The 71,774-nt window shown below is 37.9% G+C and overlaps 6 protein-coding genes across 6 annotated transcripts; 2 read left to right on the top strand and 4 right to left on the bottom strand.

The window, feature by feature from the left end:
- The first annotated feature begins 21,787 nt into the window (after positions 1–21,787).
- Positions 21,788–23,710, top strand: LOC143635701 (putative inactive poly [ADP-ribose] polymerase SRO5). Its single transcript, XM_077103458.1, has 5 exons — positions 21,788–22,388; positions 22,527–22,759; positions 22,860–23,005; positions 23,083–23,178; positions 23,329–23,710. The coding sequence occupies exons 1-5, from the start codon at positions 21,832–21,834 to the stop codon at positions 23,350–23,352; spliced, it is 1,056 nt and encodes a 351-aa protein (XP_076959573.1). The 5' UTR covers positions 21,788–21,831; the 3' UTR covers positions 23,353–23,710.
- A 6,508-nt stretch (positions 23,711–30,218) lies between these two features.
- Positions 30,219–34,590, bottom strand: LOC143635705 (peroxisomal membrane protein PEX14-like). Its single transcript, XM_077103463.1, has 12 exons — positions 34,505–34,590; positions 33,491–33,726; positions 33,358–33,406; positions 33,069–33,262; positions 32,238–32,430; positions 32,068–32,157; positions 31,945–31,991; positions 31,808–31,850; positions 31,635–31,708; positions 31,491–31,535; positions 31,343–31,411; positions 30,219–30,939 (listed from the first exon to the last, which is right to left on the bottom strand). Exons 1-12 carry the CDS (start codon positions 34,551–34,553, stop codon positions 30,409–30,411), a joined length of 1,620 nt encoding a protein of 539 aa, XP_076959578.1. The 5' UTR covers positions 34,554–34,590; the 3' UTR covers positions 30,219–30,408.
- Positions 34,591–37,937: 3,347 nt separating this feature from the next.
- On the top strand, positions 37,938–39,582 carry LOC143635702 (protein TRIGALACTOSYLDIACYLGLYCEROL 2, chloroplastic-like). The gene is made up of 4 exons (XM_077103459.1): positions 37,938–38,809; positions 39,076–39,191; positions 39,272–39,362; positions 39,433–39,582. Exons 1-4 carry the CDS (start codon positions 38,012–38,014, stop codon positions 39,523–39,525), a joined length of 1,098 nt encoding a protein of 365 aa, XP_076959574.1. The 5' UTR covers positions 37,938–38,011; the 3' UTR covers positions 39,526–39,582.
- Positions 39,583–39,758: 176 nt separating this feature from the next.
- Positions 39,759–41,153, bottom strand: LOC143635704 (peptidyl-prolyl cis-trans isomerase FKBP13, chloroplastic-like). The gene is made up of 5 exons (XM_077103462.1): positions 40,804–41,153; positions 40,615–40,707; positions 40,297–40,357; positions 39,906–39,974; positions 39,759–39,823 (listed from the first exon to the last, which is right to left on the bottom strand). The coding sequence occupies exons 1-5, from the start codon at positions 41,128–41,130 to the stop codon at positions 39,759–39,761; spliced, it is 615 nt and encodes a 204-aa protein (XP_076959577.1). The 5' UTR covers positions 41,131–41,153.
- A 1,296-nt stretch (positions 41,154–42,449) lies between these two features.
- Positions 42,450–45,178, bottom strand: LOC143635703 (uncharacterized). Its single transcript, XM_077103460.1, has 9 exons — positions 45,030–45,178; positions 44,884–44,958; positions 44,632–44,718; positions 44,370–44,426; positions 44,182–44,274; positions 44,017–44,089; positions 43,859–43,934; positions 42,722–42,812; positions 42,450–42,634 (listed from the first exon to the last, which is right to left on the bottom strand). The coding sequence occupies exons 1-9, from the start codon at positions 45,066–45,068 to the stop codon at positions 42,515–42,517; spliced, it is 711 nt and encodes a 236-aa protein (XP_076959575.1). The 5' UTR covers positions 45,069–45,178; the 3' UTR covers positions 42,450–42,514.
- A 10,659-nt stretch (positions 45,179–55,837) lies between these two features.
- Positions 55,838–60,265, bottom strand: LOC143635706 (peroxisomal membrane protein PEX14-like). The gene is made up of 12 exons (XM_077103464.1): positions 60,177–60,265; positions 59,163–59,398; positions 59,030–59,078; positions 58,741–58,934; positions 57,910–58,102; positions 57,740–57,829; positions 57,616–57,662; positions 57,479–57,521; positions 57,306–57,379; positions 57,162–57,206; positions 57,013–57,081; positions 55,838–56,609 (listed from the first exon to the last, which is right to left on the bottom strand). Exons 1-12 carry the CDS (start codon positions 60,223–60,225, stop codon positions 56,079–56,081), a joined length of 1,620 nt encoding a protein of 539 aa, XP_076959579.1. The 5' UTR covers positions 60,226–60,265; the 3' UTR covers positions 55,838–56,078.
- Between the last annotated feature and the right edge of the window lie 11,509 nt (positions 60,266–71,774).

The raw sequence follows: 71,774 nt of genomic DNA on the forward strand, positions 1-71,774 counted from the left end.
AAAGTGTACACCTTTTAGCATCAAATTATCCTCTTATTTTAGTAAAACTCCATGCAAATTCGTTATATTTAGTACTTAATTGAGTTATTTATGAATTTTCAGGGCCGGGCGCCTGCCCGACAAAGAAACGATGAAAAGATGGCGCTTTTCGGACAAAAATCAAGAATCTGCCAAAAGTGCATGACTATGCTAAGGAAGTGTATGACCATGCTGACCATCATGCGCTTTTAGTGCACCACCATGCATCTTTATTAGAACCGTGCACATCTACTATCATGCCAAAAGTAAAACTGCACCATCATGCTCTTTTTGTGCACCACCGTGCACTCCCGAGGGCACGAGCCCGTGCACTATCCGATGCCGAGAACAAGACACATCAACTTTGAAAGTGCACCAGCTAGTGCCGGATATGCACGACCATGCACTTTTTGTGCATGACCGTGCACTTTTTTGGAACCTGCAACTCTGAGCCGCCGAAAGTGAAAGTTTGACTTACCCAAAATAGTGCACGACCATGCCCTTTTTGTGCATGACCGTTCACTTTGTCCAGAAGCTTATAAACACTTATTTTCACTTCATTTTGGTGTGTGGAGTCTTGGGGATTCTCTCTCAACCAAGTGCAGCATTTTTAGGGGATTCTTGGAGGCTTCCACCAACACAAGATTCATAATTCCATCATTCAATCCTTTCTTGATCTTAGTTTGCATTCCTTTGTTCTTGAATATGTTTTGTAAGCTTATTTCTAGTTTTATTGTTGTTGTATTAAGCCTTATGGGCTAATTACTTTTTCTATCTAGACAATGTTGAAACTCTTGTTAATGTGATATATTATCTATGCATGATTTTGGTAAAGTGGTTTTCTTTCAAGAATATGGTTGAATTAATAAGTTGATATTGATGGTGTTCATGCTTGTTATGTTACATAACCTTGTTAGTTTTCCTATGTTTAGGCATTCATGTTGGAAAACTATGTTCTAGATGTTTGTTTGTAAACTTTGAATGTTCATGAAATCTTTGTTTACATTGCTAAGTTAGGAATGACCAGTAAAAATTAACTTGGTTATATAATTATTGATGAGTATGAAACCCTACACTTAATATTGAAAAATTGATGAGTGTTGTTATGATTCTTGACTTGATGATGACTTGCTAGTTAAAGTTTCATAAGTTTATATTAATTTCATGAATTTGGCTACTTTAGTGTAATCTTAGGCGGTTAGAATGTTGTTCATGCTATCTTTCCTTTGATTGTGAGACTTTGTTGTTTTAACAAACAATTTAGTCTATGTTTATCTCTTGATTGAAAATCTATCATGATGATTATTTGCTAGTATTAGGTTGCTTTATTGAAATCTAGTATTTATGTTTAGATTCATGACGTTTTGCCATATCATTGCTGTTTTGTCATGTTAGTTAGAGTGGATTCTTGTCTAGGTAGTTTGTTGGATTGATTGTTTTTCTTGTATTTTTACTTGATTTGTTTTCATTGTTTGCTAGTTTAATTAGTTAAATATCCAAATTAATATTTATTTGTTCGGTTGGTCATTTACAAAGATTTAGTACTAGAAAGTTGCCGTGTCCATGGATTGATACTCGGTTCTTACCGGCACTTTATTACAAACGATAGATACACTTGCCTTTTGTGTGTGGTTTAGTTGTAGGTGAAAACCTATTTTAAAACCCGATTTGTGTGGAACTTTTACTTAAATATATATATATATATATATTCACACACGTCACTTGGCAACCCGCAGACATGACTAGTGTTCCGCGGAGTATTGCGGAACACAAGTTAAGAGTAAACCCTATGTTTACACCAATTGTCTAGAAAAAGCGAAAGATGGGCCCAGAACAGACAAAATCCATGAATGATCAGGTGCAAGATTTGCTCCATGCCGGAATTATTCGTCCAATTCAATATCAGACCTGGGTCGCCAATCCGGTTATCGTTCCTAAAAGCAACGGAACATGGCGAATGTGTATAGATTTCAAGGATCTAAAAAAGGCGTGTCCCAAGGACTGTTATCCATTACCTGAAATAGATCTCAAGGTTGATGTTGTAGCCCCATTCAAATACAAATGCTTTTTGTATGCTTACAAAGGCTATCACCAAATCCGCATGGCTGCGGGTGATGAGGATAAAACAGCTTTTCGTACTGATCAAGGCACCTTTTGATACAAAATGATGCCTTTCGGACTGAAGAATGCGGGAGCCACATATCAACGATTGATGGATATAGCATTTAAGGGTCAGATTGGTCGAAACTTAGAAGTATACATGGACGACCTTGTGATCAAAAGTATTGAAGAAGACCAAATGTTGAGGGACATAGAAGAGACATTCGAAACTTTGAGGGGTATCAACATGAAGCTGAATCCAGCCAAATGTTCTTTCGGAATGGAAGAAGGGAAATTTCTTGGAGTAATTGTTACTGGTGCGGGCTTCAAAGCTAATTCGGATAAAGTCCAAGGTGTAGCCCGCATGCCTTCTCCTTCCTCCCTTAAAGAGGTTCAGACGCTTAATGGTCGATTGGTTGCCCTGAATCGCTTCTTGGCGAATCATGCAGCTAAATCCTATCCTTTCGTCTCAACATTAAGAAACTGCCTTAAGAAAGCACAATTTAAATGGAATGCGGAAGCGGAACAGGCTCTCTTGGAAGTTAAAAAATGTTTGATGGAACTCCCCACTTGACAGCACCTTATGCGGCGGAACCTTTAACGTTATACTTGTCGGAATCAGACATTTCTATTGGGATTGTACTCCTGACGGATAGAAAAAAACATTCAGACGCCGATTTATTACGCCAGCAGAACATTATCAGACCCAAAGACTAGATATTCAATGCTGGAAAAACTTGTCATAGCATTGGTCTATGCCGCCCGACGCCTTCGCATGTACTTTCAGGGGCACCCCATCTACGTGTTAACCGGATACAAACTCAAGAACGTTCTCAGTAAGCTGGAATTGTCTGAGGGATTAGCAAAGTGGGCCATCGAGCTAGGTGAACATGCGATAGAATATAAACCTAGGCCAGCAATGAAGGGGCAGGTGTTGGCGGACTTCGTCATTGAAGTTCCGCAACACAAAGAGAAAGAATGTTTAATTGAGCAGCAACCCCAAGCACATCTTGAGCAAGGACAGATTTGGTCATTGTTCATGGACGGGGCTTCAAGCAGTGAGGGATCTGGTGCAGGCCTCAGGCTAGTCAATCCCGAAGGCCACGAATTTATATACGCCATAAAGTTAGACTTTAAGAGTACTAACAATGAGGCAGAGTATGAAGCTTTTTTGGCGGGTTTACGGATAGCCGAAAAGCTTGGGGTGAGACACTTGGAAGCTCGCGTGGATTCCATGTTAATTGCGGGATAGATCAATGGCACTTACGAAGCAAAGAATGACATAATGGCTTCATACGTGTCACAGGCGAAAGATTTGATGCTTCAGTTTTCTTCATGCAAAGTAATTCACATAAAGATAAGCGAGAACAAATCAGTGGATGCCCTTAGTAAACTGGCTTCAACGAATTTCGAACACTTTGCCAAGGACATCCGCATTGAAATATTGGATCGCCCGTCTGTCCCGCAACATCAAGTTTTGGTAATTCAAACCGGAGTGGAATCTTGGATGACACCTATCATAGCATACCTGTCATCAGGAGCCGTACCTGAAAGAAAAACCGCGGCCCGGAAGATGAAACATAAAGCCTTGAACTATCAAATACATGACGGTGTTCTATACCGACGTTCCTTCCTCGGTCCATTACTTCGATGTGTGGATGCTGAGGACGCGAACTATTTATTCAGAGAAGTTCATGAAGGCATCTGTGGTCTTCACGCAGGCCCTCGCATGGTCGTAGCGAAGCTGATGAATGCCGGATATTACTGGTCGGGAATGCATCTGGACGCTGTGCATGAAATCAGGAAGTGTGATTCATGCCAACGTCATGCTCCCAACACACTACGACCAAAGAACGAACTCGTTCCAGTCACTTCAGCCTGGCAGTTCCAGAAATGGCTATCGATATAATGGTACCTTTCCCTGAAGCCCCGGGAAGCATCAAGTTTTTAATAGTAGCCATCGACTACTTCACGAAGTGGGTGGAAGCAAAACCAGTTGCATCTATAACAGCGGCAAGCGTTAATAAATTCATATGAGAGTTCATAATCTGCCGGTTTGGCCTTCCACTGGAACTAGTAAGTGATAACGGTACTCAATTCACAGACAATGGGCTACAGGAATGGTTGAAAGAACTGCAGATCTCTCAAATTTTCACATCAGTAGCCCACCCGCAAACGAATGGTCAGGCTGAAAGAACCAACCGGACAATCAAGGAAGGAATTAAAGCAAGGTTAGGAACTAAACGGACGGGTTGGGTTGACAAGTTACCCCATGTACTTTGGGCATTCCACACCCAAAAGAATTCTAGTAATTCAAAGACCCCCTTTAGTTTAACCTACTGCACAGAAACCATGATTCCAGCTGAGATTGGGATTCCATCGGCAAGAGTTTTGTCGTTCGATGACAATGATCATGAAATCTGGATGAATCTTAACCTCCTCGAAGAGAGGAAAGAACTGGCATCGATCCGTGAGCACAATTATAAACGCCAATTGCAAAATTATTATAACTCGCGGGTCCAAAATTCGAGTTTGATGTGGGAGACTTTGTCTTCCGCAACAATGAGGCCTCCAGGCAAGTTGTCCCCGACTTGGGAAGGACCCTATAGAGTTAAACAAGTGTTATCTAAAGGTGCCTACAAGTTAGAAAAGTTGCCGAGACTGAGATCCCTAGAACTTGGAATGTGGCCCAATTAAAGAAGTGTTACATATAATACGTTTTTTTTTCTTTTAGGCCTGCGTGCCTAAATAGATTGAAGTTATGTAATTTCATTTTTTTGTAATTCGCCTGATCTATGAAAATTTTATTTTATGTATTGTTATGTAATCACTTATTGACAAACAAGAAGATCCTACAAAACACTTATATTATGTGGAATAAGACAAAGTGTACTGGATGAAACAAGACTTCTTTATATGCACAAATGGGATTACAACAAAACGACATATTACAAAAAAAAACATATACAGAGGAAGCTATGCCTACGGTGCCACGCTCTCATGTCCCGCGTCTTCACCTTTCGCATCATTCTCATCTTCCTCAGCAAGCCCAAGGAGATCCTTTAATTGATCTATGCTATCCTCCTTGTCAGCAAGCTCAGATACCTGCTCCGCAAGAGAAAACTTCAAATTATCAAAGATTTTTGTTTTCTGTATAAGTAAGGCAGCAGTATCTTTGCCATGTAAAATGTGTTCTTCCGGAAGTTTAGATTCTGAAGAAAATTTATAGCCTTCCTGAAAGCCCATTTGACGGCCAGCTTGCTTCGACGCATTTAGAAGTACAGCGACACAATTCCCGAGTTCATCACTCGCCCGGATTTGGGTGATAACCTGGCAAACAAATTTTATGCAAGTGCTTCACAAGTGATCATGAGAATATAAAAACACAATTACCTCGGGAATTCCTTCCGCCAACAACCACTTCTTGTCCGCCTTAGCACAGACAAGTTCCATTTTATGACCAGCACACTCCAAAGCCTGATCTCGGCTTTTGGTGGCAAGGTCAGTCAAACGTTTATCCTTCGATGCCTACTCAGCTTGAAGAGTTTTTATTAACTCCGCCAGTTCGTCCAACTGCTGTTGGAGGACGTTCTTGGCTTCCTCAGCAGCGAGACGGTTAGCCCTTTCAGCTTCTAAAGCTTGACGGCTCTCTTTAGCCTCATCCATGGCCCCAAGGGTTTCTTTCTTGGCTTCAGCCAAATTAATCTCCAAGTCATCCCACTCATCATTCATCGCTAGCCAGTCTCGGCATATTTCTTGGTTAGTGGAAATAGTATTCGCCAAATGATAAGAATTTGAGCTTAATAACTCTTGGCGAATACGGCGACGTTGTCGCTCCCTTTCCGCATGAGGAAGGCTTTCCCGCAGATATTCGAAACATACATCCACGTCGTTTAGCGTCGAATTTCGACGTAAGGACCAACGCGGATGATGTGGGGAAGTATCTTCCTCATTAGGAGGATGAGAGGTTTGACGCCCATAAGCGAAGGCACTAACACCTCCTTGATCTCTGAAGCGATGAACATTGAAGAAAGGTGACATATTAAGGTAATCAGTGTCAACAACTTCCTTATTCTTCAAAGGAGAGTCATCCGCTACATGGATCGGATCTTTGGCGGTGTTAGGTGGTGGAGATGGTGGAGGCAGTGGTGCTATTGAACTCTTCAAACCTGAAATACCTTCAGAAAAGTCTTTTAGGCCCACTGTAGAATAATAACCATACATCAGACATGTGGTTGATTAATAATAAACAAATTTGAAAAGTGTTAAACTCAACCAAGGAAATGTCTTCGGAATCAAGTTGGTGAAGGCGAGATTCCAAATCAATAGGTTTTGCCTTTTTCGACTTCTTGTATGGGGCAGCCTTCGTGGGTCGAACTTTACGCTTACCAGCGGCCTTCGAAGCACCCACACCAGCAGCTCGAGGCTCCTCCTCAACATTAGCATCACCAACCGTTTGGAAATCACCTTCATCACCCGTCGACGGGTTGGTGGTGGCCTTCGAATCTTTCTTACGGGTTAGACCTACAGTTGAACGTGACGGATTAGTGGCACCAACTGTTAACCCTCCTTCGCAGAGTGATGACTCCTCGCTGGACGAAAGAAGTACTATCACTCCGCTGGAAGTAGCAACAGTAATGGGTCGGGGTTGTAAAATGCCCTCACTTTTCAAGACGAACTCCTCACCTTTAGCATAAATGGCCACAGAAACCACAGGTTCCGGGCTAAGTTTGGTGGAGAAGAGGAAGTTATTGCGTGTATGCTCCAAAATGGGCATGTCCTTTTGATCAATCGGGCTACGTACCATCAGCCCCTCCTCATGGTCCAAAAGTGTACTAAAGACAGAACCCTCATCTATACGAGAAAAAAATAAAAGTTAAGAATGAAAGAGATATCGAGAATGAAGATAATAGTATACTTACGTTTATCTGGGTTCTCATAATAAGGCTCTAACTCAGGGAATGGCCATAACCGACTCGTCTTAGCACTTACCATCGCCCCCTCGTGTATGGGAAGCATGGGTGTCGGTGCCTTGGTCAAGATAATAAACCAAGGATGGCCCTTCAAGCAAGTTCGCTTGCAAGCAAGTTCGCCAGCCAAGTTCGCCCCTAACAACTTCGCCTGGCATATGTTCGCTTAAGGTTAACTTCGCCAAACCTAAATTCGCTTGATGTTAAGTTCACTACAAGCAAGTTCGCCTACCTTATCAACTTCGCTGAACCATATATTCGCTGGACTCTAAGTTCGTTGTGGGGCGCTGCCCCCGGACCCCCGTTCGTTGTGGGTTATATAAAGATAGAAATACAACATGAGTAGTATTAGTAGTAGTAGTAGTAGTAGTAGTAGTAGTAGTAGTAGTAGTAGTAGTAGTAGTAGTAGTAGTAGTAGTAGTAGTAGTTAATTGATACATGTAAATATTATACAGTTAGTCGTGCACAGCTCAAGAAGGGAATAACGATTAACGGAGAGCGTAACAGGATTCAGGTGAGTTTCTAGCCCCATTTATGTGTTATGTTTTCGGGGCTGTGTGCATACTCAATATGTTTATTAATACGCTTATCCTAAGAGTTAAGTGTATGCCTTATGTGAATAATGTGAAATGTATGAATGAATACTTGATGGTACATGAACGATCTTCGGATATTGCACGTACTGTCAGGTTGTAACGCTATGTATAAGGTAAGTATAATATGTATGCTTATGTGTATGAACGTGATAAAGTTAATAAAAGAAGGAAAGGATGATTGTATGGTTGTATGGTTACGAAAAGGGTACCGAGCCCTAATAATACTCGAGGTATGATGTATGGTTGTATGGTAACGAAGAGGGAATCGAACCCTACTAATATTCGAGAACTAGGGAACCAAACCCTACTAATATTCGAAGAAAGAGGGTACCGAGCCCTAATAATACTCGAGGAAGGAGGGTACCGAGCCCTAATAATACTCGAGGACGGAGGGTACCGAGCCCTAATAATACTCAAGGAATATAGGGCGTAATGCTCTTTATAACGTAAGATATGAAAGCAAGTTAGTACAAGAGAAAGTATGAAAGTATGAATGAAAGAATATAAGTTTGTGTGTATTGTATAATGTATGATTAACTAGAACTCACTCAGCGTAGCTGACTTTTAGTATGCACGCAGGTGAGTAGGATGAGGCAGCTCGATTGAGGAGACACGTGGCATTGAATAAGAGGCTGGAATCAGAAGGCTCAAGACGTGATATGTTTTAATTACTTTGTTTTTTGAAAGACAAGTTGTTTGTTTAAGACAAGTTTTGGATTGTTACGAAATATTTTATGAAAGTTTTTAATGTTCCGCGAATGTTTTAATTAACTCTGGACTGCGTTTATGAGTAAATCCAAGACGAAAGTAGGGCTACCGGTAACGGGGCCTTACATATCATCTTTTGAATCTTGTTCATATATTTTTCGGGAATTTCTTCCTCTCGCTCGATCTCGGGGCCTTCCCCTTATCTCTTATTTCTTTTTCTTTGCAAGCATTTTCATTATTATTGCTTTGTTCAGACATTTTCTTTTATCTTTTTCAATTATTCTAAAAATTTTAGCAACATTTCTTTTATTAAACAAGCGTTTATTTATTACACATCAATATATATATCCAAGGATATATATATTTTACAATACACATACATATATATATCGTTTCCACGATATATATTGTTGAACCTATCATTACATAAGAACGTTTCAGACGTTCTTTTATTCATATATCATACAATACTAGTTTACAGATAAAGTCTTCATCACACACCACCGTCTTCAGTCCTTCAAGAACTTTTTCACAACCTTCGTTAGTTTGTTGCATTTACGAATGAGTGATTTTCCAACTTTCTTCTTTTCCTTCTCTTTCTCATCTACCTTCTTCCTCCAGTCGTCGGTCTCATGCAATGCACGATCCAGATGTTTTCGTATGACTGCAGGACTATGTTGGGATATCCGTACTGCGGAGGCGGGTAGCGATAACCCAGTGTTACCATCTCGTAATGGTTCCGTGGCTCAGGATACGGAACATAAGTCTGGTCAGATGCAAGGTAGAGGTAGGTCTTGGCAGCTTGGTTCTGCTCACGAATTTCATCAGCTTGTTCTTGAATTGAAGGAATTCTCCCTTGAAATGGCGGGAAGCTTGATGAAGCTTGGTTCCTTAGTTTCACCAAGTACTGGACATACGGGTCCACAGAACCATAGCTTGCATTATTAGATGCTCTTCTTCCATCTCTTCCTCGGACTCCTCTACTGGGTCCTCCTCACTATCTTCTTCGGGGTCTTCTTCATTATTAGAGTCCTCCTCTTCCATGGGTTCCTCTTCTTCCTCCATAGGTTCCTCCTCTTCTTCTGGTTTGTCTTCCTCCATAGGTTGTGGAGTTTCAATGTTCATGGAGGGCATCTTGAAACTTTCGAAAGGCATCATGATCCTCATCTTGGGCTTTCGGGATGGCCCTTATCCATTGTTGGGTTTTGAACTGACTTCATTAAAGGTAGAACTTCCGTTAAACCATCGGCATGGATCGGAATGACACTGCATCCAGTCGGAGGATGGGCTTCGTGGTTCTTCCTTGATAGGTAAGTTTGACAGAAAGGCATATGATGGATGTGGATTTGGCGGTACATAACCAGTTGGGAAATATTGTGGTACCTCCGTGGGTTGATAAGTTGGGATCTCCGTTGGGTGGTATGTTGGTATTTCTGACGGTTGATACATTGGTAGAGTCGGTGGATGATAGCTTGGATGCCTCGGTGCCTCAACACTTGGCTTCGGTGGACTATCAGGGATGTTGATTGGGTAGTGCCTACTTCCGGGATAGTATAGGGGTTTGGACAAGTCTCGTTCCACGTCCTGATCAAAGAACTCTTCGTAGTATCCATCACTCATGTTGTCTTCGGGGTAGGGTTCGGCTATACCAGCTTCCTTGGCCTTGCGAACAAAATTCTCCATAAGAGCTATGAAGGACATCTAACAATTTGGGTGGTTTAGAATGTAGAGAGGGATAGAAAGGTTACCAACCTATCTTATCCTTAAAACAATAATCAAATAGTTTCCTATACTTGGATCGAAGCTTGGGTATTGTTTTATGATACCCAATTCGCTAAGATCGATGGCTCTGATACCAACCTGTCACACCCCCATCTAAGGCCTAGGAGTATGATCAATAGTTGGTACCACAAGTGTAAATAAATCAGAGTTACGTTAATTTAGCGGAAGTCTTATATAACTTGTGGGTTTAATTTGTAAATATTTACATTAAACAAAAGTTGGGATTTTAAAAGATTCCCAAACTTAAGTACAAAATATTACTTGTTTTTACATTACAAAAACCACCATCATTTTATATTAAGGTTTGAACAAAAGATCCGAGCCATCGGATTTAAACATAGCACTTTGATGCTTCCAAGCACTAATCTTGTTCACCTGCAAAATGTAATAAAATACGTCAGCAACGAATGCTGGTGAACACGCTGACGCAAAAATATTTCTTTTACTTTATTACCCCTCGAGACTATGCCTGCCTCGGCCCAATGTGGCTTAGGAATAATAAAGTCAAATAACACGTTATAAATATAAGCCTCTACGCTAGGTCACCTCAGCAAACACCGCAGCGTTCGACTTAGTTAAGTATCCGTAAATATACACATAAGGTCGTACTCCCTGCAGGAGAGAATCCTACGACCAAGGGTGGTGCGATCATGCCCATACATCGCATAGTACCACCTATGTAAGGATCCAGACATACGTATTCCACAGCCTGAGGGCTAGGTTTATACCCTTATTCATAACGGTTTTAGGAACACATAGTTCCTTGTAAATAATTTCAAATAACAAGTTTGACTCATTTTAAATAAGTAAGAGTATGGGGGCGTATTCACCTTGTCGCTTTAGGATCGGCTTCACTCACCGTCCAAGGGTCTTTCCCTTTCTTTATCTCGCACCTATAGTACGAGTATAAATATTTGTTAGTCGGATACATGATCCGGCTTAAGACCTTTAGTCTTATATCTCAATCCTCGATTGAACCTTTAGTTCAGTTCTTATTTACTTGAAAACCTTTAGTTTAAAAGTAAATTATAAACCTTTAGTTTATATTAAAAACCCGACGTTTCTTCTTCTCCAAGAAACGTATTCTTTTTCTTTTATTATTTAAGAATACTCTTATTCATTACATAATAATTTCATAACAAAGAATATATACATATATACTTACACACATATATATGTTATCTCAATATTCAATAATCTTTTATTCATTTCTTTGTTATGTTTTCTTTTCTTTTCTTTTATCGAGGTATCGAGTATATCCTCGACTTAAGGCTTAAGCCTTTAATATAATATTGAATTATATTGAATTCATCATTACGCCTAACCTTAGTGGCGTATAGAAACTCTATGGACTCGAGCAGCTCTCCAACGCTGCTTTAATCTTCTCGACACGCAAATCGAGAAACGCCAAGTCTTCAACACACGATGGCACACTTATCGAAACTCATCGCCATATCGACAAACACCTTCTTGGTATGTGGGTGGGGATTGGCACGTACTTCGAGGAAACACCGGTACACAATTTCCGGGACACGCTTAGCGAGATTCTATGGCACGCTTATCGAGGTAAAGCTAGAGAGAGAGTAGAGAGAGGTTGGAGCAGGTTTTGTATGGAAATTATGAACACCCCATGGCTACTTTATAGGCGATTTTTGGAACACCATCGCGCTACGCGATAGGTCCCTGGACAGGCCTATCGCGTACCGCGATATAGACATGATGACGCAGAGGTATAGGCCTGCCACGTGTCGACAAGTGGCAGACGCCGCTCCACGTGGCAACACGTTGCGACGTGTGGCGGCAGTTTTGCCGCGTGGCGGTAGTGTTGCCACGTGGCGGCAGACACTGCCACCGTGTGCCACGTGGCACACGTGTCACAGTTTGTTAGACTCCCCATCGCGATACGCGATTGGAGTCTCTTCTGACTCATCGCGTAGCGCGATGGGTCAGGAAAATTAGAATTTTCATTTTAGACCCTCAACTTTGGAATTTGGCAATTTTAGTCCATAGACTTTGGAAAGTTGATAAACTCGAAATTTTCACGTTGTTACACCAACAGTCGCAGAAGGTCATCTTGTAGAACACGACAAACATGCCAACAGAGGGTTCGAAATTATGGGCTTGACAACAGAATTCGAAATGTCGAATTCTTAACATCACACAAAGATGAATCTGGGATAAATGTATCCCATATGTCGTCAGGATGGATCAGACAAACTTTGTCACAGGTAGCCGAAAGTTCCCCGTCGTGAAATGGTCCAAATATACGGCCATTTTGTTCGCTGGCGAAGCAGTGGCAACTGCACCATCGGCCGGACGTTCAGCTTCCCATGCCGGTGTTAGACCATACACATTTTTTACATCATCAAAGTCCTTCTCTTTAAGTTTACATCCAACCTCATGAATAGCAGGAAGATTCTTCTTATCGCCTGCCATTAGAATACAATTACAGTAGAGAAATCGAAAGACAGAATATGGAAGACTCAAAACTGTTACTATTGAGAGAAAAAGATTTTGAAAGCGATAAGAGTAAATTGGGAACCACGAATGACTTATTTATACTCATCGCAATAAATGCGACAGACTGACTGACAGAAGAGAGAGAAAACGTGGGCCGTTAGATGATTGACATGTCAGGCGGGAAATTCTAGAAAGTACAAATAGGCTGTCAAAAGGCGTCATACTCGTCTTGTCAGTTGTCCCTTAAAGTTCCTCTCTCCGCCACGTCATCCAGCTTGCAACAATTCAACTTTCAAAAAAATATATTGCAAAGATATTATTGCACAAACAATATAATATTCACAAGACAAAAAGTTTCTTTCCATTAAATAATCAAAAGACGGTTACAAAAATATGGAGAAACAATTACAAAATCTTAAGATTCTAAACCTATTCTATGGGTCAGAGGCTGGTGTTTTCTCCGGAGATTTCGGTGAAGTGTCCTCAGACGAGGCGTCCTCAGACTCATCATTCAAATAATTCCTCAATTGCTGCATGCCATCATTGGCTGAGGTAAAATACAGGAGCATGTTTTGTAAAGGAAACACCAAGCCATCATATTCCTTAATCCGTATCGCGTTCCTGCTTGACATCAAGGTCATGAAGCAGATGATCTCCAAAAGAACAACCAGTTTGAGCATAGGTCATCCATTCATTAAAGCCCTTCACGCGACCAAGCTGGGATGAGGCGGTCATCAAGTTAGCAAAGCTTAAGATTCTAAACCTATTCTATGGGTCAGAGGCTGGTGTTTTCTTCGGAGATTTCGGTGAAGTGTCCTCAGACTCATCATTCAAATAATCCCTCAATTGCTGCACGCCATCATTGGCTGAGGCAAAATCCAGGAGCATGTTTTGTAAAGAAACACCAAGCCATCATATTCCTTAATCTGTATCGCGTTCCTGCTTGACATCAAGGTCATGAAGCGGATGATCTCCAAAAGAACGACCAGTTTGAGCATAGGTCATCCATTCATTAAAGCCCTTCACGCGACCAAGCTGGGATGAGGCGATCATCAAGTTAGAAAAGCTATCAGTTAGGTCTGCACTCCCCTTAATATGGCGGATGACCTGAAAAAACAAAAAAATAAATAAATAAAAAATTTTAACAACAAGGCATAATATATATAGTGGACAACAAGTGAGGAAAACTCACAGAATCAAGCCCTCGAGTGAGGAACCATTGGCGGTCTTGCTCCACACGCTCAGCCCTCTCTCGAAGTCCTTCGGACTCCTCGGCCATTTGTTGCTTTTTGCTCAAGGCTGCAGTGGCACGGGCTTCCGCCTCTTCGCAGCTTGCAAAAGGGAGTCACAGGCAGCTTGTACCTCAACAGCACTTTTGTCTTTAAGTTCAACCTGCTCCCTTTGCAGCTTCAATTCTGCATCAAGTTCTTGAATTCGGTTGCCTTGAAGGGTCACTTGGCTTTCCAAGACCAAGTTTGCTTCTTGGGCCTGCGCCAAATCATCTTTTTTCCTTTGAATTTCAGCTCGGGCAGCTTCAAGAACGTCATTTTGCCTTTCACAGGCCTCCTTCCATTGACGGGCGGAGGAAGCGTTTCGATCCTGTTCACCCCTAAGGGCGATCTCTGTGTCTGTCTGTTTCCGCTTGGCTGCACTAGCTTCCAAGCGATGATCCTCAGCCTCTTTCTTCGCAGTCTCAACAGCTCGAGAGGCTACACCCAGTTTTCCGCCCATTGTACGCCATTCGCGTAAGCTTTCCTGGCTACAGGCCAAAGTGTTAGCCAAGGAAAAAAGATAAGTCGATGTGAAGATCATGGCAGGAACGTTCACGCTGGTGTACCATCTCTGCAGGCGGTACACAGTGTTTAACAAAACTCATGCAAGTCCCAGGGTCGGAAAACCGAGACCCATTGATATTTCCCAAAGAGGGACTAACAGATCAAATTCGTCCCCTAGATTCGCCTCCCCATAATAACGGGAACTTGAAGTTTCAAGAAGAACGGGGAGCGAAGAAGACTGTTGAGGGGCACCATGTGTCGAACCTCATCCAATCTCATGGACAGAAGGTCCAAATTGGAAACTCTCACCTGCACCCATAGTTAAGGGTGAGGAAGTAGAGAAAAATTGAGGAGGAGATCGAGATGGAGACTCATTAATCCTAAAGCCCTCTTCGGTAACCTCAGGGTTATCATTCTGCGAACCAGCAACGTTCCCAGACTGGAACAGATAGTCTAAAGAGTCGTTCGCTCCAGACTGATGATTGGACCCCTCCACATTCACGTTAGTGGGAGGGGTAGAAGGCCTATCTTCCGCCTCCTTCTTTGGGGGGCGGAGATGGATGTTTCTCGAATGTCAGGGTGGGTGATGGTAATTTCTTCGACATATCATCTCCAACAATCGATGGATCTGCACAACAAAAACCACACTTATCTAACATTTCAAAGCAGTAAAATGTAGAAACCAAAATACGTACCGTCTACCGTCTGCATACGCTCAGCAAGACTAAACTGCGGCTTTTTAGGATGATTTTCTTTGGGGACCCTTCTTCGGCGTCCGCGGTACCTACACCTGCATCACCCGCCTGAAAAGACGAGAAAGCCCTCTTCTTCTACAACTCTGCCAATAAGTGTGAGACATAGGAAAATTTAGGGGCATCGTCATCAGAACTCCCCTCTTCTTGAGTGGCGGAATCGTCACTCGATGATAGAATGTCGATCACCCCATCAGAAGTAAGGGCATTAAGTGGAGGAGGGTTTAAAACGTACGCACCTGATTGAAAGGTTGCGTTCGAAACTAAGGGTTCGGCTCGCACCTTTGTTGGAAAGAGAAATCGGTACTTAGTCTTTTCAAGGATCGGTCTGTCACCCGCATCGCGAATACTTTACTGGGTACAACCCCTATCCTCAAAGAGAGCGTTTAACATGGGATCGCGACCTGAAAAGGGAAACATAAAAAATCAGTCATAAAGTTTCAAAGCAAGAGAAAAAATAAAGAAGGTAACTTACGTTCGTCTAGACCAATAAAAACGGGTTCCAAAAACTCAGACGGCCATAGGCGGCTCATGCCTGCCCATACAAGGGCCTCCTCGGGTAACGCTCGCATCGGCGTCGGTTCCGAAGTTAGGACACGAAACCAATCACGACCCTCATGAGAGGCCGTGACAACTTCCGAAGTGCTTCAGTGGCCGGACGTCGGACCATAGTAATGGGCACCACGTCCTCAGATATCCAGAAGAACTTGCTACGCCAATATTTTGACCCTTTCTCAACCTCATAACCGATACTCCTATCGGAAAATCCCTGGCACATGAACCAACCACCACGGTTGGCAAATCGGTAAAAGAAAGGAAACCGGTCAAGGTGAGGTAGCATTTCATGTGCCGTACACACGAATTCGTAATGACGAATTCGCATGACAGCACCAAGATGCAACCGGGATAAATGAATCCTATATGCACTCAATACTTTCATGAAAAATTTTGTCATGGGAAAACGGAAATTTCCATATACAAAAAAAATCAGAATACACATGGATTTTGCCAGGCGGTGGTAGGCTGGCTATAGAACCAGGAGAGGGAAATTTCGGTCCCCACTCCGGTGGAATACCATAAGTTTCGATTAACTTTTCAAAGTCAGGCCGATCCCATTGAATCTCTATCTCGTCAATCTCCGATTGACCAGCCATCGTATTACAGAAAGAAAAATGAAACTTGGAGGAAATTTAATGATTAATTGGAAATCTTCAGAGAAAAATGAAGAAAGATATTTAGAAATCTAAGGCGATTAAACTTCAAAAGGAAGTAACACCCACTATTTATACCCATCGCAACTAATGCGATGGGATGTGAACAGTGGAGAGAGAAAATCTTCGTTCAATCAGAAATTGCCACGTCACGCGGGAAATTCGAAAAAGAGAAAAAGGTACACAGTCGGGTACAGTGACAGCCGTCATAAACATCACATCATCTGTTCACGCACCCGCGAGTGGTCAACTTGTCATTTTTCATGATTATCCATACCAACAGAAGATATTTTCTACCAAACTTCAAAATTCAAAAACCCCCCAATTTTACTTTAAGTCCAACATTTCACCCGCATAAAAACTTCACGCGGAAGAAACACTGGACTGGGGGGGACTTATAGAGGTAGGGTACCAAAAAAACCCAAATACCCTTAAGAACTACCCGCGGGTCGGAGATGAACCCCTCATATACCACCCGCGGGACATATGGATCACCCGATTAACTGTCTAAGGGAGAAACACCCGCAGGACACATGCGGAAGCATTCTGGTGCCCTCAGAAGTCATCCGCAGGATAAAGTATCTGTCCGCGCAAGATGACTAGGAGGCAATACCCCAGGACAGCTGTCATTAACTAATTACTTTCCAGAAGATTTCCCAAGATGCTTTCTTGGGCAATACATGACTCGTCAGCCAATAAATGAAGGACATCTGGCCAGGTTGTTATAACTGTTCACATGGCCAGGGTTTTAGCCGTTCTATCATAAGGTGACACGTGTCCAGGTTGTTATGCCCACGCACATGGGACGTATAGCTCAACCTATCACAAAGGGACACGCGTCCAGACGGTTATTGAGATCTTCTAGAAAGGGACAGCTGGCCCAATCACCTTCCCACATCCTTCGGCTATAAATACCTTGTCAAACTGCATGAGGTATTCATTCACTCACATATACTCTCGTTGTACTTACTCTGTTTACTTGAGTACTTTTTCTCTTAAGAACTGTACTGATTCTCACACCGGAGGGTGGTTACGGGAAGACCCCCCCCCCTCCTGTCCTTCCCGTAACGAGACTCACGGTGTCTGTTTTGCAGGTTCCGGTCATTGGACTTTAGGAAGTTGTACTCATATTGTGTTGGTTGTTATCGTATCCTACCATGTGGACTCATTGGATCCAGGACCCGAGTAGGGGATCGAATCTGTGTTTCTTCAGTTAGGTATCACTTAATCTCAAACCAATAATATATTATTATTTTTAATCTCATATCTAAATACATGTCCCAATACCCGTCTCAGATATTTTGGATTTTAGGTATTCCCGTCTAGTTGGTTTTTTTACATCCCTATATGTAACAAGGAAATATGATTATTTTATTTATTATTTCTTTAAGAAGTGTCATACAACTTATCTTAAATAGCAATTTTTACCATAGCCTTGTTTATCATTGACTTATTTGTATGTTTACCCTTTAGAAAACATATTTTAACTCAAGTCTCATCTGATAATCTCTCTCTCTGAATAACACACAATGAATTCAGATTGAATAACTCTCAATCTATAAAAACAAGAAAAATATAACCTTAAAATTAATTACAAACTCATAGCTATAACTCGATTAATATAGACTAGCATACTCTTAACTCGCTAGACTACAACAAGGAGTACTCTTAAATTAATTAACCAACATATCTTGTACTCCAAGTAATTCCTTTAACTTGTATCCCAAGCAGTGTTGCAAAAATCCCGACTAGTCACCGATTAATCCCCGATTAATCGCTAGTCCCCACTTCACTGATTAATTTTGGGCTAGTCAGTCAATTATTCGGTTAACGGTCAAATCCGGCCAAAATCGACGACTTTCGGCGAGATTCCGACCAAAATCAGTGGTTTCCGGTGAGATTCCGACCCATATCAACTATTTTCGGCGAGATTATAGCAAAAACTAGTGGTTTCCAGCTAGATTCTAGCCAATTTCCGGCCAAAATATGTTTGTGTATGTATAAAACTGAAAATTACATATAAAAATGTGTGTGCGTATGTATAAAACTGAAAAACATCCATTAAAGTCCGATCCGATTAATCCCGATTAATCTCGACTAATCCCAATTAATCGCTAGTCCTCACCCCACCGCCCGACCACCGACTAGCGATTTTTGCAACACTGATCCCAAGCCTCTTATGGCCTGATTCGCTAAATAGCCCAACATTCACTTTATACATGTTTAATTTATCATAATGAATTTTGATGTGCAAACATATAGATGAATCCGTTATCTTTTTTTCAATGTCGTCATGTTTTAATCAATATGAAAGTATATATTATTTTAGTTGTTGGCCATAATTGGCTTCTTTGCAAATGGTTTTAGTTTTAGCCTTTGGATTGAACTTTAGGTGGAATGGCCAATCAACTTGATCGAAGACTAAGAATCACATGGTGACATGGAGCATTTCTTTAATCTATGCATAAACTAGCTAGAAGGGAACTCACACCATGTAAAAAACAATAATAAGAAAAAAAAATAATCAAATATAATAGTTAATTATTAATATTGTTTTTCTTAATAGTAATTAATTTTAAAAAACTAATTGTTAGTAATCAATTTTATAATATTTTGGTAAAATTATTGTTAAACTATAAGTTAACTGAATATTATATTGACCAACCATATATACAGCTTAGAAAATAAGCTTGGTTGCTAGGGTTTTAGAGCCATCAAAAGTTATGCCCCAGTCTAGTCAAAAATATTTTAATTTTATTTGTATATGACCTAATTATTAATAGAATGCTAGGGTTGTGATTTGTGAGTTGATAAATTCTACGATTCTAAGAACCAAAGGCTAGCTAGAATTTTATACAATAGTTTCATGGAGGAAATAGACTAATAGACTGACAATTTCTTTTATGATGGATTTTATTCTTCTTCTATGGAATACTAGGGTTTGATATTGAATTATTCTATTCATAACTTCCATGTGTTATTCACGTATTCTACCTTATTCTCACTTCACGTATTCAAGGCCCCAATTCAAAATCTATAAAACTGAAACTAAAAAAAACATATCTAATTAAGATTCACTTTAGTCATGATCACGGTGTTTCACAAATATAGTATTAGAGCACCCACAACTAAGGGTGGCAAACCCAACCCAAATGGGTTATTTTGGGTTAGGATGGATAAACTTTAAAGATAAAATGGGTTATGATGGATCATAAAAATTCTTCAAGTGAGTCAGGATGGGTTGGAAATATAAAAGTGAGTTTCATTTATAGGTTAAAATGTGTCAAAACAAAATATCCAAGTTATCCAAAATTATCTATTTCAAAATACCCAAACTATCATGTGTGAAACATAACTCATCCGAAACCCAAAAACAATCAAAACAAAACAAAAACCCCGAACTGACTAAAACGAAACTGAACCGAAATAGAAAAACGACCAAAACGAAAAAACGAAATGAAACCGAAAAACTGACAAAATCGAAACAAAAAAAGCGAAATGCAACCGAAAAACTAACCAAAACTAAACAAAAACACCGAATCGACCAAACCGAAACAAAACTTAATCGAAATAGAAAACCGACCAAAACGAAACAAAAAAACCGATATGAAACCGAAAAGTTGACCAAAACGAAACAAAAAAAAAGCGAAATGCAACTGAAAAGCGGACCAATACAAAACAAAAACACCGAACCGACCAAAATGAAACAAAAACACCGAATCGACCGAAACAAAACAAAAAACCAAAACGAAACTGAACCGAAATAGAAAAAAGACCAAAAAAAAAACAAAAAAAAAAGCGAAATGCAACTGAAACCTGATCAAAACAAAACAAAAACACTGAACCGACCAAAGCGAAACAAACAAACCGAAACGAAACTGAACCGAAATAGAAAAACGACCGAAACGTAACAAAAAAACCGAATTGAAACTGAAAAACTGACCAAAAGGAAACATAAAAAAAAACTAAATGCAATTTAAAAACCAGACCAAAACGAATCAAAAACACCGAACCAACAAACGAAACAAAAAAACTTAAACGAAACTAAACCGAAATAGAAAAACGACCAAAACAATACAAAAAACCGATATGAAACCGAAAAACTGACCAAAACGAAACAAAAAAAAAGCGAAATGCAATCATAAAGCTTACCAAAACGAAACAAAAAAACTGAAACGTAGCCGACCTAAATAAAACAAATGAATCGAAACGAAATAAAAAAACGAAATGAAACCGAAAAAATTGCCTAAAACATAACAACACTGAAACCGAAAAAACCGAGAAACCGAAATCAATGAAACCGAGCAGATACCGAAACCGACCGAAATGAAAAAAAAACAAAACCGAACCGAAAAAAAACCCCGAAAAACTCGAAATTGAACCGGAACAAAAGGTTTTTTTTTTAATGAACGAGGAGGATGAGGGAAACATTTTAGTTATTTTACATTTTGTGTTTTTTATTTATATTTTGAGTTATTATTTTTTTAATAATTTTTTTAATTATTTTTTAAGAGGTTTTCAGAAACCTTTGTATGTCAACCTTCACTTGGGCCAAGATGGGTTAGTTTTATCCATCTTGACTCATATCCATCCTAACCCTCTATTTTAAAAATCCATCATAACCCTCTATTTTAAAAATCCATCTTAACCCCATATCCATCCTGACTCATACTCATCCTGGGCCATCACCCAAATCCAACCCAACCCACTCCTATTGACACCTCTACCCACAACGTCCATCAGCGTCACATCAGCGTCACATCAGATTATAAATTTTTCTCCAAAAACCCCTTACATTTTCATTTGTCCCACGTTTGCACTGCCGACCCCTCGTCGGACGAACCTCGACAACACATCCAGTCCTTTGCGGCTTGGCTTCCTTGTCATGTTGCCTGTCACATAATACAAACATTGTGGATGCTATTAAATAAAACAAGAATAATTCTTACATTTATACCACAGTCGTCTTATGTATCCTATTTAAAAATATTTATATTTATTTATTTTATCTAAAGTCGTTCAAAAAAAATATTATGTTATCAAAAACTAATTACATAAAAAATATTAATTCATACATAACACACAAATTTCATGCCGTTTTCATTAAAGAGATATGATACAGTTCACACTTTCCCCAAAATAGAATATCACACGAAACCAACTCCTCAAAAACACCCTAAAAAGTAAAAACAACAACTAACTGAATTCAACTTTGCCCACTTGCCCAAGAAACCCCCAAGGGCATTTCCGTAATTACACTGCATGGCACTCATTCCGTGGAGAACAGGCTTCCTTTATTATTGTTGTTGATATAAAAACCGGCAGCCGGTCCATTATACTAACTGAATCCGTTGGCGCCATTTTTATACATATTATTAATAATAATTCTCATATTTTTATACATATACAATTACGTACTCATATATCTGATTTGAAAATTGAACTTTAAACTGTAAACAATGTTACCGGCGGTTACTGAAGATATTACGTCAAGTTACGGAAGTGATAACGGCGTTTACGTTCCCGTTATCGAGGACTCCGTTTCTGACTATAATGGTGACGGTGACGGTGAAGATGAATCATCAATTTCCGATTGCGAGAGTGTGACGTCAGGAAGCCGGATTATGAAACTCGAACAAACGTCGTCGTTTCGGTTAATCGGAATGGTGAAAGTGGACGTGAGTGATAAGTTGCATGAGATAATTGGAAAGAAGTTTGTGGATAGGTTAGGTTACTACGGGATTGATGCTGAGATTGAATGTATTCATAGGAACTTGTTTGATGTTACTGAGATTGCTCTGGCTAGGTTTAGTAGCTTTCGGTTGTTTTCGAATTCGGTTGAGAAGAAGAACGGTGGTGATGCGAATGTTAAGTTTGCTTGGTTTGGTGGTTCCAAGGAAGAGATTGTTAATATTGTTGTTCATGGATTTGGATGTGATAATATTCGGAATGGTCCGGGTTCGGGTTCTTTCGGTTGTGGAATTGTTCTTTCTGCTGATCATTCTCCTCTTGAAAGGTCTGTTTATTATTAGGGGCGTTCATCGAATCGAATATATTAATATGAATATATTAGTTAGGGTTTATTGGACATTATTATTATTATTATTATTAGGTATTTAGGTTTCCTTTATTAATGATATACTAATATTGACAGTGTGGATGCTGCAATTGTTGATGAAGATGGGATTAAACACCTACTGCTTTGTCGTGTGTTAATGGGGAAATCGGAGGTTGTGAATCGTGGTTCTACGCAGTGTTATCCGAGTTCGGATGAGTTTCAATCAGGTGTGGATGATTTGGTGTCTCCCAAGAGGATTATCATCTGGAGTAGTCAGATGAACACGCATATATTACCCGAATTTGTCGTAAGTTTCAAGACGCTAACGAGTAAGTTGTTTCAAGAATTTGATTACTCTAGCATTGAATTTATTGTTTTCAGTTAATGGTTCTGATTGATTGATTATGTATTTAACTTAATGTGATTTAGGGTCTAAATCGGATGGAGTAGTTCCGGTTCGTGTTGAGAAACCTGTTTCCCCTTGGATTCCAATTCCGAATCTGCTTGCAGCGCTTTCGAAGATCTTGGCCCCTAAAGCCATGGAGGAGATTATGCAGTTTCGTCGCAGTTACCTTGTAGGTGTTGTTAAAGTGTTAAACAGCAGTTTTACTTAATGCTGGATTCGGTTTCTTATTATTAATTGTTTTGACAGGAGCATAAGATTTGTAGACGCGATATGATAAAAGGAATCGGAGAAGTGACTGGAGATAGGCTGTTGTTGATGGTTCTAAAAGATTTCACGAAACAGGTAGTCGATTTATAGCTAGATCTCGTTGAATCCGTGAAACTGTTATCAAGAAAATTGATATATGAATCTAAAAGAGAGCTGAAATCTGGGAACACATGTTATATTTAGAAGATGTGCTACTGTTGATGTTCTTTGTGTTTGATTTTGCAGAGGCGATCTAATCAAGTCGATTGATGATAAATGGGCAGAAGCTAGAGTAGTATTGTGGGTTGCGAGTTTGTAGATGGGAATGAAGTAAGGAAACAGTAAAAGCGAGAAGTTTAGATTGTTTTAGGTTATAGTTACATTGACATTTGAGTGTAAGTACTACTACAGTTCAAGATATTACTAAAGATTGGAAAGTGTATTATGACAATTGATATCAGAAATGATTGTTACTATGTAGGCAATTCTCAGAATGGTTATGGTTATTTTGTTGAGAACTTTAGGTCTATATGATAACTGAATAATAGATAGAGAGGTTTAAAATCGCGGTTACATCAAAATATGGGGCACAAGTTGTGAGGGTAACTTAGCCTAAAAAACTTCCATGCAAGTTTAAAATTTTAATACACGGAACTATAAAATGATTCGATCAATTTCGAGCTCGTGTAGTTTCTAGTAACGAAAGTATATACATGACTCACAAGTATGGGCATTAAGCGAAGTTGGAAAACCGAAATTCATAGAAAATACTTTAGAAGATAGCACTCCTAAATTATTTTGAAATTTAGGATGGACCCATTAACATAGAAGTGACTTCTATAAGACGCTTTATCTTCAACTAATGTTTCCGCCTTCTATTTTGGTGTATATATGTAAGGTGATTTTTTATGAGGATTGATTGTGTTAAAAACCAAAATTAACGTGACACTATACTATATATAAAGTATGAGTTAGAGACCTCTTAAATTTTAAGAGGTACAAAACTTATTGCTTTATATACAACACATAATGCATCAAAAAACTAAAAATTAAGGATAATTAAGTCTTTACCCACAAATATTACATAACCATCATTCTTTCAAAATATACTTACTTTGGCCCCTTAACTTCACTATCTTTTTTGTAAGTTTAATAATAGTTACACATATACCCCCTAATTTAAAACCAACTACCCCATGATTTTTAACGGCCATAACTTTTTCATACGTCAATATTTTTTAAAAAAAATTACATCATAAAAACGAACATGGTATTATCTTTAATTTGGGTATAATATTGCTATAGTATTTAGTTTTAAAAATTTAGCTTGTTACGCGCTTATCATTTAGAACCGGGTAACAGGTCGACTGGGGCGAGTTCAGGTCATGTGTAAAAGTACAATAGGGTCGGAATGAGTCGATACAAAAAATGGTTATAGTTCGGGTTCGAGTTGAAATGGGCCAGGTCAGATGGCTCTCGAGTCGTAATGTGTTTGGGGCCTAAACGAGTTGGTTTAAAAAAAATGATTTATTTCAAATTATTGTATATTGATTAGGCAAGTTTTAATGTCGGTAACGTGTATTCCCGTCCGGTTACGTGTGTTCAATCTTCTATTATACGCAACTGGCTTTGCATGAGTTACGCGTCCAATTTTAGGTTACGTACACACTGTCATCAGGTGACGTATGTACCGACACGGACTATGCATTCAATGTTGAATTACGTGCGCGCCCCGCTGCATTGCGCGGGTACCTTGCTAGTATTATAAAGTGAGGTACTTCATATATCTCATTTATAACTAACTATGTTTTGAAGTTGCAAGATACCACTATTAAATTAAAACGTGCATAAATTATTTGGGGCGTAACTACTAAACATTTGCACGTTTACACACATAATTAACTCTGATTTTGAATTAAGAGATTCTTAGATCTCAATCAAATTTCTGAGGTGACTCAAGTAAACCAAATTAAATCTTTCAAGGTAAAAAAACTAGTGTGCAAGAATTATGGTTAAGAAACCAAATGACACACAAGCCCCACAATACAAATCCTCACCTCAACTTGGATCCAATTTGTCCTTCTACATGGGATGATTAGTTAGTCCAGTTAGCCCCTTGTCAGCCTAGAGAAGTCTACCGTCACCATTGCTAATGGCAGGGGCGGATCCACATTATGTGGATCAGGGTCCCGGGATACCAATGTTTTTTAAAAATTTACTAGATGTGACATATTAAATTTTCCATGGACCCCATAATAATTAATTGATAGAACCCATACTAGTAATGTTAACCGTAAGTCTTAAGCCTGTTTTCTATTATTTTTTCTTCTTCTTTTAATTTAACCTAATAACACTACATATATCAGACTTATACGGACCCAACGTAGCATCTTGCACAGCCAAACACAAACATCACAACAAAAGCATGACTGCAGGCTACTTAACAAAAAAGAATGTTGTATGCATTATGTGGTAATGGTAATGCTTCTACATATTTATGGGTTTGTTGCAAACTTGCAATGTTAATCTAAATCCAATTAACACCACCAAGTGATGTGAATGGAAGAACTTTACTTATTGTGTTGTTAAATCATTATATTCATCAGACTTTTTTCTTATTACTCTGATTTTATCACTTCTATTTTTAGTTTTTGTTAATTCAATGGAAATGTGTTATTCTACATTAAGGGTGTAACATTCGTTACTTTTCAAACCCGAAAATCCGACCCGTTTAAAATTTCCGGTTCTTATCTATAAATATATGTATTAAATATAAATATAATCCAATTTTTCGTTTTATGTATTTTTTTTATGTACGTCAACCGATTCATTTTTATGTTTCGATGTATTCGTATCATTAGTTTATTATATATATATATATATATATAATTACCGTTTATTTATTTAATAATATTTACGACGTGTTATAGTCACTATTCGTTGTTTTTCTATTTGGTATTGTTCAATAACGAAACTCCAAGTTCAAACATGCATACTTAATCGAGTCCCGAGCTATCCGGGTATTATACGAAAATAATCCAAAATCATTAACTTTTTATTTCATTTACATAACCTTTAAACGTATAAGGTTCATTTGGTAAATTAAGTTTATATTAAGTTTTAAATAAATATTGAAAATTGAGGGACCTAACGTGTAAATAATGAAATTCAAAATATAATAATAATAATAATAATAATAATAATAATAATAATAATAACAATAATAATAATAATGAAAGAACAACAGCAGCTCCCAGACATGTTCTTCTCGTTTTTCCGGCCGTCGTTCCGGCGACACTTCCGGCGACCGGAAACGGCTCCGACGACCCCAAATTCCATTCAAAACGCGTATTTTAACTCGATTAAAGCCCGTAAAACTCGTAGCCTATAACTCCAAACGAATATTATCATTCAAAACCCGTAAATAACATTTATCTATTGCACGATTTAACCGGGTAACTGACCGGAAATAATTAAAATCGCTATAACAACCATTAAACGTCATACGATCCGATTGAGACTATAAATAGGACCCTCACCTTCAATTAAACTTGTACCAAACATCTTTTTCATCTCAAACACTCAATATCTTGTAATAATCTCCCAATTTCGTTTTTCCGGTGAGGTTCCGTTCACCGTCAATCCGGCACGGTTTGAGGTAAACTTCATATGTTTTCCACTTGTTTTTAAGCGACTAACAAACCCCCTGACTCACTTTTAACAAACATTGATCGGATTAATGGAAATGCAACCTAGGGTTTGGATGGAGAAGATGATGTTTTTTTGGTATTAAAATATAATAAATTATTTGCAAGGAGATGCCTGGGTTCAAATACCGACATGATTGGGTGCGGGACGTTCTTTGGGACATCTTAAGGCGAGCTGGGATATCACCTAAAAAGGAAGCCCCCGTAAACTTCCTTACAGACCCCTCGGAAGGGAGATCCACTCTACGACCGGCAGATTTGCTCGTCTTTGGTTGGGCCGGGGGAAAACACGCTTGTGTTGATCTCACAGGGGTATCTCTCTTAGCTTGTTTGAGGGATAATGGGTTTGTAGCTGGGCAAGCAATGAAAAGGGCTGAAACGAAGAAGGTGGAGAAACATGCTAAAGTCTGCGAAGAGAACCAACATGTTTTTGTCCCTCTGGCTTTTGATACATTTGGCTCCTTGGCACCGGAAGCTATCCGTTTCCTAACCAGGGTCCAACAGGTTGTGCATAGCAATGTGTCGACTCCAAAGGGGCAGGGGTATGTCTTTAGCAGGTTAGGGTTTGCAATTCAGAAAGGGGTGGCGGCGCAGCTTGTTGCCCGCCTACCTGCTATATTGATGTAATATCTATGTTTCTTTAACTAATTGAAAACGATTTTAATCATAACCAAATAACAAACTAGTCCAGTGGTTAAGTTATCTTTGTATGGTCCAAGGGACCCGGGTTTGAATCCGGGTCATAGCAGTTTGTTTTGTTTTCTTTTATTTTTTTTAAACCTATCTTTTAATATTTGTTAACCACATAAAATATATAAAAATTTTATAACTCAAATAAAATTATATTAAGTTAAATAAAAATAGTTCTAATATATATCTATCAATTTTGTCACCTGAAAACCAATCTTTCAAACTCGACAAGTTCGTTTCAAACTCATTTAAATTATAAGTTTCGTTCGTTAGACTTTATAATTCACTAACACTTTCGTTTTCAAAATAATATCGTTAAGCACCAATATTTCCGTAACCTTTATAATATTCAAACTTAACATTAATCTCGTAATTTAAATAATATTAAATTAATAAATCGTTTTATAATTCGTTAAAATATAATATTATAATATCAACTTCATAAAACAATAAAATATATATTTAACACTTCTAATTCCCGGCAACCCAATCTATTTACTTTTTAAAGTCGTTAGTAATAATTAATTTTGTACTTTAAATTCTAGTTCGTGACGTTCAATTGCTTCAGGTTCATTTATGCACTTTCGGTTTTATTTCAAGTTTGTTTTCAACTTCAAGGTGAGTTTCGCACACCCCCTTTTTATTCTTTTACTACTTTTGGGGGTAGCATATATATCCTATCAACATTACAATTTTGTTATTCATTATTTACAAACTACAATTCGTTACATGGACTTGTGTGTTTATTTGCTTACTTGCTCAAAGATTACGTGCTCATGGTTTCCTCATTAAGTATGATCATACGCCCCCCTTTGCGCTCAATACATTTGTTGTTATGAGTGGAAAAGGGTCTCGTTATCCGAGTACATTGGTTGTTACCAATTGGAAAAGACACTTACTTGCGCTATTATCCGAGTACGTTGGTGCATAATCCCAACTGGAAAGGACCTTACTTGCTTATTTACACTTGTTCATGGAATTGTAGATTTTTATGTACTTATATCAAAACTTGTGTGAACTCACCAACTATTCATATAGTTGACCTTTATTTTATATATATGCTACATGTACCTTATTTAGAGAATGCTGCCGTGACGAGGACACTAGAACTTAGGTTATATTAATAAATGGACAAGTTGTTAATTGTTCTTGTATTTTCCTTGTATTTCTTATTAAAAACTTGTGTACTTGATGTTTAAGTTAATTAATGATATTATTGTCACTTAATAGTATCACATGTGTTTTGGGCAATCTGTACGTTACACTCGGGCTTATTCCGCTTTAGTCGGGGTGTTACAAAGGGTAAGAAATTTTTTTCTTATTAAACTCAAAACGATTACAATAAAGTGGCAACAAACGATTGCATTTTTTGTTAAATTAATGGATATGTATTATTTGTTGCCCTGTGATTATTATATGACCAATGTTTGCATTTGTTATATTAGAAGAGAACTTCTTGCAACGTTTAGGTCAAAGATGTAATGGTTTATTTTCAAAAAATAAAAACTCGTAGAAAACAACTTTAAAAATTTATAATGTTTTTTCTTTTCACGTTTCTAGTGTCATCATATTTGTGTATTTATTAATGAGTAATGATCATATTTTTTTTTATTATGATTTATTATTGTGTTTCTCGTCTCAACCCGACCCGAAAAATATGAACATCGAAAATATAAGACCCCATTGAACAAAAATCATGGATCCGCCACTGGCTATTGACGAGTAAAGCCTTTATAGAGAGGAGGGCCATGGAGTTTTTAAATCGTTCACGTGATTCTTTAATAGAATACTACGAATGATCTTATTTTGTTTAAAAGTTGTTGCAAAATAAGCGGTGAGACGATACCCTTTACACAACTTTAGGTGCACATCTGTATTTTATGAAATTCGATGTGTTTGTTGGAATAGGAGACCCTATTATTTTATAAGATTTTATTTAATTATAACAAAATTACATACATAATTTCAAACCAGTAAATTATTTTAAGTCATCTCACAACTTCTTGCAGCCTTGCCATAACTTGTATTTTTGAAAGCTGCCAGATTTCACAAGACAGTGTTATTCTCTATCTTCACATTTAACTTTCACATGATGTGCAACACTTGCTTTCTTATTTTCCTATGATAGCCTTCACATGATGCTTATTTTGAAACAACATACTTCCAAACATAATAAGAGCTTTTTCAGCATTCCACCAAAGCATCACCTAAGGCTACGTGTACTGGAGGGACTACAAAATAGGACGTTGTATCATGTGGCGCACAATCAGTAAATGATTTTTTGTTTTAGGGTGTAATGGTGTTGTATTCCTATATATATATATATACATATATATATATATATATCTCACACACACAATATAATAATAAAACCAAACCCACACCGGCGACAGCTTCTCGTCACCCCACCCCTTGTCGCCCACCGACACAGTGTTCTCGCCCCTAAACCAAAATTGTCGCCCAAGTTTGCCACCCACTAAAGCATCACCTAATAATTTGAAAACTGCATGGACCTCTGTTCTGTATGAAGGCTTATTCGCCGATACTAACGGGGATTTAACCCCATATTCGCCAATGCCCAAAGAGAATAAGAAGCTAGGTGACAGGATGTGGTATTTCACCAATGCTGACCTCATTTGTCATTTAAATAAAAAACTCAGCCCCCATATTATATATACAATGCTCTATACATGAAGATCCACCATTAACATAACCTATATGCGCCCAAAAGAAACCACCTTTTAAATTAGTTTTTTTTTCTTACAAACCAAGATAAAACGTGTCAAAAAACAAGCAGTGACATTATTTCAGAAGGCTGTCTATGTGCATCCAAGAGTATACAATACATAATCAACACCTTTTTAATATTTAATTAATAATAACTATTATTGATATTAATTTTAACCTTCAAAGCAGGATCTGCAGGTGCTCAAACCTCATAATGAGAACCCTCTTCTCTTTGTATCTCATTTGTGTTTGTCACAACTGAACTCCCTGCACCACCAACATCCGCCACCACACCACCACCACCAGAATCTGCCGCCACACCGCCAGATTCAGATATCTTTGTAATCCTCTGTAATTCATCGCTCACCTCAGCCGAACGAGTTAAGAACTGTTCATCAGTCAACTGCTCCTTCTCAAATGGTGATTTTTTGGGTTGCCTGATGGCGGCTGCTGCTTCTGCCATTGCTACAGGAGGCGGTTGTGGTGGGACCCATGAAGAAGTACGTTGGACAGGTCGCTCATTGGTCGCACCAGGATAGCCTGTCTTGTTCTCCTCGGCATCAAATTCAGTAATTCTAGCATTCTTTTGTTGCCACCATGGCGCTGCACCGTCCCCGTTGTAGACAGATGCAGGCCCATTCCCAGGCCCATTATCTTGACCATAATAGTTAAGCCCGTTGCTGTTTTCAGGAGGATAGGTTGAGCCACCCTGTGACTGTACCGCCTCCCAAGGCTAGTCATTAGAACCATAAGTATTAGTAAAAAGCTGAAAATATTGGCTAGATATGTGCATGGTTCAGTTTTGGGTTCAAACCGAATCAAGTTGAGTATAAAACTTTGGAATTAAATATTTTTGTTAGTTAATTAAAGGATAACATTATTTATTAAGTTCTTAAAGTTACTTAAAATTCAAAACTGATAATGAAATCTATATATACGGTTTAGTTTTTCAGTTTAAATTACACGCAAAACCGAAACCGAACTAGAAGTTTGACTTTCACGAAAACATAAAACCAAACCGTTGGTTTTTGTTTTCTGTTCCGTTTTTTCGGTTTCATGAACACCTTTAGAAATATGTGTGCAAAACTTAATGTTTTATAAAAAATAGTAAACTATGAGGAATGTAGAATTTGAACCTTAGGTTTTGGTGCTAAGCGAGGATTTGATACAGGTTGGTCAGGGTTTGGTGGCAGATCATTAATTTCCTGCAACATATGAGCACAAATAAGTCTCCACAAAAAGCAAAAAAAAAAGGAAAAGAAAGAAAAAGAGAATTTCAATTACCCGAATGTTGGGAGGCCTCTCGCCTCTTTGAATCATAGACATTATCTGCAAGTAAAAGCGAAAGCGAAAATTTGTCAAAACTTTAGTCTTTATAAAATTAAACAAAAGTTATCTAACTAGATAACTAGAATACAAAAATGTGACCTCCATATAAGATTTTGGGTGAGGTGGATTAGCAGAGGGTTCTATAGAGGCAGGTGGTGGTGATAAGGATCTTGCTGTTCATAAAAATAGTAATCATTATGCTATTTAACAACTAAAATATAATTAAATAGAAGGGAAATATTCATGATTTGTATCTGAACGGTAGTGATTACTTGAACGTGAGTCGTAGTCGGCCCTGCCATTTGTATAAGATGGCTGCCATATTCAAACATAATTAAATTAAACATACATATAACTGATGGCTTAACTTGGTCTTTAGTAATCCAAGATAATTCTATATCTAACTCACCCTTGACGGTGTGACTTGAACTTCTCGCCCCTGAATACTGCTTTGACCTGATTGTATATAGTGTAAATGTTATATTTTGTTAGGAAAACAATTTCCATATGAACAAGGCAACTTCTTCTATACCTTCCAACTTCTTTATTGAAGTACTCATTGACTTCATTTCCTGTACTTGCGCATCAAATCGACTCAAAAGTTCCCCAAAGAATCTCTTATCTGAAACAAGCAAAGATTTCTTCAAATACAAACATTAAAAGGGGAAAATAAAAAAAATGAAATTGAGAAAACAAAGATACCTTCAGATTTTGACACCAACAACTCCTGGCTAGCACGTGCCACATCAGATGCTGCTGCTGCAGCAGCTTTAGCTGCAGCAGCAGCCTCTTCAGCCGCTGTTGGTTTTTTGTCAGTTTTATTTGCAACATCTTCTTCAGCATCTTCATTTACCACTTTACGGATCCAAGATTTCAATCTAGGAACAACAGCATTCTGAAATAAAAATTTGTCAGATGACAACATGATTCGATAAAAGCCTTAACAGAACAAGAATGAATATTAATATTTTAATGAAGCAATTGTTTGTCATTATTACTAGGCCTGTAAACGAACAGGAGGCTCAGTAAACTGTTCGTGAACTATCTCGTTTGTTCAATTTGTTCATGAACACCAGATTACGTTCGTTCGTTTACGTTCACTTATGTTTGTTAGATTACGTTTCTTTTGAGTTCGTTCATTTATGCTCGTTTATATATTTAGTTAATTTTTTTGGCCCATTACAGTTTAGTTTATTTTTTTTATTTTAAAATATCCCCCGCTACAATTTAGTCTAACTAGATGCTGTAATTTATTTTTTAACCGATGTTCAGTCAGTTATGTGCGTTAATATGTGTTCAGTTTTTTTCATTCGTTTAGGTCTGTTAACGTTCATAAACCGTTCGTTTATCCATTAACAAACAAGCATACACAAACCCAAAATATATTCATTTTGTTAACGAACGAAAAGGAACAAGAAAACAGCTTTCATTTAATTGGTCGTGTTCGACCGTTTGTTCGGTTAAAGTTAAACAAATAAACATAAACATGCCCTGTTTGTGTTCATTCGGTCTGTTTACAAGCCTGTTGCATACCTTAAAAACTACAGCTGTTCCAACTCCTGAAATAGCAAGAACTCCTACAGCAAGAAACGCTTGTGACCAATGGAACCGCGGTCCAGTCAAGGCCCCCAACCTAGAAACAGGAGCCACTGTTGCAGGTTGCAGAGATTGAACTGATTGAACCGGTGCTTGCGCTTGAATATTTGATGTAGTCTGTGGCTGACCACCTATCATCACATACAAGATATAATATTCAGATACAACAATGAATATTATAGTGTTAATAAAGCTGTATAACTTTCTATAAACAAACAATTTTCACCTTGATTTGCGACAGCTGGTTGAGTAGTTGAAACACTAGGAGATTCATCCTGCAATTGACATGATACACAAAACAATATTATAAACGGTCTTGCAATTCCATATTATGCATAACAATATTTAAACACGCGTACTGGAACACGACGAAACGCTTCATCTATTTCCTCCTTTGTGAGGCCCTTTCTCTCAAGAAAAGATCTTCTATACAAAACAGGGGATCCTTTAACTTTTGGATGTGAAAGAAACTTCACAGCATTCTGCACTTGGTCCTCTCTTATCGGTTCTGTGTTGACAAATATTGATGTGTCTTGTGCAGCCCCTTTGTTAGCATCTTGTTGTTCAGTAGTCACTGGCTTTACAGCCTCTGGAACTGCAGTTATGAGTAACTCGATTTACAGATATGAACAACACACATATTGTCGGGTTATGAAGACTTTGGGGCAGTTTTGGACTCATGGAAGTCGACTGGTAGAAGCACATAGAAGGTCGATTTTTAACAAAGTTATTTTAATCTTGCAACCCAAGTAATTAACCCTAGACTAGTTTCTTACAAAATACCCTGCGTATGTAATTCTAATCTTTGTACTTGAGCTAATTAATAAAGAGAAACCTAGTAGCAGCCATGGACATAGGTTTCACACCGAAACCGAACCACGTTATATTGTCGTGTTCGTTCTTATTTTCTGTATGTTAATCGTCTGTGTACGGTGTTTGCTTATACTCTCCAGATCACGGTTGTAAAAACCACGCCTAGCCGTAGTTACCCCACCGGCTAGTTGCCGATTAATCACTATTTGATCAAAATCAGTGAATACTAAAAATTTTATATATAAAATTTGGTGTGTGTGTGTGTGTATATTTTAAAAGTTTACCTATAATTTCCTATCCGATTAATCAGTTTTCACTACCCCACCGCCAACTAGCGAGTTCTACAACAGTGCTCCAGATACATCCGATTACAATATACGAATTCATATTAACCAGAAGGAATACTTATAATCAAATCAATTTGAAAATTGATTTGATTTGATTTATCCTAATCCAAATTAAAGTGATGTTCAAGTGTTGAAGTGAATAATAATAATAATAATAATAAAGGTAATTAAGCTTGTATATGGATGAATTGAAAGTCGAGAATAGAAAAAGACCTGGATTTTGTGGATTTCCATCAGTAGGGTTTGGAGGAGTTGACGACATCTTCACGCTGCACAATTCATTACAGAATGAATATAAATAAAAAATATTATAAACCGATACACATACAGCTTCTTCTCTCGGCACGAAGAATATTAAAGGTGACCGGAAAGTATGACGTCACCGAATGGATCAGCACTCAGCAGCAGTAGAGGCGATGGGGTGTGTGCTCATCCGCACCCAAACTTTTTGCATTTATTTTTATTCTTATTTCCACTAAAACTTCAACTAATTTATAGCTACTGATCTTATGTTTCGTTATGGTCCTTACAGTTTCTATTGGTTTGTAAATTAGTCATTACATTTTGTGGTGGGTTGTGTTTTCGTGAGATACAGTGAAAAAAGACCCGGCAAATAATTTACGATGACGGGATGTCTTATGTTATAACTTATAAGAGTTTATTGTGAGATCAGTATTTTGTTAACGTAGAGTTATTAGCTTGAATTTGTCAGATAGATGTTAACATTTATGGTAGTTTTGAGTAATGTCGGATTAAATAATTACGTATATATCGTGGTATTATTACTATTTTGTAAGAAAACGATTGTATTATTTATATAACGGTAGTTGACGTTTTCTTATAAAAATTAAAATTACACAAACATGCTTAATCGGATGTCACAACATAAAGAGTATTGATAAGGTTAATCGGTTTTATTTTCTAACAAATAAAGATACATATTAAAGTAAATCTATAAGCTTTTATGTTTCTTACTTTCCTTTTACTTTTCAATCGAATAACCTTAAATTAAACTATTGGAATATTGGTTAAAAATATGAAAATGATGGTTTAAATTTTGGTTAGTTTTTAATTCATAGACAAAATGGCAAAACAAGTCCTTTATGTTTTCATGGTTTTTCAATGGTCGTCATTTGGAAAACTTAATGACTGAAACCATATTCTGTGTTTCAAAAATGTTTCACGTTACGTCATTTTTCACTAACCCAGTTAAATTTTTTCGTTAACTCTGATCACATGACCTGCACATGAGGGTAAATACGTAATTTCATGGTCCAGCTCATAAGGGTAGTTTGTAAATTGATGTGTTTATTTAATAATTAAAAATTTAGAATTAAATAAATAAATATATTTAAAAGAAAAAAACTCTCTCTCTCACTTCATCTCTCTCTCTCTCTCTCTCCCTCCTCCCTACATCTCTCTTTACCGTATATATCCCCCCTTGTCTCACGCCACCACCACCACCACCACCACCCTTGTCTAACGCTGCCACCACCCACCGGACCAGCACCATCTCTTATTCCTCACACTCCCAAACCTATCGACTCCCCAATTTCAACACCTAAATACCTTGATTAACAAATTAAAATGAAACAAACCATGAAATAAAAAATTAGTGATATTTCCTATTGAATGCCAACTCCATCAGTTACCCACCACTGCCACCGCTCACCGCCTGCCGTTAGTTCAAAACTGACAAAGATTGGCCAACGACACAAACGTATTTCTTCCACATATCCTAGATTTCAAAACCCTAGATGTGTGGGTCGAAGACAAACATCAAACTTGGAAATTTGGGGGTTTTTCTAGAGAGAACGACGAGAATAGTGTTGAAAAGAAGACCGACGACTAGATCGCTATTTGTGTCGCCGGAAAAATGAACCATAATTCGAAACCCTAGCCGCCGCTGAAAAGGTATGACCTAATAAAGTCACCTGCCATATGGTGCTGGAGTGGTGTTTTGTGGTCGTTGGTTATGAGCTGTTGGCCGGATCGGGTGAGAGGTGTGTGTACATGTGTGAGACAGAGATAAGAGTAGAGAGAGAAAGTGGTTGTTAGGTGATAGAGAGAGGTTATAAAAGGGGGAAAATGAGCTGGACCATGAAATTACGCATTTACCCTAATGTGATCAGAGTTAACGAAAAAATTTAACTGGGTTAGTGGAAAAGGACGTAACGTGAAACATTTTGAAAACCCATAATATGATTTCAGTCATTAAGTTTTCCAAATGACGACTATTGAAAAACCATGAAAACATAAAGGACCTGTTTTACCATTTTGTCTAATTCATACAATTAAAATGACACAAATGAACATAAATAAATCTCATTCAATCTTGATTTTTACTTGTTCATATCTAAAAGAAGTAAGGTAACATGACTTGACTACTGAATGCTCTTAAGCAATTTCTCTAAACAAATCTTCTGTTGAACCAAGCTAAGAGATTTTGATCTCTGTATAGCATTTTCAATCAGGATCACTGTTGATGCTTGTGATGCATTCACCTGCATATCAATTTCAGCAAATTCAAAACTATATTCTAAAACAAAGTGAACTTGTTCAAAAAAACATTTATGCAACAATATGAACGTATTGTTTCAAGAATCATACCCAAAATCGACCATTTATGCCAACTGCTATCTCAAACGAGAGTTTCTTTCTGAGCCCTTCAAGAACAAGATGAGACGGAGAACTCATCAGCCTGAAAATATCAGTTTTATGCATCAAGTAAGTTTCAATGAAATAATAACCAAGTTCAACATATTTCGAATATAATAGTAACTCGCTTCTTCTAACTATAAAAGGTTAAAAACCAATCAGATTTCATTTAAAAAAATTAGGTCACTTTACTGAGCTAACCCCATAGTTATCAAATGCGTTAAGCGCACTCAAGGCGCATAGGCCTCGCTTGGGGCTTAGGCGCAAAAAAAGAGAGGGCCCGGGGAAAAATAAGCGCACTTAAGTAAAAAAATAAAAAATGTGTTATATATATGAAAAATAATACTATTATTCAAATAAAATAAACAAAAGCTATTATATATATATATTTTTTATTTTGAAACAATTTGTTTTTCATTTTTTTAGATTTTCGGATATCCGGTTCACTATCCGAACGGATATCCGAAATTTCGGATATGGATTCGGATAGTGAAGTCCATTATCCGAGTTTGAACACCCCTTGATTGGTGTATTGTATTTTAATATTTTATTCGTTTATTTATGGCATAAAAAAATTTATTCTTTTATTTCTAATCATTAAATTTGTAAAATTACACAACTACCTCATGTATTTTGCAGATGATGGTTTTTTTTTTTTTGAACGGCAAATTTAGGATCACTCACGGACCACTGGAGTATAGTACCAGCAGAACCACGCGATCATATCCATCTCCACTAGGCAATAATGCCTAACCACCAATTCAGGAGGAAAGCCAACAAAAGTTGGGAAAACCCCCTTTTATGGGATTCGAACCCAGGACCTTATGGTCCCTAAGCCTTATCCCACCACCAAGATGCCACTAGGCTACAAAGCCATGGACTGCAGATGATGGTTTTAATGAGAAAAATAAATACTGTTTGGTGTGCTCTTGGTGATTACATGACTGCAAAAAGAGTGGTGTAGTATCCAATATCCATTGCTTCACTCCTTCACCATTTTCTATTCTATTCTATCACCTTACCTTACCCCCATTTCAATTCAATTCAATTCAATTCAATCCAATGGCTGCAGTAATTATTCCGATTTCTGCAAAATGGGTCTCCCCAAAATCCCTTCAATTCACAACCCTCAATTCACTCCCAAAAAGACGCTCACTCACAGTCAAATCAGCCTCTGAAAACACCCAGCAACCGTCTTCCAAACACCCACTTGCAGTTGTTCTTGATATCCCTCGAACCATCTGGAAACAAACCCTGCACCCGCTAAGCAATTTCGGGTTCGGTCTCACGAGCATTTGGGAAGGTGGGGTGGGGTTGTTTATTGTTTCCAGCACCGTCTTACTCGCACTCGGTTTGGTGTGGTCAAGAGCCCTTTTCTTAAACTCTAGGTTTAGAAAGTACATTGCTGTGTTTGAGTTTTCGCAGGCTTGCGGGATTGAAACCGGTAAACCGGTTCGGATCAGAGGGGTTACCGTGGGTAATGTTATCCGCGTTAACCCCTCGTTAAAATGTATCGAAGCCGTTGTTGAGGTTGATGATGATAAAACTATTATTCCTAGGAATTCATTGATTGAGGTGAACCAGTCTGGCCTTTTGATGGAAACTATGATTGATATTACGCCCCGGGATCCTGTCCCAACGCCTTTGGTTGGGCCGTTGGATCCGGATTGCGTTAAAGAAGGTGTCATTGTGTGTGATAGAGAGAAGTTGAAGGGGCACCAAGGTGTAAGCTTGGATGCGTTGGTTGGAATCTTTACGCGTCTTGGAAGAGAAGTTGAACAGCTTGGTGTCGCGAATACTTATGCATTGGCTGAGCGGGCTGCCGCTGTTATTGATGAAGCCAGACCATTGCTTTTGAAGGTCTCATTTTACATTCATTTGTTGGTAACTGCATATGCTAAGCGTACACTAGTGGTTCAAAACTGTAGAGTAATATTTACTTTAGTTATTTTGTACGTTTAGTATGTTAACTTCATTTGTACCCCGATGCTTAGCATTCGCATTGTTTTTTGATGCATCTGCCATATGATTAACTTGGTTTTAAAAAGCATGCTAGAACAATAGATTGACTCATAACAATAAGTTGTAATGTGTTTTCGTGCACCATTAATAGACTACGTTCTCAGATCCAAGCAATGGCTGAAGACGTTCAACCTATGCTGGCAGAGGTTCGAGACAGCGGTTTATTGCAGGAAGTTGAAAGTTTGACCAAAAGTTTAACTCAAGCATCGGAGGATCTGAGGTATCTTATAAGATCTTGTGTTCCTGCACATATATATTTTGAAACATCGTGTTTTATATGATATGTTTGTGATTTGGCAGAAAAGCACATGCATCTATTATGACTCCAGAGAACACCGAGTTGATTCAGAAATCCATATACAACCTTGTTTTTACTTTGAAGAACATTGAGGTAGGTTATCAGTTGATCTTCATTTTCTTTTTTGAACATATATTTCTTGAGAAACGTTTGCAACTTTCAGAGTATAACTACGGATATTCTGGGATTTACGGGTGACGAAGCTACTAGGAAGAACTTGAAGTTGGTCATTAAGTCACTCAGCAGGCTATTATGAAGACCAAAAGCTTGATATAGAATCAAAATGTTTTGCAGTGAAAGTGTTTATAGATCCTGTTGTGATTCAGTGTTTACTAGCACGTGGGTCGTTAGTCATTACATAATGACCCGTAGGATTGAAATTTCAAAACATTGGTTACTAATTTGTATTAGAAAATTTTCAAAATAGTATGAACAAAACATTATTTATATAATAATATGTTACATCAAGTTCAGTATATAATAATATCTTCATGCCTTGCCAATGAACTCGACATCGAACAGGAGAACTGAATCTGGTGGAATGATGCAAGATCCTGCAAATGAATGCATCATTTGAACATTGTTAGATTCAGTGTGTTTTGATTGTCGGTTTTGAAATATATGTTTTATGTTTACCTCCTCTGCAACCAGCTCCTCGCTGGCCATACCCGAGTTCTGGAGGTAGCTTTAATGTTCGTTTTCCTCCTAATTTCACAATTTATAACATGAACCGTTAACATGATTCAACACCAAGTTAAAATTTGCAACTCTTTACACGTTTCGTTAAGCACAAAATTTGTAATCTACTCTTCAACTTCTATTTTAAGGTGTTAATTGTATTAGTATTATTTGTAAACCATGTTAACAAGTTGTTAAGACTTGTCATATCATTCCTGTTATCTAACTAATTCTTGTAATACGATTCACTTATCAAACATGTAGTGTTGGTCTTTAACCTAATAACACAACATATTTTATCAACTCGATCTATCAAAGATTATCGATATGACGAAAGTGGGTTTCGTACCGGCAAGCATAGGAGGCACACCATCACCACCAAGTATACCTTGATCCCATCCTTTAATCACCTGAAAATGTTTTTAACAGTAAATCTTGTTTCTACTCTACTTTAGATCAATATTTCTAAACTAGTTCTTTAAAAGACGTGTCCTATCAAATTGGTTAGCCCCATTTTGGACCGGTACTCACGTTTATTTAGGGCTGTAAATGAACTGAATCGGACAAGGCCTTGTTCATGTTCGTCCGTTAATATATATATATATATATATATATATATATATATATATATATATATATATATAGTGTTAAAGGTATGGTTGATTACCTCACCGACGCCGATTCGAAAAGTGAGGGGTTTTCCTCGATTGTAGCTGCTATCAAACACCGTTCCACTTTCAAGTTTGCCAACATAATGTGCCTGTGACAATATAAATTAGCATGATGAATATGAATATGAATATACCGGATTAATTGTACGTTTAATTAAGTTGCTAAATGAAGGCGATCGACGTACCTTGATGAGTTGTCCTTTCTCAGCCTGAGATCCATATCCAAGAAGCTTGTCACAAAACGCAAGTCCTGAATCAGCCACGGTGAACTCACACTCTGCTGCTTCGGCTGATGTAACCACGTCGAAAACGGTGAGAACCAGTCCGAAACCAATGGTGTGTCTTCTACTTGTCAACTTGAGTGCGTGGTTGTTATTGTTAATGGAATTGGAACAAGAAGCTGCTGGTATTGAGGTTAAACTGATGGTTTGGTGGTGCGATGGCAATGGCAATGGCGATGGCGATGGCGATGGAGAGAGAACGGAGGGGAGGAGGAGGGTGGTGGTGGCCATTTCTGCACCATCCACACTTGGAAGGGAGGAGGGATAAGGTGGGAAACTTAAAATAAAAACCAAAGGAAAAAAGCAAAATAATTAGAAAGCTATACAATGCGCGAAAGAATATCGGATATTGGTCAATGATCGATATTTAAGATATCGGTTATCGCGGTGGGATATCGGTAATTTTAATATCATGTACAAATACATATATGTGTTGGTATCATTTAAGAACTTTAAAAAAGTTAAAAACTCTTATGAACTCTTAACAACCAAATATTTTTATAATTTTTTTATATATTAACATTATTTAAGAGTAGTTTTATCATATTTTATATATAAATTTTGTATTACATATATTAGTTACAAGTTTGCATATGTGTAAAATTTATGTACTAATAAATTTACATATGTGTTAAAAAACATAGATATGTGTTACATCGGTAATTTTATCAACGAAAAATGATTAACTTATGTGTCAAATGGATGTGGACATTTATGGTAGTTTGAGTAATGTCAGATTTAAATGTCCATTTTTCTATTTTTGGTTGTCTCAATTTAAATGTCATTTCTATACATATAAATTCAATTTCCAATTGTGTCATTACTATTACATATACTAGATGTTTCATTTTACAAAACAAGTGAGCATATGAATAACTTAAAGGACATTATTGTCATTTTATAGCTCATAAAATAAAAGATCAAACATTTCTTAATTTGTGTGCTTTGGGTTTCATGACATTTAAAATGGGACGGAGGGAGTATATGTATGTATATATATGGTGGTATCATTAATATTTTGTTAGACAACGATTGTTGTACATACAAACACGCTTAATTAGGCCACCCGGGGTGGTGCGTGGTGAGCCACCATCACGCGTGATGGCCTCACGCACACCGCCGCCGGTGCCTCATCTAGCGTGATGGCTATCACGCTATGAGGGGGTGGGGAAATCGAGAAAAATGGAATGTTGGAGGGGAGGGTTTTGGATTTGAAACCCCCCCCCCCCCCCCCTCTACCAAATTCCATCACATGTGATGGATTTGGATTTGATAACATGACACACCACCATTGGGTGTGATGGGCAATGAAAGTTAAACCACCCCTCCCCTTAGGTGATACAACATAAACAAGGTATATACGGTTAGCCAGTTCTTTTTTGTAACAAAGAAAAGCTACACATTAAAGTAAATCTATAACCTTTTATGTTTTTTACTTTCCTTTTTACGTTTTAACTGAATAAACTTAAAATGTGAAAATGATTGTTTAAAACTTTAAATTTAGATTAGTTTTTAAGTCATATAATTAAAATGACACAAATAAACATAAATAAACCACATTCAATCTTGATTTTTAATTGTTCATATCTAAAAGAAGTAAGGTAACATGACTTAATCACTGAATGCTCTTAAGCAATTTCTCTAAATAAATCTTCTGTTGAACCAGGCTGAGAGATTCTGATTTCTGTATAGCATTTCCAACCAGGATCACTGTTGATGCTTGTGATGCATTCACCTGCATATCAGTTTCAGCAAATTCAAAAACAACTGAAAAAAAAAACATTTATGCAACAATATGAACTTATTGTTTCAAGAATCATACCCAAAATCGACCATTTATGCCAACTGCTATCTCAAACGAGAGTTTCTTTCCGAGCCCTTCAAGAACAGGATGAGGCAGAGAACCCAGCAGCCTGAAAATATCAGTTTTATGCATCAAGTAAGTTTCAATGAAATAATAACCAAGTTCAACACTGTTAGAATATAATAACAACTCGCCAAACTATAAAAAGTTAAAAACCAATCAGGTTTCATTTAAAACGTTTAGGTCACTTTACTGAGCTAAACCCATAGTTATCAAATGCGTTAGGCGCACAGGCCTCGCTTGGGGCTTAGGCGCAAAAAAAGCGAGGGCTCGGGGAAAAATAAGCGCTTTTAAGTAAAAAAATTAAAAATGTGTTATGTATAAGTATGATAATACTATTTTTCAAATAAAATAAACAAAAGCTATTGTATAACATTTAATATCATCTAATTAGTACCAAAAGTTCTAAAACTGTCAAGATTTGAATGTAATTTAAAAAAAAGAATTACAAAATGTATCAATATAACGCCTTTTGACTTCTTCTATTCAATAGCACCCCTTGTGTTTCTTTCGCTCGGCTTCTATCGTGTTCTTGGCATAGACAATGCCGAAGCGCTCGCCTAGGAACTAGAAGCGCATTTATTGAGCTTCGCATGAAAAATGGGCCTAGGCGCAAGAAGCGAGGGCTTTTAATAACTATGGCTAAACCTAATAAAAAGTAAATGCGAACAACGTGACGGGCCAAAAAAAATTTAAATGAATATACAAATGAACGAACTTAAATAAACATAAACTAACAAAAATAAATGAACGTAAACGAACAAAGATAAACGAATTTAAATGAACAAACATGAACGAGTCACACACATGTTCATTCGTTTATTAAATAAACAAAGTAACAAACTTCCCGCTGCGGTTCACTCAACGTTGGTTTTGTTTAGAGGACGAAATTTAGGTCACTTGAAAAAGCAAAATTTATACAAACTTCTAACAATGGAACAAAATTAAAACCTGAGTGGTTCTTTTTAGTTAAATAAAAAAGTGTGACTTTAGCAGAACACTGAAGAAACTCGGTTGCCAGTTGCTACTATATGACACATTCACAATAAACTAAATTTGTTAATTAATGATTACAGAAATTATATAAATTCTTACGCTCTTGCGAGGCCAGTGGATGATTCAAACATATAGCCTTCTTTAAGTACACCATATTCTGCTGCTTTGCCATTATCTATAAAAAAAGTATGATGAAATATAAGTATCTAACTCTAAACTAATACCCAAACTGTGATACTAGTAAAAACATTACTAACCATCCATACATGAAAGCTCGGGGTTCATGCCAGTGTTGGCACTGACCACGCGGACATACAACAAAGTTCCCACCTATAAGTCAACACCTAGGTCAAATGAGAAGTTCTGCTAGATATATTTAACAGAAATTAATAAACAAAAAAGCGGTATTGTTATTATTATACCTCAAACTTTGGTATGTTCCTTCTAGTTCCTCCTTCAAATGCCAAAACAGGTAGAAATGCTAGTGCGGGTCCTTTAATATCCACAAGAAAATTCTGAAACACAAACAAATAACAAAAAATAAGAATAGAAATTAGACGAAAACTTAAGCCCAAAAATCATTCTATATAAGACTTAAAATAAAACTTACTTCTGGTTTAGTATCCACCACGACTCCAAGAACATTATCCCCAGCACTAGGTACATACTACAAAATACAAATAAACTCAAGATAAATTATGATAGGATAACATTACTTTGCAAAACACAAATCCTAATATTCCAATTAACATATTCATATACAATATTAACACGTAAAACTTTATAAAGAGGTGACATTAGATAATATAACTGAAATCCCAAATGTGACAATATATGAATGATATAAGTTATATAACAATAAGCTTACTTACTCTCTTTTGGGAGGTTTCAACCCAATATTTGTTAGGCTTCATAAATCTCAACTTCCCAGCCTTCATTACACAAATGGAATCACCATCCTAACAAACATACAAAATTTATATAAAAATCAAGCTAGGGTTTTGACATCAAAATCAATTGGTGGATCAATTAAAGGAATGGAAGCAAAATTGAGCATGAAAATAGTGAATAACAAGTGTGTGAAACAATAAACCCTAAGAAATTGAAATATAAATTGAATGAACCTGACGTAGGCCGCCTCCGAGCTTGAGAGTTTGATTAGCCATGTTTGTGAGGTCCAATACCACATCTCCTGGAACCTAAATCGCAAAGAATGAATGAATGGAACACGGTATACGAGCACGAAAATGAGAAGAATAAAGAGACTTACGACTAATTGATCGATGAAATTTGAGGGCTTGGCTTCCATTGTTGTTACTGGCTTGCAGACGGTAGTGGAAGAGAAGAAGAAAAAGAAAAGGGGTTTAGGGGCGGTTAGGGCTGTGGGTTTATGAGCTCAAACAAATTCTATTGTTTTTCTTTCAATTTTAAGACAGAAAATTACTAAAACGTCGTTTACTATGTTTATAATGATGGGTCACCCGGTATTCGTACAAATCGGGTTTTTCAAATACTCAATTTGAGATATGAAACTGGATTTCGGTATGACTTGGTATTTGGTAATACTCAAGTCGGGTTTTAGCCCAGGTATTTTTTCTAAAAGTCATACCTTATGTATCGGGGTTCTGGTCAGGCATAGAATCGGATATTCTAAAACCGTGTATTTGAATACCCCATTTCCAGGTATTGAAAAAACATTATTTTCAATTTTTTATTTGAATACTGTATTTCAGGGTATTGAAAAAACCCTATTTTCAGACTTTTTTCAGATCTGGTTCCAGATTCGTTTTTTTTTTTCACCTCGAGCTACACCCACCAAACTGAGACTCGTGCTCATTTACGACCTAAAGAAACCAAAATGCGACTTAAGCCCAGGGTCCAATAAGAACTTCACTTGGGGAAATGTATGCATCAAGCGTTGATGAGACTACCCAAGAATAGGGACTCAAGTCGAGTCACACCCTTCGTATCAAATGTACAAGAAAGCGTGAGTCGACTGCATCATTTGACAACTTCACCTTCAAGTTGAAGGCTTCAACAGAAGTAACGAAGGAATGTAGCGAGACCCTAAGGCACATGTGAAGCCCAGTCATTAGGGGTGTTAATCGGGTTAACCCCATCGGGTTTCGGGTTAATCGGGTCGGGTTAGTCTGGTTTTCCTTAAAAAATATCCCCGAAACCCGACCCTATGAAGGTTCGGGTTATTCGGGTTTCGGGTTAGTCGGGTTAATCGGGTTGACCATGTTACTTTATAATTTGAAGTTGATTTATATGTTTGTAACTTGTGGGTTGCAAAATTTCTCATTTCATTCAGTTTTCAATTTATTTCACAAGTAATTATTTTATAATCACATGTAGGCTTGTGAACGAACCGAACGGACATGAACAAAGGCATGACGTGTTTGTTCGTTTAACTTTAAACGAATACGATCACGGACACTTAATCAAACAAATATTTGTGTTCATGTTCGTTCGTTAAAAAATGAACATGTTCGTGTTTTTTATGACTGTTCATTTAAAATCTAAACGAACAGTTCATAAACATAAATGAACACAATTAAACAAAGATAAACGAACTTGAAGGAACATGTACATACATTAACGAACGCAGACATACATAAACGAACATAAATGAACGCATTTAAATGAACAAAAATATAAACATATTATGGTGATATAATTACTAAAGGCAAATAATATTTAATAATTTTCTATTGATATGTGGATGAACATGAAAGAATGTAAACAAACGTAAATGAATGATCATAAACGAGTGTTAACAAACATAGATGAACGAGTGAAACATTTGTTCAGTTCGTTTATTTACTTCCAGTCTAATGGTTCATGAACAAGTAGAAGAATAATTAGTTCCTCCATAAAACTTTTAGTATTGACTTTTTAGTGCTTATTTCACACTTTTATTATTGTATTTGAAGTAAGGTATCATCACTAATTGGAGATTATTTTCCAAAAATAAACCCGAAACCCGACCCTATTAGCAATTCGGGTTATTCGGGTCAACCCGAATAACCCGATTAATACTTTTTGACCCTATTTAACCCGACCCTAATTAGCTTATTCGGGTTTGGGTCGGTTCAGGTTAATCGGGTTCGGGTATTTTGGACACCCCTACCAGTCGTGGCCTAGAGGATTTGCCACGGTTGGGGAACAAGTTCAGCACATGCATATGAAGCCAAAGATAAGAACACGTCTTCAACACTCATAAAATATTCAAGGTGGTAAAAAGGAATCACCCTAGTGAGTCATTAGCGGATAACAAATGCGGTAAGAGGCTAAGAGCACAAACCAACAAAGGGCTCACTACCAAGGAATGTATCATAACATCTTAAACATAAGGTACGCATGAGAGGTCTCAGAGGCAAAGCTTAACTATAGAGACCACGTACATTTATGATGCCTTAACCCACATTACACCAAAACGAATGTAACATTATGCATAACTACATAAGCATAATCAGTCCCACAATGTTGACAACAAGTTCCCCAAAATAAAACTTTAGGGTGTGTTCGTTTCGCCGAAATGGAATGAAATTTGGATGGAATTGCAATTGATTTCCATTCCTTAAGGTGTTTGTTTCGTTGTAATTGGAATCTTAATTCCATTTGTGTGTGCTCGGTTGACAAAGAATTTGAATTCAATTCCTTCAAAATCCTTTAAATATGGAATTCCAAATTCTTCCATCATGTGAAGGAATTTAAGTAAATTCGTTGGAATATTCGATTGGTCGACTAATATGAGGCGATCTTTCTATCTTTAGTACAGAGGAAATGCTTGTCTCATGACTAATCGTGCCTTCTCAGAATGGTTTATTGTAATTGAAATATTATTGGGTGCGTCTATTTACTGGTAAATTTAAGAAAGACTTTACAATACGCTAACGGGCCACTACAGGTGATGGGGTCTCCCCGGACATAAATCCCCGCCTCAACACCGCTTCATACGATATATGCGTTTTACCCGATCGCAAGTCTTAGCACACCGTCATTTTTAAAACCAACAAAATCACCAAACATACATTCAAAAACAAGAATAATATCATCATCACCAAACATCTTTCTCAGTGCATTGATAGTCATACAGTACAAAGTACAACATCATCAGCATCATGAAGCCTGGATATGAAATTATGAACACAAGACTTACCTACCTATTATTCTTCATTTTTACATCATTTTCAAACCACATAAAAAAGACCACAATAAAAATAATAATAATAATAATAATAATAATAATAATAATAATAAATATAAATGGGCCAAAAAAACATCTGTAAAGACAGGTGCAATAACTGGTTTGTAATCAGAAGATCTGCATACACATGGTAGACAAGACAACTTACAACCACCACCACCCATCAATGATTGTCTACTACCATTTCAATTCTTCCAAAATATATAAATTATTTTCCAATAAATCAAAAAAAAGTTAAATAAAAATAAAACTGTAGTTTTTACATAGCAAGAACAGTTTCATAACAAAGTGAGTTTTTCAACAAAAACCTTAAAACGCATTGGCTTAAAAGGGCTTAAGAGGCCGTGGTTCGAATCCCATAAATATCAAAAGTTAAAAGAAATGCATAGGTTATTCTCACACTGACACACCATACAGGTTATTTGGACATCAGGCGCGCCTATACAGCTCATATAGGGGCTATACAAACCGTATAGGTACAAAATTTTGTCATTTTGTGTCGGAGATTATCTGGTGTTTGAAGCCTATATGGCTCGTATAGAAGCTATATGGCCCGTATAGACTGATAAAGTTGTCATCACGTCCCCTCCGTACATTAGTTAGTCATGTGAGGGCTCCTATACGAACCGTATAGAGTTGTTAATACACGCGGATGATGTTTGAATATAATGATACCCTATATGGGGGGGTTCCCTACAAACACTTAAAAGACACATCTGAGTGAGGTGAGCTAAACTATTAAGGTCTCTGAAAAGCATTCTATAATTGTACTAGACATCAACACTTTCTTCAAAGGGGCATATAATAATGCACAAATTCAACTCCACAAATATAAAAGGATCGTAATATTGGCACACCCAAAATTCTATATCGACACCCTCAGTACGCTCTATATTGCTCAATATGGAGCATATTAGGCCCCAAATCAGACACAAAAGTTCTTTATGTCATACCTGATCGTACGTACACAGAATCAGATACAAAGTGAATGGGTTCCACAAGTCTAATCTCCCACAATATACTCCATATTGGCCAATATGAAGTATATTGTTTCCTCTTTGGAGACAAAAGCATATTCCCTCCTACTCATAATCACATGCATACCACAAGTCAAGTCTGTCTTTTCTGTCAATATGCTCTGTATCGTCCAATATGGAGTAAAATAGGTATTTATATAACACCTCAACATTAATTCTCATTTCATTTATTTCATTTTTTCACATGTAATAAAATTCATTGTCAAAATTGTCACAATGTCGTGGTGGGGCGGCAACTATTTTTTCGGAGAAAATTTTAATGATCAGTCAGACATTGCTGATTCTTACGAGGAACCGCTGCAGCCAGCCCTAATTGAAGAGGAGGTCGTCATTGGTTTTCGTTCACAAGACAAGAGACCCGTGTTGCCAAACCTAAACCAGGCAAAAAATATTTATTTCTTAATTTACAATTGGCTTTATCTTTATGCTCACCTTTTAACCACAAACATGTTTCAGGAGCCTCTCCATCACGGTGAATATTCGTACGGACAACAGGATTACACGTGCTATAGATACGAGGGTGAACCTTCGTTGTGTATGCACAACACGATTGTTCAAGAAACGAATACGATTGTGAACTTTCATACGGACAACAAAATTACGGGGATTACGGCTGCGGTAGTGAAGCTTCGTACGTACAGAAAAACTATTCGGGCAAGGCATATACAGACAAACAAATCAAGAAGGAGTTAGTGGATGACGAGGAGGGCTCTTACTCGATAGTATCGTTCGAAACTGACCAGGTATGAGAACTGCTCAGTTACGTCCATTTTCTTAAATCTAAGTCTAAATATATCTTTTTTTTTAGGAATTTAACTTCCTTGAAAAGTTAAAGGATTGGGTAAAGTTACACATATACCCCCTAATATACTTAGGAATATACTTACTTTGGCCCCTTAACTTCACTACCTTTTTTGTAAGTTTAATAATAGTTACACATATACCCCCTAATTTAAAACCAACTACCCCATGATTTTTAACGGCCATAACTTTTTCATACGTCAATATTTTTTAAAAAAAATTACATCATAAAAACGAATATGGTATTATCTTTTATTTGGGTATAATATTGCTATAGTATTTAGTTTTAAAAATTTAGCTTGTTACGCGCTTATCATTTAGAACCGGGTAACAGGTCGACTGGGGCGAGTTCAGGTCATGTGTAAAAGTACAATAGGGTCGGAATGAGTCGATACAAAAAATGGTTATAGTTCGGGTTCGAGTTGAAATGGGCCAGGTCAGATGGCTCTCGAGTCGTAATGTGTTTGGGGCCTAAACGAGTTGGTTTAAAAAAAATGATTTATTTCAAATTATTGTATATTGATTAGGCAAGTTTTAATGTCGGTAACGTGTATTCCCGTCCGGTTACGCGTGTTCAATCTTCTATTACACGCAACTGGCTTTGCATGAGTTACGCGTCCAATTTTAGGTTACGTGCACACTGTCATCAGGTGACGTATGTACCGACACGGACTATGCATTCAATGTTGAATTACGTGCGCGCCCCGCTGCATTGCGCGGGTACCTTGCTAGTATTATAAAGTGAGGTACTTCATATATCTCATTTATAACTAACTATGTTTTGAAGTTGCAAGATACCACTATTAAATTAAAACGTGCATAAATTATTTGGGGCGTAACTACTAAACATTTGCACGTTTACACACATAATTAACTCTGATTTTGAATTAAGAGATTCTTAGATCTCAATCAAATTTCTGAGGTGACTCAAGTAAACCAAATTAAATCTTTCAAGGTAAAAAAACTAGTGTGCAAGAATTATGGTTAAGAAACCAAATGACACACAAGCCCCACAATACAAATCCTCACCTCAACTTGGATCCAATTTGTCCTTCTACATGGGATGATTAGTTAGTCCAGTTAGCCCCTTGTCAGCCTAGAGAAGTCTACCGTCACCATTGCTAATGGCAGGGGCGGATCCACATTATGTGGATCAGGGTCCCGGGATACCAATGTTTTTTAAAAATTTACTAGATGTGACATATTAAATTTTCCATGGACCCCATAATAATTAATTGATGGAACCCATACTAGTAATGTTAACCGTAAGTCTTAAGCCTGTTTTCTGTTATTTTTTCTTCTTCTTTTAATTTAACCTAATAACACTACATATATCAGACTTATACGGACCCAACGTAGCATCTTGCACAGCCAAACACAAACATCACAACAAAAGCATGACTGCAGGCTACTTAACAAAAAAGAATGTTGTATGCATTATGTGGTAATGGTAATGCTTCTACATATTTATGGGTTTGTTGCAAACTTGCAATGTTAATCTAAATCCAATTAACACCACCAAGTGATGTGAATGGAAGAACTTTACTTATTGTGTTGTTAAATCATTATATTCATCAGACTTTTTTCTTATTACTCTGATTTTATCACTTCTATTTTTAGTTTTTGTTAATTCAATGGAAATGTGTTATTCTACATTAAGGGTGTAACATTCGTTACTTTTCAAACCCGAAAATCCGACCCGTTTAAAATTTCCGGTTCTTATCTATAAATATATGTATTAAATATAAATATAATCCAATTTTTCGTTTTATGTATTTTTTTTATGTTCGTCAACCGATTCATTTTTATGTTTCGATGTATTCGTATCATTAGTTTATTATATATATATATATATATATATATATATATATATATATAATTACCGTTTATTTATTTAATAATATTTACGACGTGTTATAGTCACTATTCGTTGTTTTTCTATTTGGTATTGTTCAATAACGAAACTCCAAGTTCAAACATGCATACTTAATCGAGTCCCGAGCTATCCGGGTATTATACGAAAATAATCCAAAATCATTAACTTTTTATTTCATTTACATAACCTTTAAAAGTATAAGGTTCATTTGGTAAATTAAGTTTATATTAAGTTTTAAATAAATATTGAAAATTGAGGGACCTAACGTGTAAATAATGAAATTCAAAATATAATAATAATAATAATAATGAAAGAACAACAGCAGCTCCCAGACATGTTCTTCTCGTTTTTCCGGCCGTCGTTCCGGCGACTCTTCCGGCGACCGGAAACGGCTCCGACGAACCCAAATTCCATTCAAAACGCGTATTTTAACTCGATTAAAGCCCGTAAAACTCGTAGTCTATAACTCCAAACGAATATTATCATTCAAAACCCGTAAATAACATTTATCTATTGCACGATTTAACCGGGTAACTGACCGGAAATAATTAAAATCGCTATAACAACCATTAAACGTCATACGATCCGATTGAGACTATAAATAGGACCCTCACCTTCAATTAAACTTGTACCAAACATCTTTTTCATCTCAAACACTCAATATCTTGTAATAATCTCCCAATTTCGTTTTTCCGGTGAGGTTCCGTTCACCGTCAATCCGGCACGGTTTGAGGTAAACTTCATATGTTTTCCACTTGTTTTTAAGCGACTAACAAACCCCCTGACTCACTTTTAACAAACATTGATCGGATTAATGGAAATGCAACCTAGGTTTTGGATGGGGAAGATGATGTTTTTTTGGTATTAAAATATAATAAATTATTTGCAAGGAGATGCCTGGGTTCAAATACCGACATGATTGGGTGCGGGACGTTCTTTGGGACATCTTAAGGCGAGCTGGGATATCAGCTAAAAAGGAAGCCCCCGTAAACTTCCTTACAGACCCCTCGGAAGGGAGATCCACTCTACGACCGGCAGATTTGCTCGTCTTTGGTTGGGCCGGGGGAAAACACGCTTGTGTTGACCTCACAGGGGTATCTCCCTTAGCTGGTTTGAGGGATAATGGGTTTGTAGCTGCGCAAGCAATGAAAAGGGCTGAAACGAAGAAGGTGGAAACATGCTAAAGCCTGCGAAGAGAACCAATATGTTTTTGTCCCTCTGGCTTTTGATACATTTGGCTCCTTGGCACCGGAAGCTATCCGTTTCCTAACCAGGGTCCAACAGGTTGTGCATAGCAATGTGTCGACTCCAAAGGGGCAGGGGTATGTCTTTAGCAGGTTAGGGTTTGCAATTCAGAAAGGGGTGGCGGCGCAGCTTGTTGCCCGCCTACCTGCAATATTGATGTAATATCTATGTTTCTTTAACTAATTGAAAACGATTTTAATCATAACCAAATAACAAACTAGTCCAGTGGTTAAGTTATCTTTGTATGGTCCAAGGGACCTGGGTTTGAATCCGGGTCATAGCAGTTTGTTTTGTTTTCTTTTATTTTTTTTAAACCTATCTTTTAATATTTGTTAACCACGTAAAATATATAAAAATTATATAACTCAAATAAAATTATATTAAGTTAAATAAAAATAGTTCTAATATATATCTATCATTTTTGTCACCTGAAAACCAATCTTTCAAACTCGACAAGTTCGTTTCAAACTCATTTAAATTATAAGTTTCGTTCGTTAGACTTTATAATTCACTAACACTTTCGTTTTCAAAATAATATCGTTAAGCACCAATATTTCCATAACCTTTATAATATTCAAACTTAACATTAATCTCGTAATTTAAATAATATTAAATTAATAAATCGTTTTATAATTCGTTAAAATATAATATTATAATATCAACTTCATAAAACAATAAAATATATATTTAACACTTCTAATTCCCGGCAACCCAATCTATTTACTTTTTAAAGTCGTTAGTAATAATTAATTTTGTACTTTAAATTCTAGTTCGTGACGTTCAATTGCTTCAGGTTCATTTATGCACTTTCGGTTTTATTTCAAGTTTGTCTTCAACTTCAAGGTGAGTTTCGCACACCCCCTTTTTATTCTTTTACTACTTTTGGGGGTAGCATATATATCCTATCAACATTACAATTTTGTTATTCATTATTTACAAACTACAATTCGTTACATGGACTTGTGTGTTTATTTGCTTACTTGCTCAAAGATTACGTGCTCATGGTTTCCTCATTAAGTATGATCATACGCCCCCCTTTGCGCTCAATACATTTGTTATGAGTGGAAAAGGGCCTCGTTATCCGAGTACATTGGTTGTTACCAATTGGAAAAGACACTTACTTGCGCTATTATCCGAGTACGTTGGTGCACAATCCCAACTGGAAAGGACCTTACTTGCTTATTTACACTTGTTCATGGAATTGTAGATTTTTATGTACTTATATCAAAACTTGTGTGAACTCACCAACTATTCATATAGTTGACCTTTATTTTATATATATGCTACATGTACCTTATTTAGAGAATGCTGCCGTGACGAGGACACTAGAACTTATGTTATATTAATAAATGGACAAGTTGTTAATTGTTCTTGTATTTTCCTTGTATTTCTTATTAAAAACTTGTGTACTTGATGTTTAAGTTAATTAATGATATTATTGTCACTTAATAGTATCACATGTGTTTTGGGCAATCTGTACGTTACACTCGGGCGTATTCCGCTTTAGTCGGGGTGTTACAAAGGGTAAGAAATTTTTTTCTTATTAAACTCAAAACGATTACAATAAAGTGGCAACAAACGATTGCATTTTTTGTTAAATTAATGGATATGTATTATTTGTTGCCGTGTGATTATTATATGACCGATGTTTGCATTTGTTATATTAGAAGAGAACTTCTTGCAACGTTTAGGTCAAAGATGTAATGGTTTATTTTCAAAAAATAAAAACTCGTAGAAAACAACTTTAAAAATTTATAATGTTTTTTCTTTTCACGTTTCTAGTGTCATCATATTTGTGTATTTATTAATGAGTAATGATCATATTTTTTTTATTATGATTTATTATTGTGTTTCTCGTCTCAACCCGACCCGAAAAATCTGAACATCGAAAATATAAGACCCCATTGAACAAAAATCATGGGTCCGCCACTGGCTATTGACGAGTAAAGCCTTTATAGAGAGGAGGGCCATGGAGTTTTTAAATCGTTCACGTGATTCTTTAATAGAATACTACGAATGATCTTATTTTGTTTAAAAGTTGTTGCAAAATAAGCGGTGAGACGATACCCTTTACACAACTTTAGGTGCACATCTGTATTTTATGAAATTCGATGTGTTTGTTGGAATAGGAGACCCTATTATTTTATAAGATTTTATTTAATTATAACAAAATTACATACATAATTTCAAACCAGTAAATTATTTTAAGTCATCTCACAACTTCTTGCAGCCTTGCCATAACTTGTATTTTTGAAAGCTGCCAGATTTCACAAGACAGTGTTATTCTCTATCTTCACATTTAACTTTCACATGATGTGCAACACTTGCTTTCTTATTTTCCTATGATAGCCTTCACATGATGCTTATTTTGAAACAACATACTTCCAAACATAATAAGAGCTTTTTCAGCATTCCACCAAAGCATCACCTAAGGCTACGTGTACTAGAGGGACTACAAAATAGGACGTTGTATCATGTGGCGCACAATCAGTAAATGATTTTTTGTTTTAGGGTGTAATGATGTTGTATTCCTATATATATATATATATACATATATATATATATCTCACACACACAATATAATAATAAAACCAAACCCACACCGGCGACAGCTTCTCGTCACCCCACCCCTTGTCGCCCACCGACACAGTGTTCTCGCCCCTAAACCAAAATTGTCGCCCAAGTTTGCCGCCCACTAAAGCATCACCTAATAATTTGAAAACTGCATGGACCTCTGTTCTGTATGAAGGCTTATTCGCCAATACTAACGGGGATTTAACCCCATATTCGCCAATGCCCAAAGAGAATAAGAAGCTAGGTGACAGGATGTGGTATTTCACCAATGCTGACCTCATTTGTCATTTAAATAAAAAACTCAGCCCCCATATTATATATACAATGCTCTATACATGAAGATCCACCATTAACATAACCTATATGCGCCCAAAAGAAACACCTTTTAAATTAGTTTTTTTTTCTTACAAACCAAGATAAAACGTGTCAAAAAACAAGCAGTGACATTATTTCAGAAGGCTGTCTATGTGCATCCAAGAGTATACAATACATAATCAACACCTTTTTAATATTTAATTAATAATAACTATTATTGATATTAATTTTAACCTTCAAAGCAGGATCTGCAGGTGCTCAAACCTCATAATGAGAACCCTCTTCTCTTTGTATCTCATTTGTGTTTGTCACAACTGAACTCCCTGCACCACCAACATCCGCCACCACACCACCACCACCAGAATCTGCCGCCACACCGCCAGATTCAGATATCTTTGTAATCCTCTGTAATTCATCGCTCACCTCAGCCGAACGAGCTAAGAACTGTTCATCAGTCAACTGCTCCTTCTCAAATGGTGATTTTTTGGGTTGCCTGATGGCGGCTGCTGCTTCTGCCATTGCTACAGGAGGCGGTTGTGGTGGGACCCATGAAGAAGTACGTTGGACAGGTCGCTCATTGGTCGCACCAGGATAGCCTGTCTTGTTCTCCTCGGCATCAATTTCAGTAATTCTAGCATTCTTTTGTTGCCACCATGGCGCTGCACCGTCCCCGTTGTAGACAGATGCAGGCCCATTCCCAGGCCCATTATCTTGACCATAATAGTTAAGCCCGTTGCTGTTTTCAGGAGGATAGGTTGAGCCACCCTGTGACTGTACCGCCTCCCAAGGCTAGTCATTAGAACCATAAGTATTAGTAAAAAGCTGAAAATATTGGCTAGATATGTGCATGGTTCAGTTTTGGGTTCAAACCGAATCAAGTTGAGTATAAAACTTTGGAATTAAATATTTTTGTTAGTTAATTAAAGGATAACATTATTTATTAAGTTCTTAAAGTTACTTAAAATTCAAAACTGATAATGAAATCTATATATACGGTTTAGTTTTTCAGTTTAAATTACACGCAAAACCGAAACCGAACTAGAAGTTTGACTTTCACGAAAACATAAAACCAAACCGTTGGTTTTTGTTTTCTGTTCCGTTTTTTCGGTTTCATGAACACCTTTAGAAATATGTGTGCAAAACTTAATGTTTTATAAAAAATAGTAAACTATGAGGAATGTAGAATTTGAACCTTAGGTTTTGGTGCTAAGCGAGGATTTGATACAGGTTGGTCAGGGTTTGGTGGCAGATCATTAATTTCCTGCAACATATGAGCACAAATAAGTCTCCACAAAAAGCAAAAAAAAAAAGGAAAAGAAAGAAAAAGAGAATTTCAATTACCCGAATGTTGGGAGGCCTCTCGCCTCTTTGAATCATAGACATTATCTGCAAGTAAAAGCGAAAGCGAAAATTTGTCAAAACTTTAGTCTTTATAAAATTAAACAAAAGTTATCTAACTAGATAACTAGAATACAAAAATGTGACCTCCATATAAGATTTTGGGTGAGGTGGATTAGCAGAGGGTTCTATAGAGGCAGGTGGTGGTGATAAGGATCTTGCTGTTCATAAAAATAGTAATCATTATGCTATTTAACAACTAAAATATAATTAAATAGAAGGGAAATATTCATGATTTGTATTTGAACGGTAGTGATTACTTGAACGTGAGTCGTAGTCGGCCCTGCCATTTGTATAAGATGGCTGCCATATTCAAACATAATTAAATTAAACATACATATAACTGATGGCTTAACTTGGTCTTTAGTAATCCAAGATAATTCTATATCTAACTCACCCTTGACGGTGTGACTTGAACTTCTCGCCCCTGAATACTGCTTTGACCTGATTGTATATAGTGTAAATGTTATATTTTGTTAGGAAAACAATTTCCATATGAACAAAGGCAACTTCTTCTATACCTTCCAACTTCTTTATTGAAGTACTCATTGACTTCATTTCCTGTACTTGCGCATCAAATCGACTCAAAAGTTCCCCAAAGAATCTCTTATCTGAAACAAGCAAAGATTTCTTCAAATACAAACATTAAAAGGGGAAAATAAAAAAAATGAAATTGAGAAAACAAAGATACCTTCAGATTTTGACACCAACAACTCCTGGCTAGCACGTGCCACATCAGATGCTGCTGCAGCAGCAGCTTTAGCTGCAGCAGCAGCCTCTTCAGCCGCTGTTGGTTTTTTGTCAGTTTTATTTGCAACATCTTCTTCAGCATCTTCATTTACCACTTTACGGATCCAAGATTTCAATCTAGGAACAACAGCATTCTGAAATAAAAATTTGTCAGATGACAACATGATTCGATAAAAGCCTTAACAGAACAAGAATGAATATTAATATTTTAATGAAGCAATTGTTTGTCATTATTACTAGGCCTGTAAACGAACAGGAGGCTCAGTAAACTGTTCGTGAACTATCTCGTTTGTTCAATTTGTTCATGAACACCAGATTACGTTCGTGCGTTTACGTTCACTTATGTTTGTTAGATTACGTTTCTTTTGAGTTCGTTCATTTATGCTCGTTTATATATTTAGTTAATTTTTTTGGCCCATTACAGTTTAGTTTATTTTTTTTATTTTAAAATATCCCCCGCTACAATTTAGTCTAACTAGATGCTGTAATTTATTTTTTAACCGATGTTCAGTCAGTTATGTGCGTTAATATGTGTTCAGTTTTTTTCATTCGTTTAGGTCTGTTAACGTTCATAAACCGTTCGTTTATCCATTAACAAACAAGCATACACAAACCCAAAATATATTCATTTTGTTAACGAACGAAAAGGAACAAGAAAACAGCTTTCATTTAATTGGTCGTGTTCGACCGTTTGTTCGGTTAAAGTTAAACAAATAAACATAAACATGCCCTGTTTGTGTTCATTCGGTCTGTTTACAAGCCTGTTGCATACCTTAAAAACTACAGCTGTTCCAACTCCTGAAATAGCAAGAACTCCTACAGCAAGAAACGCTTGTGACCAATGGAACCGCGGTCCAGTCAAGGCCCCCAACCTAGAAACAGGAGCCACTGTTGCAGGTTGCAGAGATTGAACTGATTGAACCGGTGCTTGCGCTTGAATATTTGATGTAGTCTGTGGCTGACCACCTATCATCACATACAAGATATAATATTCAGATACAACAATGAATATTATAGTGTTAATAAAGCTGTATAACTTTCTATAAACAAACAATTTTCACCTTGATTTGCGACAGCTGGTTGAGTAGTTGAAACACTAGGAGATTCATCCTGCAATTGACATGATACACAAAACAATATTATAAACGGTCTTGCAATTCCATATTATGCATAACAATATTTAAACACGCGTACTGGAACACGACGAAACGCTTCATCTATTTCCTCCTTTGTGAGGCCCTTTCTCTCAAGAAAAGATCTTCTATACAAAACAGGGGATCCTTTAACTTTTGGATGTGAAAGAAACTTCACAGCATTCTGCACTTGGTCCTCTCTTATCGGTTCTGTGTTGACAAATATTGATGTGTCTTGTGCAGCCCCTTTGTTAGCATCTTGTTGTTCAGTAGTCACTGGCTTTACAGCCTCTGGAACTGCAGTTATGAGTAACTCGATTTACAGATATGAACAACACACATATTGTCGGGTTATGAAGACTTTGGGGCAGTTTTGGACTCATGGAAGTCGACTGGTAGAAGCACATAGAAGGTCGATTTTTTAACAAAGTTATTTTAATCTTGCAACCCAAGTAATTAACCCTAGACTAGTTTCTTACAAAATACCCTGCGTATGTAATTCTAATCTTTGTACTTGAGCTAATTAATAAAGAGAAACCTAGTAGCAGCCATGGACATAGGTTTCACACCGAAACCGAACCACGTTTATTGTCGTGTTCGTTCTTATTTTCTGTATGTTAATCGTCTGTGTACGGTGTTTGCTTATACTCTCCAGATCACGGTTGTAAAAACCACGCCTAGCCGTAGTTACCCCACCGGCTAGTTGCCGATTAATCACTATTTGATCAAAATCAGTGAATACTAAAAATTTTATATATAAAATTTGGTGTATGTGTGTGTGTATATTTTAAAAGTTTACCTATAATTTCCTATCCGATTAATCAGTTTTCACTACCCCACCGCCAACTAGCGAGTTCTACAACAGTGCTCCAGATACATCCGATTACAATATACGAATTCATATTAACCAGAAGGAATACTTATAATCAAATCAATTTGAAAATTGATTTGATTTGATTTATCCTAATCCAAATTAAAGTGATGTTCAAGTGTTGAAGTGAATAATAATAATAATAATAATAAAGGTAATTAAGCTTGTATATGGATGAATTGAAAGTCGAGAATAGAATAAGACCTGGATTTTGTGGATTTCCATCAGTAGGGTTTGGAGGAGTTGACGACATCTTCACGCTGCACAATTCATTACAGAATGAATATAAATAAAAAATATTATAAACCGATACACATACAGCTTCTTCTCTCGGCACGAAGAATATTAAAGGTGACCGGAAAGTATGACGTCACCGAATGGATCAGCACTCAGCAGCAGTAGAGGCGATGGGGTGTGTGCTCATCCGCACCCAAACTTTTTGCATTTATTTTTATTCTTATTTCCACTAAAACTTCAACTAATTAATTGCTACTGATCTTATGTTTCGTTATGGTCCTTACAGTTTCTATTGGTTTGTAAATTAGTCATTACATTTTGTGGTGGGTTGTGTTTTCGTGAGATACAGTGAAAAAAGACCCGGCAAATAATTTACGATGACGGGATGTCTTATGTTATAACTTATAAGAGTTTATTGTGAGATCAGTATTTTGTTAACGTAGAGTTATTAGCTTGAATTTGTCAGATAGATGTTAACATTTATGGTAGTTTTGAGTAATGTCGGATTAAATAATTACGTATATATCGTGGTATTATTACTATTTTGTAAGAAAACGATTGTATTATTTATATAACGGTAGTTGACGTTTTCTTATAAAAATTAAAATTACACAAACATGCTTAATCGGATGTCACGACATAAAGAGTATTGATATAAGGTTAATCGGTTTTATTTTCTAACAAATAAAGATACATATTAAAGTAAATCTATAAGCTTTTATGTTTCTTACTTTCCTTTTACTTTTCAATCGAATAACCTTAAATTAAACTATTGGAATATTGGTTAAAAATATGAAAATGATGGTTTAAATTTTGGTTAGTTTTAAATTCATAGACAAAATGGCAAAACAAGTCCTTTATGTTTTCATGGTTTTTCAATGGTCGTCATTTGGAAAACTTAATGACTGAAACCATATTCTGTGTTTCAAAAATGTTTCACGTTACGTCATTTTTCACTAACCCAGTTAAATTTTTTCGTTAACTCTGATCACATGACCTGCACATGAGGGTAAATACATAATTTCATGGTCCAGCTCATAAGGGCAGTTTGTAAATTGATGTGTTTATTTAATAATTAAAAATTTAGAATTAAATAAATAAATATATTTAAAAGAAAAAAACTCTCTCTCTCTCTCTTCATCTCTCTCTCTCTCTCTCTCCCTCTCCCTCTCCCTCTCTCCCTCCTCCCTACATCTCTCTTTACCGTATATATCCCCCCTTGTCTCACGCCACCACCACCCCCCTTGTCTAACCACCACCCACCGGACCAGCACCATCTCTTATTCCTCACACTCCCAAACCTATCGACTCCCCAATTTCAACACCTAAATACCTTGATTAACAAATTAAAATGAAACAAACCATGAAATAAAAAATTAGTGATATTTCCTATTGAATGCCAACTCCATCAGTTACCCACCACTGCCACCGCTCACCGCCTGCCGTTAGTTCAAAACTGACAAAGATTGGCCAAAGACACAAACGTATTTCTTCCACATATCCTAGATTTCAAAACCCTAGATGTGTGGGTCGAAGACAAACATCAAACTTGGAAATTTGGGGGTTTTTCTAGAGAGAACGACGAGAATAATGTTGAAAAGAAGACCGACGACTAGATCGCTATTTGTGTCGCCGGAAAAGTGAACCATAATTCGAAACCCTAGCCGCCGCTCAAAGGTATGACCTAATAAAGTCACCAGCCATATGGTGCTGGAGTGGTGTTTTGTGGTCGTTGGTTATGAGCTGTTGGCCGGATCGGGTGAGAGGTGTGTGTACATGTGTGAGACAGAGATAGAGTAGAGAGAGAAAGTGGTTGTTAGGTGATAGAGAGAGGTTATAAAATGGGGAAAATGAGCTGGACCATTCAGAGTTAACGAAAAAATTTAACTGGGTTAGTGAAAAAGGACGTAACGTGAAACATTTTGAAAACCCATAATATGATTTCAGTCATTAAGTTTTCCAAATGACGACTATTGAAAAACCATGAAAACATAGAGGACCTGTTTTACCATTTTGTCTAATTCATACAATTAAAATGACACAAATGAACATAAATAAATCTCATTCAATCTTGATTTTTACTTGTTCATATCTAAAAGAAGTAAGGTAACATGACTTGACTACTGAATGCTCTTAAGCAATTTCTCTAAACAAATCTTCTGTTGAACCAAGCTAAGAGATTTTGATCTCTGTATAGCATTTTCAATCAGGATCACTGTTGATGCTTGTGATGCATTCACCTGCATATCAATTTGTGACAATCGTCAATTCCAGGTTAACTCCGTTAACTCAACTCCGTCAATTCAAACTTTAAGATCGTTGAATCTATAACGCACACTTCATTACATTTAAACTAGGGTTTAAATGACGCTTAACACTCACTACATGGGTAGTCTTTCGGGATTTGCACCGAAACGCAAACGAGTTGACGCAAACGATTGATAAATAAACGACAAACGTAAAAACAATAATTATATGATTATTATGTGTTAGGATTATGTGCTATGTGATAATACTATGGTCATGTTAACTTATTGTCCAAGTATGATGGAATGTTCTAGAAAAACAACACTTGGAAAGAAGAGGGACTAGAATGTAACTTGATTATTTATAAATATAACTTAAACACTAAACCCTAACTATTTTTCCCTAACCCTACAACTTCCGATCGGAAGTCTCTTGTTCCCTCTCCACGGCTGCCGTCCACAAAGATCACACACACACACATCAATCAAGAGATTAATCCAAGAACTAGGTGCTAGGAAGGTATACTTGATCATCCCTTACCTCCTTGTTGTGTAATTTTGATGTTTAATGGGTTGTATGTAAACCCTAAGTAGGCCGATTATATGTATGTATGTGATCAATATGATTCTTGTTAGTTGCATAATAGATTGATAACTAGATTGATGTTGTTGCATGATTCATTGTTGTCTTTGATTTGGATTAGATCACAAACCCTAATCTTGTATGTATGGTGTGATTTATATGCATGGATAGTAGTTATGGTGTCTAGAGGGTTATATGGATGCATGATAGTTCATAGATTGTTATGATGTTGAGTTTTGATGTGAACAGATTCTGGACAGAATATATATATGATGTTTAACTGACTGTAACGAAGTGTAAACGTGAAAATTGATTGAGATTGTGGGTACTGCAGTAAACTAGGTTGAGTCTAGTTTCTATAAAGTATAAATTCGTAATTTTTGGATAAGTGGAAGTATACTTTTATGATTTTACAAAAACGTGATGCAAAGCTGAGCTGTTAGACCTGCTGTTAGGTTATATTGTAAATTCTATATCTCATGAATTACGAGGCCAATTGGGTTGGTTCCACTTCTGGAAGTTGACTCACTGAGTTAGGAACCAAACCCAAGTGGTCTTGCATTTATTGGATTTTTCGTTTACCGGGAATTGCAAATAACATTCTGTTGTGCATGAATCTGACTGATATGAGTTTACTGTAGTGTTTTGATCATTATGAGAAATCTATATGGAATAAAAATAATATAAAATATTTTCTGGAAACCTAAGACATGTATGTTTCAGTGGTGATTTTTGGTGAATTAATTGAGATGATATGATCGGTGAAATAGTACAATCTTTCAAGTAGAAATTCTGTCACAATGAAACTAGCTGCTGAGTTGTGTAGGAATGCATGAAATATGATAGTTTTTATATAATTGTTGTATTTTGACCAAAATACCCTTGCGGGGAATAGTTGCTAGTTGATTTCCATGAATTGACCAAATTGCCCTTATGGGGAATAATGGTTAGTTAGTCTTTGTTTGTTGACCAAAATGCCCTTACGGGAATAATTTGCTAATAAGTATGTTATTAATACGTGACACGAAAGTAATTGCTCACTCATGTATCGTATCACAATTGTACTTGTTTAAATCACACACGGTTCACAAACGAAACACGAAACATGATACGTGCATAGGTATTATGTGCCGAGTCTAGAGACTCGTTAAACGTTCCGATACTTAGAAAATCTCTTTGTTATTTTAGAACGCTAGAGAGTTTTCTACGACGCGCATCACTCGGTGATCTAATTTGGAATATTCTTCGCAAACAGTGAGTTCACTTACCCCGCTCTTTGAACTGTTTTCAAACGTTTTTCACTTGGGGGAGATAACATACTCCGATAAACGCACTTTTGAGATAAACACATATTTAAGATTTTGTTATAAATTATATATATCACTTGTAGAGGCTAAGCGGCACGTAACCCTTGAAGTCCCACGCATCGAACCGGTTAATATTTGGAATAGCGAGTCACTGTTGAGTAGTACTACTGGGTTTGACAAACCCCACCCGACGCTAAGCTCAACTGGAGGTTGAGTGGGTGTAATTTTTGGCTAACACTTACCATGGTCTGGGTTGACCTGGTGACGGGCACTTGATAAACAGTCAGCTTCGGTCTCGAACCACTTAGTAATACTTGTTGTATAGATTAGCTACCTATCGATATATAATTTGACATAACATTATCTGGTAACACTTAAACGCTGTAACGTGGTTACACACTTAAACGCTGTAACGTGGTTACACACTTAAACGCTGTAACGTGGTTACACACTTAAACGCCGTAACGTGGTTACGCAAAACTTTTAAACGCCGTAACGTGGTTACGCAAAACACTTAACGAAAACGCTGAACTCAAACGCTAAACGATTTGTCTTATATAACTTGTGAACTCACCAACCTCGTGTTGACCCCTTTTAGTATGTTATTCTCAGGTAGCCGAGGCGGGCGCGCGGTTTAGGAGCATGCATTAATTGTTAAACATCTTACTCTGCAAACTTAATTTTAACATTTACATTTGGTTTTAAGTCGTCCTGCGTGACGCAACTTTTGAATTAAGGTTTTACGCTTCCGCACTTATTTTTCATTTGAACGTTTTCTTTGGTTTGGTTATAACTAATGATTCCGATCCTGCCAGTTCACACCCTCTGACGGTAAAACTCCGTTAGTGGATTTTGAGGGTGTGACAGATTGGTATCAGAGCCATTGGTTATAGCGAACTAGAAACTGCATGCATACTAGACTATAACCGCGACGACCCATTAGTTATAATAATACGCACTGCATAGGTTTGTGTAGTCTTGTAATCTTATCTCTTACCTCTTTCGCTCATACGCGCGCGCATACACGGCTTACCTGTAGAAATGTCGACGCCACCCTCATCATCATCCGATTCGATGACGCATGCTCACGGGAAGGAACCGCAGTTACCTACTGCCTCGCCACCCCACGTAGTCCCGGAACTCGAAGCTCCTGCACCGAAGAGGTACCGCCTATCCGGAGGCTTGTATGACAACGACGTTAGCTGGGAGTGGTACCCCAACATGATCAGACGTATGGTCTACCGTGAACAAGTTCCCCCATTGCCTCACCCGAACCACCCTGCTTACCCTAACACTCTACCACCTATACCCGAACCTGTAGAGCGAGTTCTCGCAGCTGTCGTTTCTTGTTTGGAGCGTGATGTGGGTTACATGCGCTACACTAGAGAAAATGTTGCCAGACTGTTTAAAGATGGAACTGAGACTCAGGAGGAGATTGCCCGCATGGCAGCGGCAATGAAAGAAATGCAAGAGACTAGTGAGCAACAAACCAAGGTTATGATGAAGATGCAAGTCGAGATGATAGACTTGCAAGAGCAACTCCAAGAAGCCAGGACCCGAACCGAAATAGCATTAGAACGTTGCGATATCCTACAAATGCAACTTGCTCAGAACGCAGCAGAACCTGAGGCCGGGCCCGAGGCAGAGCCTGAAGTAGAACCTGAAGAAGATCCCGAAGAGGAGCCTGAGGAGGATCCCGAGGAAGATCCCGAGGAGGAACCCGAAGGAGAACCGGAGGAAGAACCGGCTGAGCCAGAGGCACACTCAGAGGTGTCCCCAGACGATGTGCAGATGTGCAAATTCTTGGATTGGAACTGGCTAACGCGATGAACTGGGAGGAGTTCAAGAACATGATGCGAGAGGAGTACTGTCCGAGAGAAGAGATTTCGAAGTTAGAGTCAGAATTTTGGTCGCTGAAGATGGTGGGCTCAGAAATTGAAGCCTACACTACTCGTTCTCACGAGTTGGCTGTGATGTGTCCGCGGATGGTGGATCCGCCGAGTAAGAGGATTGAAATGTACATTGAAGGGTTAGCACCGCAGATTCAGGGCATGGTGACGTCTTCCAGACCAGCCACGATCCAACAAGCGATCCGTTTGGCTCACAAACTGACGGATCAGGCTGTGACCCAGGGTGCGTTACCACCGAGGGGTTCGACTGTTAAAGCCCGTGACAACCCGAGTAATGACCACGCCAGCAACAGTAACAACAACAGCAACCCGAACAGCGGGAAGAGAAAGTTCGACAACACCAGATCTTCATCCTCGAACCTCCCACCGCAACAACACTACCGTAAACCCGAGTTCACCCGGAGCTTTAACACTCAGAATCACAACAACAACAACTCCAACAACAACGGTAGCGGGCAGGTTTCGAGCGGATATGCTGGGAAGTATCCAAAGTGCAACAGGTGCAACTATCATCATGTTGGCCAGTGTGACCGTGTCAAGTGTCAAAGATGCGGAAAGATAGGTCACCAAGCGAAAGAATGTAGAGGAGACCTTGCGGCAAAGGGTGCTCCTAAGCAACCGATGACGACTAAGGGATGTTTTGAATGTGGACAGGAAGGTCATTTCCGGAAGGATTGCCCCAAGCTGAAACATAATGACAACAATGGGGGCAATGGAAGTGGCACTAACGGTGGAGGAAATGGCAAAGGAAGAGCGTTTGTGATTGGATCGGGTCAAGCCCGCAATGATCCGCATGTGGTGTCCGGTAAGTTCCCTGTAAACGATTATTTTGCTTCCATTTTGTTTGACACTGGAGCTGATAGGAGTTTTGTGTCGAAAGCCTTTAGCCAACTTTTAGACCTTACTCCAACCCCGTTAGACGCTAAGTTTCCTGTTGAATTAGCTAATGGTAAAACTGTAGTAACAACTCATATACTTGCGGGATGTAAGTTGAAACTGTCAGGTCATGTTTTTGACATCGACCTTATTCCTTTTACGCTTAGTAGTTTCGATGTCGTTGTCGGCATGGACTGGTTATCCGAGAACCGAGCGGAGATTATATGCCATGATAAAATAGTCCATATTACCACCCCTTCCGGCGAGATCATTTCGGTCCGAGGCGAGAGAAGCGGCATGACCAACAGCATCATCACCCTTATGAAAGCACAGAAGTATCTACGAAAGGGTCATCCGGCAATTTTGGCGCAGATTGTTGAGAAACCCGCGGAGGAGAAACGAATTGAAGACATACCGGTTGTGCGAGACTTTCCGGAAGTTTTCCCGGAGGATTTGCCCGGACTCCCTCCTATTCGTCAAGTCGAATTCCAAATCGAGTTGACACCCGGTGCAGCACCCATAGCACGAGCCCCGTATCGGCTCGCACCGGCGGAACTTCAGGAGTTGTCCACCCAGTTGCAAGATTTGTTGGATAAAGGTTTTATCCGACCTAGCTCATCGCCATGGGGAGCCCCTGTCTTGTTTGTTCGAAAGAAAGACGGGACTTTCCGAATGTGCATCGACTACCGGGAATTGAACAAGGTGACGGTCAAGAACCGTTATCCTTTACCCCGAATTGATGATTTATTTGACCAGCTTCAGGGATCGAGTTACTACTCGAAGATCGATCTACGATCCGGTTACCACCAGTTGAGAGTGCGCGAAGAAGATATTTCAAAGACGGCTTTCAGAACACGGTATGGTCACTACGAGTTCTCGGTTATGCCTTTTGGCCTAACCAACGCGCCAGCCGTATTTATGGATCTCATGAATCGAGTATGCAAGGCGTACCTCGACAAGTTCGTGATTGTTTTCATCGATGATATTCTTGTCTACTCCAAGAACGAGACTGACCACGAAGAGCACTTAAGGATAATTCTGGAACTACTGAAGAAGGAACAACTGTATGCTAAACTCTCGAAATGTGAATTTTGGCTTCGCGAGGTTCACTTTTTAGGACATGTGATCAACGAGAATGGTATCCATGTCGATCCCGGTAAGGTAGAGGCCATCAGAAACTGGGAAGCACCTAAGACTCCGACTGAGGTGCGACAATTCCTAGGACTGGCCGGCTACTATCGGCGTTTCATCGAGGGATTTTCAAAGATTGCTCAACCCCTCACCGCTTTGACTCACAAGGGCACTAAGTACAACTGGGGTGACGCGCAAGAATCCGCTTTCCAACTATTGAAAACCAAGCTTTGTAGCGCCCCTATTTTAGCCCTCCCCGAGGGAACGGAAAACTTTGAGGTACACTGTGACGCATCTATACAAGGTCTCGGTTGTGTGCTGATGCAACTCGAGAAGGTTATAGCCTACGCCTCTAGACAACTACGGGTTCACGAGAAGAACTACACGACCCATGATTTGGAACTCGGAGCTGTGGTGTTTGCTCTTAAGATATGGAGGCATTACTTGTACGGTACCAAGTTTACCATTTACACCGACCACAAGAGTCTCCAACATATCTACGATCAGAAAGAGCTGAACATGCGACAGCGTCGTTGGGTCGAGCTGCTTAAAGATTATGATTGTGCCATCAAGTACCACCCTGGCAAGGCCAATGTGGTGGCCGACGCCCTCAGCAGAAAAGAAACAGAAAAACCCAGACGAGTAAGAGCATTGCAACTTACGATTCATGCCAGCTTACCCGATCAGATTCGCGATGCGCAACTGGAAGCTTTGAAAGATGAAAATCTTCCATCGGAACTCATGCGGGGCATGAACAAGCAACTTGAAACCAGATCGGACGGGGTCCGATATTTTGAGAACCGGATTTGGGTTCCACGATACGGAGAGTTGAGAACTCTAGTGATGGACGAAGCTCACAAGTCCCGATATTCTATCCACCCTGGCTCAGATAAAATGTATCATGATTTAAAGGCACTTTACTGGTGGCCGAACATGAAAGCCGACATTGCCACCTACGTGAGCAAATGCTTGACTTGTGCCAGAGTCAAGATTGAATACCAGAAACCATCTGGTCTACTGCAACAACCGGAACTCCCAATGTGGAAATGGGAGCACATCTCAATGGATTTTATTACGGGTTTGCCTAAGACACCGACGGGATGCGATACCATCTGGGTGATCGTTGACCGGTTGACTAAATCGGCACATTTCCTAGCGATTAAGGAAACGGACAAAATGGAAAGACTGACTCGTGTCTACATGAAGGAAGTAGTGTCGAGACACGGAGTGCCTGTCTCGATCATTTCCGATCGAGATTCTCGTTTTACCTCACACTTTTGGAAGTCGCTGCAAAGCGCACTGGGCACACGTCTCGATATGAGTACAGCATACCATCCTCAGACGGATGGGCAAAGTGAACGGACTATTCAGACCCTGGAGGATATGTTGCGTGCATGCGTTTTAGATTTCGGAAAAAGTTGGGAACCCCACTTACCCTTGGTAGAGTTTTCGTATAATAACAGCTACCACGCAAGTATTAAGGCAGCGCCGTTTGAAGCGCTGTACGGACGGAAGTGTCGATCACCACTCTGCTGGGCAGAGGTGGGTGACAGCCAAATCACTGGTCCAGAACTGGTACTCGAAACCTCGGAAAAGATTGTTCAAATCCGAAATCGCATGGCAGCAGCACGGGATCGCCAAAAGAGTTACGCCGACAAGCGCCGAAAACCTCTCGAATTTAAAGTGAACGATCGGGTGTTACTCAAAGTCTCACCTTGGAAAGGTGTAGTTCGCTTTGGTAAGCGAAACAAACTCAACCCACGGTATGTTGGTCCGTACCGGATAACTGAGCGCATTGGTCCGGTGGCGTACCGACTGGACCTACCAACAGAACTCAGTGGCGTACACGATGTATTCCACGTATCAAATTTGAAGAAATGCCTATCTGATGAAACCCAAGTAGTCCCTTTGGAGGAACTGCAAGTTGATGAACAGTTACGGTTCATTGAGGAACCAGTCGAAGTTTTGGATTGGGAAACCAAAACACTCAAACACAGCAAAATTCCAATCGTTAAGGTTCGTTGGAACTCGAGACGTGGACCGGAGTTCACGTGGGAACGCGAGGATCAAATGATGAAAAAGTATCCCCACCTTTTTGAAGGGCTAACCAAACACCGAAAACCGCGAAACCCGGCAAACCGTCAAACATCACCGGAGGTATGAATTAAATTTCGGGACGAAATTTCTTTTTACTAGGGGATGATATGACAAACTGAAATTTTTCTTCTTACTCTTTCAGACTCTCATCACGACTTGACTCAAATTTTCGGGACGAAATTCTTTAACAAGGGAATGATGTGACAATCGTCAATTCCAGGTTAACTCGTTAACTCAACTCCGTCAATTCAAACTTTAAGATCGTTGAATCTATAACGCACACTTCATTACATTTAAACTAGGGTTTAAATGACGCTTAACACTCACTACATGGGTAGTCTTTCGGGATTTGCACCGAAACGCAAACGAGTTGACGCAAACGATTGATAAATAAACGACAAACGTAAAAACAATAATTATATGATTATTATGTGTTAGGATTATGTGCTATGTGATAATACTATGGTCATGTTAACTTATTGTCCAAGTATGATGGAATGTTCTAGAAAAACAACACTTGGAAAGAAGAGGGACTAGAATGTAACTTGATTATTTATAAATATAACTTAAACACTAAACCCTAACTATTTTTCCCTAACCCTACAACTTCCGATCGGAAGTCTCTTGTTCCCTCTCCACGGCTGCCGTCCACAAAGATCACACACACACACATCAATCAAGAGATTAATCCAAGAACTAGGTGCTAGGAAGGTATACTTGATCATCCCTTACCTCCTTGTTGTGTAATTTTGATGTTTAATGGGTTGTATGTAAACCCTAAGTAGGCCGATTATATGTATGTATGTGATCAATATGATTCTTGTTAGTTGCATAATAGATTGATAACTAGATTGATGTTGTTGCATGATTCATTGTTGTCTTTGATTTGGATTAGATCACAAACCCTAATCTTGTATGTATGGTGTGATTTATATGCATGGATAGTAGTTATGGTGTCTAGAGGGTTATATGGATGCATGATAGTTCATAGATTGTTATGATGTTGAGTTTTGATGTGAACAGATTCTGGACAGAATATATATATGATGTTTAACTGACTGTAACGAAGTGTAAACGTGAAAATTGATTGAGATTGTGGGTACTGCAGTAAACTAGGTTGAGTCTAGTTTCTATAAAGTATAAATTCGTAATTTTTGGATAAGTGGAAGTATACTTTTATGATTTTACAAAAACGTGATGCAAAGCTGAGCTGTTAGACCTGCTGTTAGGTTATATTGTAAATTCTATATCTCATGAACTACGAGGCCAATTGGGTTGGTTCCACTTCTGGAAGTTGACTCACTGAGTTAGGAACCAAACCCAAGTGGTCTTGCATTTATTGGATTTTTCGTTTACCGGGAATTGCAAATAACATTCTGTTGTGCATGAATCTGACTGATATGAGTTTACTGTAG

Source organism: Bidens hawaiensis, unplaced genomic scaffold, assembly GCF_021521415.1.
Source record: "Bidens hawaiensis isolate Kalapana, Puna unplaced genomic scaffold, B.hawaiensis_p1.1 tig00007674_1, whole genome shotgun sequence".
In the NCBI taxonomy this organism is placed as follows: Eukaryota; Viridiplantae; Streptophyta; class Magnoliopsida; order Asterales; family Asteraceae; genus Bidens; species Bidens hawaiensis.

Bases quoted from the DNA above. Each gene is read 5' to 3' on its own strand.
- LOC143635703 (XM_077103460.1), bottom strand. From the start codon at position 45,068: ATGGAAGCCAAGCCCTCAAATTTCATCGATCAATTAGTC. The intron at 44,719-44,883 runs GTTCATTCAATT...TATGTTTGTTAG, and splicing joins TCGGAGGCGGCCTACGTCAG to GATGGTGATTCCATTTGTGT. The intron at 44,090-44,181 runs GTATAATAATAA...GTTGACTTATAG, and splicing joins GGAACATACCAAAGTTTGAG to GTGGGAACTTTGTTGTATGT.
- LOC143635704 (XM_077103462.1), bottom strand. From the start codon at position 41,130: ATGGCCACCACCACCCTCCTCCTCCCCTCCGTTCTCTCTCCATCGCCA. The intron at 40,708-40,803 runs GTACGTCGATCG...ATATTGTCACAG, and splicing joins AGAAAGGACAACTCATCAAG to GCACATTATGTTGGCAAACT. The intron at 39,824-39,905 runs GTAAACATAAAA...ATTCATTTGCAG, and splicing joins AGGAGCTGGTTGCAGAGGAG to GATCTTGCATCATTCCACCA.
- LOC143635705 (XM_077103463.1), bottom strand. From the start codon at position 34,553: ATGTCGTCAACTCCTCCAAACCCTACTGATGGAAATCCACAAAATCCA. The intron at 32,431-33,068 runs GTATGCAACAGG...TTTTTATTTCAG, and splicing joins GAACAGCTGTAGTTTTTAAG to AATGCTGTTGTTCCTAGATT. The intron at 31,412-31,490 runs GTAATTGAAATT...CATATGTTGCAG, and splicing joins AGAGGCCTCCCAACATTCGG to GAAATTAATGATCTGCCACC.
- LOC143635701 (XM_077103458.1), top strand. From the start codon at position 21,832: ATGTTACCGGCGGTTACTGAAGATATTACGTCAAGTTACGGAAGTGAT. The intron at 22,389-22,526 runs GTCTGTTTATTA...TAATATTGACAG, and splicing joins GATCATTCTCCTCTTGAAAG to TGTGGATGCTGCAATTGTTG. The intron at 23,179-23,328 runs GTAGTCGATTTA...TTGATTTTGCAG, and splicing joins TAAAAGATTTCACGAAACAG to AGGCGATCTAATCAAGTCGA.
- LOC143635706 (XM_077103464.1), bottom strand. From the start codon at position 60,225: ATGTCGTCAACTCCTCCAAACCCTACTGATGGAAATCCACAAAATCCA. The intron at 58,103-58,740 runs GTATGCAACAGG...TTTTTATTTCAG, and splicing joins GAACAGCTGTAGTTTTTAAG to AATGCTGTTGTTCCTAGATT. The intron at 57,207-57,305 runs GTCACATTTTTG...TTTTACTTGCAG, and splicing joins ACCCAAAATCTTATATGGAG to ATAATGTCTATGATTCAAAG.
- LOC143635702 (XM_077103459.1), top strand. From the start codon at position 38,012: ATGGCTGCAGTAATTATTCCGATTTCTGCAAAATGGGTCTCCCCAAAA. The intron at 38,810-39,075 runs GTCTCATTTTAC...CTACGTTCTCAG, and splicing joins CCAGACCATTGCTTTTGAAG to ATCCAAGCAATGGCTGAAGA. The intron at 39,363-39,432 runs GTAGGTTATCAG...TGCAACTTTCAG, and splicing joins TTACTTTGAAGAACATTGAG to AGTATAACTACGGATATTCT.